General features: G+C 45.4%; 1 protein-coding gene and 2 pseudogenes across 1 annotated transcript; 1 reads left to right on the plus strand and 2 right to left on the minus strand.

The window, feature by feature from the left end:
* Positions 1-17652: 17652 nt before the first annotated feature.
* Positions 17653-18447, minus strand: LOC123076638 (putative HVA22-like protein g; annotated as a pseudogene).
* Positions 18448-41774: 23327 nt separating this feature from the next.
* On the plus strand, positions 41775-44757 carry LOC123075801 (receptor-like protein kinase FERONIA). Its single transcript, XM_044498322.1, has one exon. The coding sequence runs from the start codon at positions 41960-41962 to the stop codon at positions 44471-44473; it is 2514 nt and encodes an 837-aa protein (XP_044354257.1). The 5' UTR covers positions 41775-41959; the 3' UTR covers positions 44474-44757.
* Positions 44758-57246: 12489 nt separating this feature from the next.
* On the minus strand, positions 57247-57974 carry LOC123076640 (uncharacterized; annotated as a pseudogene).
* Positions 57975-72089: the final 14115 nt, after the last annotated feature.

The raw sequence follows: 72089 nt of genomic DNA on the forward strand, positions 1-72089 counted from the left end.
CATTATGATGATGTCCTACCGAGTGGGCCCAGAGATACCTCTCCGTTTACACGGAGTGACAAATCCCAGTCTCGATTCGTGCCAACCCAACAGACACTTTCGGAGATACCTGTAGTGCACCTTTATAGCCACCCAGTTACGTTGTGACGTTTGGTACACCCAAAGCATTCCTACGGTATCCGGGAGTTGCACAATCTCATGGTCTAAGGAAATGATCCTTGACATTAGAAAAGCTCTTAGCAAACGAACTACACGATCTTGTGCTAGGCTTAGGATTGGGCCTTGTCCATCACATCATTCTCCTAATGATGTGATCCCGTTATCAACGACATCCAATGTCCATGGTCAGGAAACCGTAACCATCTATTGATCGACGAGCTAGTCAACTAGAGGCTTACTAGGGACATGGTGTTGTCTATGTATCCACACATGTATCTGAGTTTCCTATCAATACAATTCTAGCATGGATAATAAACGATTATCATGAACAAGGAAATATAATAATAACCAATTTATTATTGCCTCTAGGGCATATGTCCAAGGTCACATCACCATGTGACCAACATCCAAAGAGTTTACTAGAGTCAACAATCTAGTTCACATCACTATGTGATTAACACTCAATGAGTTCTGCTCTGATCATGTTATGCTTGTGAGAGAGGTTATTAGTCAACGGGTCTGAACCTTTATGATCCGTGTGTGCTTTACGAATACTATGTCATCTTGTGGATGCTACCACGCGCTACTTGGTGCCATTTCAAATAACTGCTCTACTGTACGAATCCGGTCTACTACTCAGAGTCATCCGGATTAGTGTCAAAGTTCGCATCGACGTAACCCTTTACGACGAACTCATTTTCACCTTCATAATCGAGAAAATTCCTTAGTCCACTAGATACTAAGGATAAGTTCGACCGTTGTCATGTGATCCATTCCCGGATCACTATTGTACCCCTTGACCAACTCATGGCAAGGCACACTTCATGTGCGGTACACAGCATAGCACACTGTAGAGCCTACGTCTAAAGCATAGGGGATGACCTTCGTCCTTTCTCTCTCTTCTGCTGTGGTCAGGTCTTGAGTCTTACTCAATACTCACACCTTGTAACACAGCCAAGAACTCCTTCTTTCCTGATCTATTTTGAACTCTTTCAAAATCATGTCAAGGTGTGTGTTCTTTGAAAGTATCATCAGACGTCTTGATCTATCTCTATAGATCTTGATGCCCAATATGTAAGCAACTTTATTCAGGTCTTCCTTTGAAAAACTCCTTTCAAACAACCCTTTATGCTTTCCAGAAATTTTACATCATTTCGGATCAACAATATGTCATTGACATATACTTATCAGAAATATCGTAGCGCTCCCACTCACTTTATTGTAAATACAAGTTTCTAACAAACTTTGTATAAACCCAAAAACTTTGATCACTCCATCAAAGCGTATATTATGACTCCGAGATGCTTGCTCTAGTCCATGGAAGGATCGCTGGAGCTAGCATACCTTTTAGCATCCTTAGGATCGACAAAACCTTTCTGATTGTATCACATACAACCTTTGCTTACGAAAACTGGTAAGGAAACTTGTTTTGACATCCATCTGCCAGATTTCATAAATGCAGCTAATGCTAACATGATTCCGACGGACTTAAGCATCGCTACGGATGAGAAAATCTCATCGTAGTCAACTCCTTGAACTTGTGAAAATAATCTTTGCCACAAGTCGAGCTTCATAGACGGTAACATTACCGTCCATGTCCGTCTTGTTCTTAAAGATCCATTTATCTCAATGGCTTGCCGATCATCGGGCAAGTTCACCAAAGTCCATGCTTTGTTCTGATACATGGATCCTATCTCGGATTTCATGGCCTCGAGCCATTCGTCGGAATCCGGGCCCACCATCGCTTCTCCATAGCTCGTAGGTTCATTGTTGTCTAGCAACATGACTTCCAAGACAGGATTACGTACCACTCTGAAGTAGCACGCATCCTCGTCGTCCTACGAGGTTTGGTAGTGACTTGATCCGAAGTTTCATGATCACTATCATAAGCTTCCACTTCAATTGGTGTAGGTGCCACAGGAATAACTTCCTGTGCTCTGCTACACACTAGTTGAAGTGACGGTTCAATAACCTTATCAAGTCTCCACCATCCTCCCACTCAATTCTTTCGAGAGAAACTTTTCCTCGAGAAAGGACTCGTTTCTAGAAGCAATTACTTTTGCTTCCAGATCTGAAATAGGAGGTATACCCAACTGTTTTGGGTATTCTATGAAGATGCATTTATCCGCTTCGGGTTCGAGCTTATCAGCCTGAAACTTTTTCACATAAGCATCGCAGCCCCAAACTTTTTAAGAAACGACAACTTAGGTTTCTCTAAACGGTGTCGTCTCAACAGAATTGCGTGGTGCCCTTTTTAAAGTGAATGCGGTTGTCTCTAATGCCTAACCCATAAACGATAGTGGTAATTCGATAAGAGACATCATGGTATGCACCATATCTAATAGGGTGCAGTTATGATGTTCGGACACACCATTACACTGTGGTGTTCCAGGCGGTATTAATTGTGAAACACTTTCCACAATGTCTTAATTGTGTGCCAAACTCGTAACTCAGATATCTCTATGATCATATCATAGACATTTTATCCTCTTGTCACGACGATCTTCAACTTCACTCTGAAATTACTTGAACCTTTCAATAATTCAGACTTGTGTTTCATCAAGTAAATACACTCAACATCTACTCAAATCATCTGTGAAGTAAGAACATAACGATATCCACTGAATGCATCAGCACTCATTGGACTGCATACATCAAATGTATTACTTCCAACAAGTTGCTCTCTTGTTCCATCTTACTGAAAACGAGGCCTTTCAGTCATCTTGCCCATGTGGTATGATTTGCATGTCTCAAGTGATTCAAAATCAAGTGAGTCCAAACGATCCATCTGCATGGAGTTTCTTCATGCATATATACCAATAGACATGGTTCGCATGTCTCAATCTTTTCAAAAAAACGAGTGAGTCCAAAGATCCATCTACATGGAGCTTCTTCATGCGTTCTATACCAATATGACTCAAATGGCAGTGCCACAAGTATGTGGTACTATCATTACTATTTTATATCTTTTGGCACGAACATGTGTATCACTGCGATCGAGATTCATTTTTGGTGCAAGACCATTGAAGGTATTATTCAAATAAACAGAGTAACCATTATTCTCCTTAAATGAATAACCGTATTGCGATAAACATAATCCAATCATGTTTATGCTCAACCAAATAACAATTATTTAGGTTTAACACCAATCTCGATGGTAGAGGGAGCATGCGATGCTTGATCACATCAACCTTGGAAACACTTCCAACACATATCGTCATCTCACCTTTAGCTAGTCTTCGTTTATTCCGCAGCTTTTATTTCGAGTTACTAACACTTAGCAACCTAACCAATATCTAATACCCTGGTGCTGCTAGGAGTACTAGTAAAGTACACATTCATATAATGTATATCCAATATACTTCTGTCGACCTTGCCTGCCTTCTCATCTACCAAGTATCTAGGGTAGTTCTGCTTCAGTGACCGTTCCCCTCATTACAGAAGCACTTAGTCTCGGGTTTGGGTTCAACCTTGGGATTCTTCACTAGAGCAGCAAATGATTTTCTGTTTCATGAAGTATCCCTTTTGCCCTTGCCCTTCTAGAAACTAGTGGTTTTACTAACCATCAACTATTGATGCTCCTTCTTGATTTCTACTTTTGCGGTGTCAAACATCGCGAGTTTCTCAAGGATCATCATATCTATCCCTGATATGTTATAGTTCATCACGAAGCTCTAATAGCTTGGTAGCAGTGACTATGGAGAACCATCACTATCTCATCTGGAAGATTAACTCCCACTCAATTCAAGTGATTGTAGTACTCAGACAATCTGAGCACATGCTCAACGATTGAGCTTTTCTCCCTTAGTTTGCAGGCTTAAGAAACTTGTCAGAGGTCTCATACCTCTTGACGTGGGCACTAGTCCGAAATCCCAATTTCAGTCTTCGGAACATCTCATATGTTCTGCGACGTTTCAAAACCGTCTTGTCGCCACAATTTTAAACCGTTAGCATTACGCACTGAACTATCACGTAGTCATCAAAACGTGTATGTCAGATGTTTCGCAACATCTACAGACGACGCTGAGGTTCGGCACACCGAGCGGTGCATTAAGGACATAAGCCTTCTGTGCAGCAATGAGGACAATCCTCAGTTTACGGACCGAGTCCGCATAATTGCTACTACCAACTTTCAACTAAATTTTCTCTAGGAACATATCTTAAACAGTAGAACTAAAGCGTAAGCTACGACATAATTTGCAAAGACCTTTTGACTATGTTCATGATAATTAAGTTCATCTGATTATTTAATGAACTCCCACTTAGATAGACATCCCTCTAGTCATCTAAGTGATACATGATCCGAGTCAAACTAGGCCGTGTCCGATCATCACGTGAGACGGACTAGTCATCATCGGTGAACATCTCCATGTTGATCGTATCTAATATACGACTCATGTTCGACCTTTCGGTCTCTTGTGTTCCGAGGCCATGTCTGTACATGCTAGGCTCGTCAAGTCAACCTAAGTGTTTCGCATGTGTTCCGAGGCCATGTCTGTACATGCTAGGCTCGTCAACACCCGTTGTATTCGAACGTTAGAATCTATCACACCCGATCATCACGTGGTGCTTTGAAACAATGAACCTTCGCAACGGTGCATAGTTAGAGGGAACACGTCTCTTGAAATTTTAGTGAGGGATCATCTTGTTTATGCTACCGTCGTTCTAAGCAAATAATATGTAAACATGATAAACATCACATGCAAATCATAAAGTGACGTGATATGGCCAATATCATCCTGCGCCTTTGATCTCCATCTTCGAGGCACGGCATGATCACCTTCGTCACCGGCATGACACCATGATCTCCATCATTGTGTCTTCATGAAGTTGTCTCGCCAACTATTACTTCTACTACTATGGCTAACGGTTAGCAATAAAGTAAAGTAATTACATGGCGTTTTCAATGACACACAGGTCATACAATAAATTAAGACAACTCCTATGGCTCCTGCCGGTTGTCATACTCATCGACATGCAAGTCGTGATTCCTATTACAAGAACATGATCAATCTCATACATCACATATATCATTCATCACATCCTTTTGGCCATATCACATCACATAGCATACCCTGCAAAAACAAGTTAGACGTCCTCTAATTGTTGTTGCATGTTTTACGTGGCTACTATGGGATTCTAGCAAGCACGTTTCTTACCTACGCAAAAGCCACAACGTGATATGCCAATTTCTATTTACCCTTCATAAGGACCCTTTTCATCGAAATCCGACTAAAGTGGGAGAGACAGACACCCGCTAGCCACCTTATGCAACTAGTGCATGTCAGTCGGTGGAACCTGTCTCACGTAAGAGTACGTGTAAGGTCGGTCCGGGCCGCTTCATCCCACGATGCCGCCGAATCAAGATAAGACTAGTAACGGCAAGTAAATTGACAACATCGACGCCCACAACTACTTTGTGTTCTACTCGTGCATAGAAACTACGCATAGACCTAGCTCATGATGCCACTGTTGGGGAACGTAGCAGAAATTTAAAAGTTTCTACGCATCACCAAGATCAATCTATGGAGTTTACTAGCAACGAGAGGAAGGAGTGCATCTACATACCCTTGTAGATCGCGAGCGGAAGCCTTGAAGAGAACGGGGTTGATGGAGTCGTACTCGTCGTGATCCAAATCACCGATGATCCTAGCGCTGAACGGACGGCACCTCCGCGTTCAACACACGTACGGAGCAGCGACGTCTCCTCCTTCTTGATCCAGCAAGGGGGGAGGAGAGGTTGATGGAGATCCAGCAGCACGACGGCGTGGTGGTGGAAGTAGCGGGATTCCAACAGGGCTTCGCCAAGCGCTGCGGGAGGAGGGAGATGTGTCACGGGAGGGAGAGGGAGGCGCCAGGGCTTAGATATTTCTGCCCTCCCTCCCCCCCACTATATATAGGGCCAAGGGAGAGGGGGGGCGCAGCTTTGGCCCTTCCTCCAAGGAAGGGTGCGGCCAGGGAGGAGTCCATCCTCCCCAAGGCACCTCGGAGGTGCCTTCCCCCTTTAGGACTCTCCCTTTCCCTTATCTCTTGGCGCATGGGCCTCTTGGGGCTGGTGCCCTTGGCCCATATAGGCCAAGGCGCACACCCCTACAGCCCATGTGGCCCCCCGGGGCTGGTGGACCCCCTTGGTGGACCCCCGGACCCCTTTCGGCACTCCCGGTACAATACCGATAATGCGCGAAACTTTTCCGGCGACCAAAATAAGACTTCCCATATATAAATCTTTACCTCCGGACCATTCCGGAACTCCTCGTGACGTCCGGGATCTCATCTGGGACTCCGAACAACTTTCGGGTTACCGCATACTAATATCTCTACAACCCTAGCGTCACCGAACCTTAAGTGTGTAGACCCTACGGGTTCGGGAGACACACAGACATGACCGAGACGACTCTCCGGTCAATAACCAACAGCGGGATCTGGATACCCATGTTGGCTCCCACATGCTCCTCGATGATCTCATTGGATGAACCACGATGTCGAGGATTCAATCAATCCCGTATTCAATTCCCTTTGTCAATCGGTATGTCACTTGCCCGAGATTCGATCGTCGGTATCCCGATACCTTGTTCAATCTCATTACCGGCAAGTCTCTTTACTCGTTCCGTAACACATCATCCCGTGATCAACTCCTTGGTCACATTGTGCACATTATGATGATGTCCTACCGAGTGGGCCCAGAGATACCTCTCCGTTTACACGGAGTGACAAATCCCAGTCTCGATTCGTGCCAACCCAACGGACACTTTCGGAGATACCTGTAGTGCACCTTTATAGCCACCCAGTTACGTTGCGACGTTTGGTACACCCAAAGCATTCCTACGGTATCCGGGAGTTGCACAATCTCATGGTCTAAGGAAATGATACTTGACATTAGAAAAGCTCTTAGCAAACGAACTACACGATCTTGTGCTAGGCTTAGGATTGGGTCTTGTCCATCACATCATTCTCCTAATGATGTGATCCCGTTATCAACAACATCCAATGTCCATGGTCAGGAAACCGTAACCATCTATTGATCAACGAGCTAGTCAACTAGAGGCTTACTAGGGACATGGTGTTGTCTATGTATCCACACATGTATCTGAGTTTCCTATCAATACAATTCTAGCATGGATAATAAACGATTATCATGAACAAGGAAATATAATAATAACCAATTTATTATTGCCTCTAGGGCATATTTCCAACATTGAGTAGATTCTAAGTATATTTACTTGATGAAACACATGTCTGAAATATTGAAAGGTTCAAGTAATTTCAGAGTGAAGTTGAAGATCATCGTGACAAGAGGATAAAATGTCTATGATATGATCATAGAGATAAATATCTGAGTTACGAGTTTGGTACACAATTAAGACATTGTGGAAATTGTTTCACGACTAATACCGCCTGGAACACCATAGTGTGATGGAGTGTCCGAACATCATAGCTGCACCCTATTGGATATGGTGCATACCATGATGTCTCTTATCGAATTACCACTATCGTTTATGCGTTAGCCATTAGAGACAACCGCATTCACTTTAAATAGGGCACCACGTAATTCCGTTGAGATGACACCGTATGAACTATGGTTTAGAGAAACCTAATTTGTCGTTTCTTAAAAGTTTGGAGCTGCGACGCTTATCTGAAAAGTTTTTGCCTGATAAGCTCGAACCCAAAGCGGATAAATGCATCTTCATAGGACACCCAAAACAGTTGGGTATACCTCCTATTTCAGACTCGGAAGCAAAAGTGATTGTTTCTAGAAACGGGTCCTTTCTCGAGGAAAAGTTTCTCTCAAAATAATTGAGTGGGAGGACGATGGAGACTTGATGAGGTTATTGAACCGTCACTTCAACTAGTGTGCAGCAGGGCACAGGAAGTTGTTCCTGTGGCGCCTACACCAATTGAAGTGGAAGCTGATGATAGTGATCATGAAACTTCAAATCAAGTCACTACCAAACCTCGTAGGTCGAAGAGGATGCGAACTACTTCATAGTGGTACGGTAATCCTGTCTTGGAAGTCATGTTGCTAGACAACAATGAACCTACGAGCTATGGAGAAGCAATGGTGGGCCCGGATTCCGACGAATGGCTCGAGGCCATAAAATTCGAGAGGATCCATGTATGAAAACAAAGTATAGACTTTGGAAGAACTACTTGATGGTCATAAGGCTGTTGGGTACAGATGGATTTTAAAAGGGAAGACAGACAATGATGGTAAGTATCACCATTAAAAAAGCTCGACTTGTCGTTAAGATGTTTTCTGACAAGTTCAAGGAGTTGACTACGATGAGACTTTCTCACTCGTAGCGATGCTAAGAGTCTGTTGAAATTAAATTAGCAATTACTGCATTGTTTATGAAATCTTGCAGATAGGATGTCAAAACATTGTTTCCTCGACGATTTTCTTGAGGAAAGGTTGTATGTGATACAACCAGAAGGTTTTGTCAGAAGGTTTTGGTATATATGCTTTCCAGAAGGTTTTGTCAGATAGGATGTCAAACACAGAAGGTTTTGTCAATCCTGAAAGATGCTACCAAGTATGCGAAGCTCCAGCAATCCTTCTAATGACTGGAGTAAGCATCTCGGAGTTGGAATATATGCTTTGATGAGATGATCAAAGATTTTGGGTTTATACAAAGTTTATGAGAAACTTGTATTTCCAAAGAAGTGAGCGGGAGCACTATAGAATTTCTGATGAGTATATGTTGTTAACATATTGTTGATCAGAAATGATGTAGAATTTCTGGAAAGCATATAGGGTTATTTGAAAAGTATTTTTCAATGGAAAGCCTGGATTAAGCTACTTGAACATTGAGCATCAAGATCTATAAGGATAGATAAAAAACGCTTAATAGTACTTTCAAATGAACACATACCGTGACAAGATTTTGAAGGAGCTCAAAATAGATCGGCAAAGAAGGAATTCTTGGCTGTGTTATAAGGTGTGAGTATTGAGTAAGACTCAAGACCTGACCACGGCAGAAGAGAGAGAAAGGACGAAGGTCGTCCCCTATGCTTTAGATGTAGGCTCTACAGTATGCTATGATGTGTACCGCACCTGAAGTGTGCCTTGCCATGAGTCAGTCAAGGGCTACAAGAGTGATCCAGGAATGGATCACAACACAGTGGTCAAATTTATCCTTAGTAACTAGTGGACTGAGGAATTTTCTCGATTATGGAGGTGGTAAAAGAGTTCGTCGTAAAGGGTTACGTTGATGCAAACTTTGACACTAATCTGGATGACTCTGAGTAGTAAACCGGATTCATATAGTAGAGCAGTTATTTGGAATAGCTTCAAATAGCGCGTGGTAGTTGCATTTGCAAGATGGCATAGAGATTTGTAAAGCACACACGGATCTGAAAGGTTCAGACCCGTTGAATAATAACCTCTCTCACAAGCGAGATATGATCAAACACCATGGGTGTTGGATTCATTGCAATCACATAGTGATGTGAACTAGATTATTGACTCTAGTGCAAGTGGGAGACTGTTGGAAATATGCCCTAGAGGCAATAATAAAATGGTTATTATTGTATTTCCTTGTTCATGATAATTATCTATTGTTCATGCTATAATTATGTTATCCGGAAATCGTAATACATGTGTGAATACATAGACCATAACATGTCCCTAGTGAGCCTCTAGTTGACTAGCTCGTTGATCAATAGATGGATACGGTTTCCTGACCATGGACATTGGATGTCATTGATAACGGGATCACCTCATTAGGAGAATGATGTGATGGACAAGACCCAATCCTAAGCATAGCACAAGATCGTGTAGTTCGTCTGCTAGAGCTTTTCTAATGTCAAGTATCATTTCCTTAGACCATGAGATTGTGTAACTCCCGGATACCGTAGGAATGCTTTGGGTGTACCAAACGTCACATCGTAACTGGGTGGCTATAAAGGTGCACTACGGGTATCTCCGAAAGTGTCTGTTGGGTTGGCACGAATCGAGACTGGGATTTGTCACTCCGTATGATGGAGAGGTATCTCTGGGCCCACTCGGTAATGCATCATCATAATGAGCTCAATGTGACTAAGTAGTTGGTCACGGTATCATGCATTGCGTAATGAGTAAAGTGACTTGCCGGTAACAAGATTGAACGAGGTATTGGGATACCGACGATCGAATCTTGGGCAAGTAACGTACGGATTGACAAAGGGAATTGTACACGGGATTGATTGAATCCCCGACATCGTGGTTCATCCGATGAGATCATCATGGAACATGTGGGAGCCAACATGGGTATCCAGATCCCGCTGTTGGTTATTGGCCGGAGACATGTCTCGGTCATGTCTGCGTGATTCCCGAACCCGTAGGTTCTACACACTTAAGGTTCGATGATGCTAGGGTTATAGGGAATAGATGTACGTGGTTAACGAATGTTGTTCGGAGTCCCGGATGAGATCCCAAACGTCACAAGGAGTTCCGGAATGGTCCGGAGGATAATATTTATATATGGGAAGTCCCATTTTGGACACCGGAAGTGTTCTGGGCGTTATCGGTAACGTACCGGGACCACCTGAAGGGTTCGGGAGTCCACCGGGAGGGGCCACCAACCCCGGAGGCCTGCGTGGGCCAAGTGTGGGAAGGGACCAGCCCCTAGGTGGGCTGGTGCGCCTCCCATAAGAGGCCCAAGGCGCAGGAAAGGGGGGAAGGGGGAAAACCCTAGGCTCAGATGGGCCTAAGGCCCACCTAGGGTGCACCCCCCCTCTCTCCCCCTCTGGCCGCACCCTCAGATGCATCTAGGGATGGCCGCGAACCCTAGGGGGGAACCCTAGATGGGGGCGCAGCCCCTCCCCTTCCCCTATATATAGTGGGGGTTTGGGGGTTGCCAGAGACACGAGTCTCCCTCTCTCTTGGCGCAGCCCTACCCCTCTCCCTCCTCGTCTCTCGCAGTGCTTGGCGAAGCCCTGCTGGAGTGCCACGCTCCTCCATCACCACCACGCCATTGTGCTGCTGCTGGACGGAGTCTTCCCCAACCTCTCCCTCTCTCCTTTCTGGATCAAGGCACGGGAGACGTCACCGGGCTGCACGTGTGTTGAACGCGGAGGCACCGTTGTTCGGTGCTTAGATCGGATTTGGCCGCGGTATGAATCAATTCGTGTATGACTCCACCGACCGCGTTCTTGCAACGCTTCCGCGTCGCGATCTTCAAGGGTATGAAGATGCACTCCCCTCTCTCTCGTTGCTAGTTACTCCATAGATTGATCTTGGTGATGCGTAGAAAATTTTAATTTCTGCAACGATTCCCAACAGCGAGCACGCGCGAAACAGGAGCATCGGCGACGTCCAGAGCGTGTCGACTAGCAGGTTGGCATGGTGCATACGCGTGGTCACGGCGTGAACTCTGGCATAGAGCCATTTCGTGCATTGAATTCATGTCTGGAGTGTAGTCCTTGATGGTTTGGGTTGCTCCAAGTGTTTGATTTGGCCACAGGTGAGCTGTGCGTGAGTGTATCAACCTGACAAGTTTCTGGACAGAAACTTGTGAAGTTAACTGAGAGAGATTTACCAGGGTTTTAGAGCTGATCTTTGGAGGTTAAGGTTTTCTTAGGAGGGTAATGAAGACCTAAAATTTTCAGCTTCATTGGATCAAGGAAAAATACACTTCCTTCGTAAAGTGCATTTTCTGGCCACAACAGAAAAGATTTTCTGTAGAAAAAATACTCCAAAGAACTATGAAATATTTTTGCATAGGGAGGTGTGGCAATGTCCAAAGAATATTCAGGAAATTTCTAAGAATTTTATGGCCAAGAAAACTGAGGGTTGCTTTGGAGAATATGTTGCTGATGTGATGATCAGAGAGAGAAATTAATATTTTTCATCTATGAAAAATATTCCTATGGCCATTTTGAGAAAAAACAAGAGAGGAAATGATGTGTGTGGGAGAGAGGTGGGTCACTTGGGTGAAAATCAAGGACATGCCCAAGTGTCTAAGTCCAACTGAGTTGATTCAAAACCTCAAATTCAAATCAAATGGCAAAGAATTCCAGAAAAAGAAGGAGGGCAAAACCAGGGTGTCACAGAAACTATTCCCCATTGTTTTAAATGAAGGCCAAACTCGTAACTCAAATATTTGCCTCCGCGATCAGATCATAGAAACTATATTTTCTTGTTACAATGATTCTCCACTTCACTCTGAAATTGTTTGAACTTTTCAAATGTTTCAGACTTGTATTTCATTAAGTAGATATACCCATATCAGCTCAAATCATCTGCGAAAGTCAGAAAATAACGATACCCACCGCGTGCCTCAACACTCATCGGACCGCATACATCGGTATGTATTATTTCCAATAAGTCATTGGCTCGCTCCATTGTTCCGGAGAACGAAGTTTTAGTCATCTTGCCCATGAGGCATGGTTCGCAAATATCAAGTGATTCCAAAAGCCATCTACATGGAGTTTCTTCATGCCCTTTACACCAATATGACCTAAACGGAAGTGCCACAAGTATGCTGCACTATCATTATCAAGTTTGCATCTTTTGGCATCAATATTATGAATATGTGCATCACTATGATTGAGATTCAATAAACCATTCACATTGGGTGTATGACCATAGAGGGCTTTATTCATATAAACAAAACAATAATTATTCTTTGACTTAAATGAATAACCGTATTGCAATAAACCTTCATGCTCAACACAAACACCAAATAATATTTATTTAGGTTCAACATTAATCCCTAAGGTAGAGGGAGTGTGCGATGGTGATCGTATCAACCTTGAAATTACTTCCAACACACATCATCACCTCGCTTTTAACTAGTCTCTATTTATTCTGCAACTCCTGTTTTGAGTTACTAATCTTTAGCAACTGAACCGGTATCAAATACCCAGGGGTTACTATGAACACTAGTAAAGTACACATCAAAAACATGTATATCAAGTATACCTTTGTTCACTTTGACATCCTTCTTATCCGCCAAGTATTTGGGGTAGTTCTGTTTCTAGTGACCATTCCCTTTGCAGTAGAAGCACTCAGTTTCAGCTTGGCTCCAGCTTTTGGTTTCTTCCCGGGAGTGGCAACTTGCTTCCCATTCTTCTTGAAGTTCCATTTCTTTCCCTTGGCCTTTTCTTGAAACTAGTGGTCTTGTTAACCATCAACATTTGATGCTCTTTCTTTATTTCTACCTTCACCGATTTCAGCATCGCAAAGAGCTCGGGAATCGTTTTCGTCATCCCTTGCATATTATAGTTCATCACGAAGTTTTAGTAGCTTGGTGATAGTGACTAGAGAACTCTGTCAATCACTATCTCATCTGGAAGAATAACTCCCATTTGATTCAAGTGATCGTAGTAGGCAGACATTCTGAGCACATGCTCACTGGCTGAGCTATTCTCCTCCATCTTGTAGGCAAAGTACTTGTCAGAGGTCTCATACCTCTCGACACGGGCATGAGTCTGAAATACCAATTTCAGCTCTTGGAACATAGCATATGCTTCGTGGCATTCAAAACGTTTTTGAAGTCCCGATTCTAAGCCATAAAGCATGGCGCACTAAACTATTAAATAGTCATCATATCGAGATTGCCGAATATTCATAACTTCTACATCTGCTCCTGCAATAGGTCTGTCACCTAGCGGTGCTTTAAGCACATAATTCTTCTGTGCAGCAACGAGGATAATCTTTAGATCACGGACCCAGTGTGCATCATTGCTACTATCATCTTTCAACTTAGTTTACTCTAGGAACATATCAGAAATACTACCATAATTTCCAAATACTATCAGGACTAAGTTCATGATAAATTTAAGTTCAATTAATCAAATTACTAATGAACTCCCACTTAAATCAACATTCCTCAAGTTATCTAAGTGATACATGATCCAAACCAACTAAACCATGTCTGATCATCACGTGAGATGGGGTAGTCATCAATGGTGAAAATCTCTATGTTGATCTTGATATGATGACTATATGATTCACGTTCGACCTTTTGGTCTCCAGTGTTCCCAGGCCATGTCTGTACATGCTAGGCTCATCCAGTTTATTAACCCGAGTATTCCGCATGTGCAAAACTGGCTTGCACCAATTGTATGTGAACGTAAAGTCTATCACACCCGATCATCACGTGGTGTCTCAACACGACGAACTATTGCAATGGTGCATACTCAGGGAGAACACTTATACTTTGAAATTCAATGAAGGGATCATCTTATAATGCTACCGCCGTACTAAGCAAAGTAAGATGCATAAAAGATAAACATTACATGCAATCAAAATATGTGACATGATATGGCCATCATCTTGTGCTTTTGATCTTCATCTCCAAAGCAACGTCATGATCTCCATCGTCACCGGTTCGACACCTTGATCTCCATCGTAGCGTCGCGGTCGTCTCGCCAACTATTGCTTCTACAACTATTGCTAACTCATAGCAATAAAGTACAGCAATTACATGGCGTATGCATTTCATACAATAAAGAGACAACCATACGGCTCCTGGCGGTTGCCAGATATCTTACAAAGCATGATCATCTCATACAATAATGTATTTCTCATCATGTCTTGACAATATCACATCACAACATACCCTGCAAAAACAAGTTAGACGTCCTCTACTTTGTTGTTGCAAGGTTTACGTGGTTACTACGGGCTTCTAGCAACAACTGTTCTTACCTACGCATAAAACCACAACGGTGTTTCATCGAGTTTGCTGTTTTAACCTTCTTCAAGGACCGTACATAGTCAAATTCGATTCAACTAAATTAGGAGAAACAGACACCCGCCAACCACCTTTATGCAAAACTAATTGCATGTATGTCGGTGGAACCGGCCTCATGTACGTGGACATGTAAGGTTGGTCCGGGCCCCTTCATCCCACAATACTGCCGAATCAAAATAAGACGTTGGTGGTAAGCAGTATGACTATTGATGTCTACTATGCAACTTTATTCTTATAGACTTGTGTTGGGCCTCCAAGCGCAGAGTTTTGTAGGACAGTAGAAATTTTCCCTCAAGTGGATGACCTAAGGTGTATCAATCCGTGGGAGGCGTAGGAGGAATATAGTCTCTCTCAAGCAACCCTGCAATCAAATACAAGAAATCTCTTGTGTCCCCAACACACTCAATACAATAGCAAATTGTATAGGTGCACTAGTTCGACGAAGAGATGTTGATAAAAGTGTAGTATGGATAGTAGATATGAGTTTTTGTAGTGCGAATAATAAAAAACAGCAAGGTAGTAAATAGTAAAACGGAGCACAAACGGTATTGCAATAATGGAAAATAAGGCTGAGGGTGCATAATTTCACTAGTGCAATCTCTCAACAATGCTAACATAGTTGGATCATATGATTATCCCTCAAAGTGCAATAAAGAATCACTCCCGAATTCCTATTAGCGGAGAACAAAAGATAGAAATTTTTTGTAGGGTATGAAACCACCTCAAAGCTATTCTTTCCGATCAATCTATCATAGAGTTCATACTAAAATAACAACAAGCTATTCTTTTTGATCGATCTAATCAAAAGTTCCTACTAAAATAACACCATATGATAGATATCAACCAACTCTAATGTTACCTAGATACCCCAATGTCACCGCGAGTACCTGTGAGTTAATTATACGATATGTATCAAAAAAAATTAGATTCGTAATACTCAATCTACACAAAGAACTTCAAGGAGACCCCAAAGTTTCTATGGGGGAAAAGATAATTAAAACGTGCATCAACCCCTATGCATAGATTACCCCAAAGTCACCTTGGGAATTTGCAAGTTGAGTGCCATAACATATATCAAGTGAATCAAAACAATCCCCCATTGTCACCACAGGTATTCATATGCAAGACATATATCATGTGTTCTCAAATCTAAACATTCAATCCGACGTGACAAAACTTCAAAGGGTAAAGATTCAATTAATCACAAAAGAGTAGAGAGGGTAGAAACATCATATGATCCATCTATGTTAACAAAGCCCATGATATATCAAGATCGTGACATCTCAAGATCACGAGAGAGAGAGAGAGAGAGAGAGAGAGAGATGAAACACATAGCTACTGGTACAAACCCTCAGCCCCGAGGGTGGACTACTCCCTCCTCATCATGGTGGCCGCCGGGATGATGAAGATGCCCACCGGTGATGATCTCCCCCTCCGGTAGGGTGCCAAAACGGGCTCCCGATTGGTTTTTGGTGGCTACAGAGGCTTGCGGCGGCGAAACTTCCGATCTAGGGTTATTTTTGATGGTTTCTCTATTTATAGGAATTTTTAGTGTTGGTCTCACGTCCAGATGGGCCTCGAGGTGAGCACGATACACCGGGGCACAGGCAAGGGACCAGGCGCACCCCGGTGGGTTGTGCCCTCTTCGTGGCCCATCTGGCCCTCCCATGAAGCTTCGGGGGTCACTTTTGTTCCAAAAAATATCATCAAAAAGTTTCAGCTCATTTGGAAAACTTTCATTTCTGCAAAAAAAAAAAACACCACGGTAGTTCTACTGAAAACAGCGTCAGTCCGGATTAGTTCCATGCAAATCATACCAAATCCATATAAAATTATTGTAAACATGGCATGAATACTTCATAAATTATAGATACGCTGGAGACGTATCAGCATCCCCAAGCTTAATTCCTACTCGTCCTCGAGTAGGTACATGATAAAACAAATAGTTTATGAAGTGTGTATGCTAGGAAAGTGCATAAGTTTGATCAATAGTAATTTCAATCACTTTTCTAGCATCATAACAACAACCTTTTCTCATAAAAACTCATGTTAAAATAGCAACCAATTCACGTGTTAAGATTCAAACAATGAATTCTCTTGAAACTCAACAACCTATGTTCTCAGTCACCAAGCAATTGCAATTCAACTTATTCAACAGAGTTTAAGTAAGAGCTCCACATACTCAACCATCATAGTCTTCTATGATTGCTAAACTCACTGCATACACATGAGCAAAACGTTTCAACCAGACACATAGAAAGATAGGGGCTTATTGTTTTGCCTCCCAACGTATTCACCTCAACACTACTAGGGAAAAGGCTACTAGCAGCGCGGGTACCCGCGCTACTAGTATCGCGCTACAGCTAATAGTTACTAGTAGCGTGGGTTAAACCCGCGCTACTACTAACAGATTAGTAGTAGCGTGTGCCACCCACGCTACTGCTATTTCATACCGCGCTACTACTAACGAAATAGTAGTAGCGTGTCTATAATACCAACGCTACTAGTGTTCTAAATACTAGTAGCGAGCAGTTTTTTCCCACGCTACTACTAACTTATTAGAAATTAAAAAAAATAAAATCAATAAATTTCATTCTATCACACAATTGCCGTATCTACTATCACAATTCCTCACTTTAGAGGCAACTCGTGTATAATTCATATCTTTTACATAAGAAAGAGTGTAAACACAGTGTTGTGCGTGTCAGCTACCTACGTTAGTGGTTCTTGCCATGCAAATTCAAAACTTTACCACTACTTCTAGACGTCAGAGACTGAGACACGTTGTTATAGTCTGATCCAAAAATTGGCTCACTCGTCAATGCGTGGCGCCTTCCCGGCCTGATCTCGCGGCCTGCAGCTGCGACGAAACACACTTGACCGATGGCAGCCGCCGTCTTGAGTTGTGACACCGTCACGTACCTCGCCCTAGCCCTCAGCTCAAGCAGGCCCCGGTAGATGTTGGCCTCGTGCCACGCCACCAGCAGATGGAGGAAGCCATCGTACACGTGCCCCGCACCCTGAAATCCGAACACCATTAAGATTTAGATTCAGAATTGGCCACATGCCGAATCAAGTCTATCTGAAATGTTGATCATCTCCCGGGCTCGGGGTGTCTGGTCGACTGCTTACCCGTGTGCTGGGGTGCCAGAGGTAGATGACGAGCAGCAGCTTCACCTCTCCGTACATCGGCAGCCACGACACTGTCCAGTCCACGAACCTCTCGACGACCGTCGGCATCGCCAACAGAACCCTGCAGCATTACCAACAGAGGTTCAGAAACTTCAGATTCTTCAGAAGAATGACACGGAAAAACAATGCAGTACATCTCGGTGCCAACGTGCTACAATTTTTTTCTGAGATTCTTATTTAAGCCGTAATGCATAACTGAACTACACACTGAAGCAGCACATAGCTACTTCCATGAAAAAGATAACGCAAAAGATTAGAAGCAATTCTGTTGTGTTGGAAGACCTAAAAAGAAACAGCAGGTACGAACCACATAAGGAGTTAGAGGCATAATTCTTTCGGTAATTTTCTATCTGTCCATTTTTCTAAGTAGTCACTTCAATACCTTGATATCTTTCACATTTTCGAAGATGACAAAGTCCATAGTGACTATACGAAAACTATCTATCCATTTTCCTATCTATCCATGGCGAAGTATCAAGTGCAAACGTCTATTCAGTAAAAACTGAAAACTATCACCGTACCGGATGGAGAACGCACGGTACAGATCCAAGGTGGGAATATAACTAGCCACTTAACCATAGTTTTGCAGATAACCCCCTCGCCTTTACGTCCGAGCTTAGTAAAGGACTAGAAAAAAAAGGAGAAAACGAATCGCGCGAGGGCGACTTGGAGGCGGCGGCGCGATTTGACGGCGACTGACTGCGGTGCCGCTCCTCTAGCGACGGTGATTCGGAGGCCGTGCTGGAGCCCTACACGACCACGAACCAGCACTGCCTACACGCGCTCGTGGCGGCAGCGGTAGCACCACGCATCGGCGACCCGACGACGCCCTCCGTGATGCCCCAGCGCCACGGCGACCTCCGTGGCCCAGCGACCTAGCGCTGCCCCCAGGCGACCTGGTGTTGGTCCACGCGAGGGAGGCCCGGCGGCCACGGTGCTGCCTCCCTGCGACGGCGATCCGGCGACTTGGTTGTCCATCGAAGCTGCAGTTCCGCTGTACAGAGTAGAAACGTAGGTGTTTTGCTGTAACTGAATGATGAATTGGATGTACAGATAAGTACTTGATGTTTTGCTGCAGCTGAATGAAAGTGGATGTACAGAAAATACTTGAATGGATGTGCTTATACAGGAAATCTTTGCTCTTTTGCTATTGCTGTACATACTGAAATTGCAGATTTACAGAATAAATGTGAACCGGTTCCAGAAATATGAGGATTTGTCTATGAAAAGAGAAATAATATTAATCTGAAGAACTTTTCTATGGAAACAGAGTATTAATCTTAAGAACTGATGCTTGCAATGTACACAGCCATCCAACAAAAAGGCATAGCGCTTGTCACTATCTATGGTGATCTGAACTTTCTGCGGTATTGTGTGTAACAAATTCAGGACAGAGGGAGCTCTCACTCAGATGGGTGTATTTGATTAATTAGATGGTCCATGCCATCAACAATTGCACTATTGACTGGCTGTCTATTGTCTGCCTCACGAGACAACAACATCTGTTAAAAGTGAGGCATGTACTAGTTATAAAAGCAATAACACTCAGCATTACCCCTGTTTATAGTCAACTGATAAAACCAACAACACTCAGCATTGCCTTTGTACCACAAGTACTATTTATCACAAGGCATATCTGATAAAACCAACAACACTCAACATTGCCCTTGCTGTAGGAGATGACATCCACACCATTTTCTACTATTGGAAGAGCATAGTGATTATACAAACTTGCAAATTGGGCTGGCTAAAAACTAAACAGAGAGTGCATCTTCTCTAACCGGCCATGATGATAAGTAATTCGGGTGAACATGCTGCTAAATGCCAAGCGCTAACCGTGGCTATAGAGGCCACGGCCGCTAAGGTCAAGGACGGTGACAAGGCAGGCGCCGGATACGCCACCATCACAACCCACTCCCTCCCATAGGCAGCAATTGGTACCTGGTTGCCATGATGACAGGATGGTGGTGGAGTAGTCGAAGATGAAGGACTGCTTTAGCTGCAAAAGTGCTGCAGCCTGGTCCGGATGGCAGAAAGTCGCAGCTGTTGTGTTACCATGGCCATGGCCATCGGAACTGGATGCAGCTACCAAGTGGAGTTGTATCAGTATGAAGAGAGGAAGTAAGTGACTAGTACAAGCCATTGGTTCTTTTGGACTTGTGATTTGCAGCCACATACTCGGAGTGAGTCAATTGCAAGAAACAACCACGGTTTGCAGGAAACTACCAACTCGTTAACCTGTTGCAAAAAACACCGTAAAATCTCTTAACCCGTTGCAAAAAGCACTGAACAGCCGTTTAGCCTCGTTTGATCTCTTTTCCGACAGGTGGGCCCCGAAAACGCTGATGTGGCATGACGGACAGGCAAACGGCGCCGTTAGGAACAAAACGGTCAAGATGCCGCGCCGGTCGGTCCTGTCGGTGCTCGCCAGACAGATCCCCGCGCCCTTTCTCTCTCTCGCCCCTCTCCTCTGTCTCCTCCTCTCTCTGGCTCTAGTCGCCGTCGGTGAGAAGCCAGCTCGCCGCCGTCCGCCATGGTTTCGTGGAGCGACGACAGCGAGAAATCAGGCTACGAGTACTCTTCAGGCGGCTCCCCTATCAAAGTCAGTGATGTGTACTCGTAGCTAGGGTTCTTTGAGCTAGGGTTTCAATTTGGGGATTTTGTTTTTCCTGCTCGATTTGAACTCGTGAGATGGATTTTGTGCGTTTCTTTTGTTGATGTAGATTCCGGCTACAATCGAGGACCCGAACTACTCTGGTGTTGACGATGAGGTGATGGTGATGTGTGAGCATGGCCAGCCGGCGAAGAGGCATGTTTGCTTCGAAGGGATTAGCACTGGGAGGAGGTTCATTGCCTGTGGACTTGATGTGAGTGCTAGCAAAAATCTGTAGTTTGCTTATTTTGTGAAGAAACTATAAATTGTTCATATGCACTGTTCATTGTTCATGTTCACTTATCGTTGTTCATGTTCACTGTTCACCTAGTAGTTTAGTTAAAGGTACTGTCATGTACCATACCATAGTGACCGAACGAAGAAACGACCGTTAGCATGGTGCTTACATGATTTGTAGCCCTGGCACCCCCCATTTACTTCGATTTTAGTATCCCTCTGATGAATTTCACAGATGCAGGCACCAAAGCGAACAATCTACGTGGATTACGGCGGGAGGAAGCTGGAGGTTGCAACAGAGATTGACACGTGATTGTCATTCCGTCGAGAAGGCCTGATGAACAGCAACCCTAATTATAATGTCTAGATAATTTTAGTTTGGTCATGCAGGTTCTAACTTGTAGTATAATTTTCAGGAAGTTACAGTCGGACCACATAAACATTCATGGGTTCTGGGGTCTCGCATCTCTCAGGCCTCGCTGCAGCCATCAAATCAGATCAGTGGCAGAGGACTGTACAGAGCACTGATCTGTGAAGTAAACTCACGTCTTCAGTCAGGGGGTGCATTAAGATTATTCTGGACGCCATTAATTGGGAAGATCTTGTAGCTCTGGAAGTGGAACCTGAAGCACACACTGGTGCTGCGTTACATGAACCAAAATGCGCAGATTACAGGTAGCGGCCAGGGCAGCAATCTGTACATGAACAAGATGGCTCATTCTTCATTTGCTCAAGTTCATCAGGGTCATGCCCAGCTTGACTCCAACAAAAGTGAGAGAGGAGAAGATCGCGGTCAATACGGGTCTAGTACGGCACACACCAATCTCAGCTTTCTGAATTCAGAATTTACAATGCTTTTTTTTCGAGAATCAGATTTACAATTTTGTTTCACAAACACGACAGTTCAGTGTTGCCAGCTGCCCACGAAACTTCAACTAGCTCTTTCACTAGCAACGAGCCAGGCGTGTTTGTAATGTTGTTCTCAGAAGAAGGGCTTGTATGTTTTCATGGTGGAAGAACCCTCCCGATGACTGACGCTGTTGATTTGAAGCCACGCCACTACAACCAAGTCTTCTGTCTGGAGCTTCAGAGGCCAAGTCAGAATTTCTGATAGGTTAATTGAGCGTAAGGTCCGTAAATGTTTAATATTAGCCTTCAGTCCAATGTTAAGTGACAGATAATTATAATAAAGCGCCTGAGAAGAATTCAGGGGATAACTCTTGGATTATTTTCTTGGCCTCAACATCAATTTGTTATTAGTTTGTACAACATCTCGTTTTTTCTTCACATCATCCAACACATGCATGCTTCCACTGTTTTTTTCTGCCAAGACTCACTAGCTTTCAGACCTATGGCATATTCAACTGGGAGGGAGCCACATGATTTCCATATCTGAAGCTGCAATAAAAAAAGGAAAACGTGACACTGCCATTCAGAATCAGCGTAAACTGAGTGTTAGTTCAGAATCACAAACTGAACAGCGTAATTGAAATTGTCTATCATAATTTTAGACTGCTCATGCAGTTTATACTCTATTGTACCATAATTTTCGGGTTGTTTTAGTTAGATCTCCTGAAATCGCATGGGTTGTGGTCTACTCTTAGTGATACTGACACTGAATTAGCAATAAGAATGCTACTGCTTGCCGCCTACTCTTAGTGATATTGATACTACCTCCGATGGGAATTAATTAACACAACCTCTATACAAAGTTGTATACAGGCTGCGTCAATTAATTTAGATCGGACAGAGTAGTATTTGTGTGTGTGTGTGTGTGTGTGTGAGTATAAGTGTTATGACTTATGAGTATTGCCACTCAACATGTACTACCAGAAAGAGTAACTAGAACTTGTCAGGTTTTATCCAGAGCTATCACTTAACATTCTTGTCTGCATGGATGGCGCTAGAACTACTGATCATATGTTATCTTAGTTAGTACATCACTAGTAGAAAACAGGGTTTTCGTTCGGGCATGGCAAGCCCATTAGTCCCGGTTCAGTCACGAACCGGGACCCATGGGGGCATTGGTCCCGGTTCGTGAGCCCAGGGGGCCGGCCGGGGCCTCGTGGGCATTGGTCCCGGTTCGTATGGAACCATTTGTCCCGGTTCGAGGCACGAACCGGGACTAATGGGCCTCGCTCCTGGCCCACAACCATTGGTCCCGGTTCTTGGCATGAACCGGGACAGAAGGCCCGGATTTAGTACCGGTTCATGCCACGAACCGGGACCAATGAGGTGCCTATATATACCCCTCGCCCGCGAGCAGAGCACTCCAGTGCTCTGTTTTTCTCTGGCCGGCGAGGGGAGGGCTTTGTGGTGCTCTAGCTCACCTCCTATGCACATGAGGTGTTTGATGAAATGCCCGAGCCACACTAGTTAAGCTTTGTCCTCTCGAAGCTCGACCTCAAAGCTCCATTTTCCTCGAGATTTGTCTAGGTTTAGCGGCCCGTCACGTCCCATTCCCGTCTTCACCGCCGTCGACCGCCCGCGCCGATCTCGTCGCCGGCACCACCGTGGTGAGCCTCTTGTTCTTATCTTCTTTTTGAAAGAAAAAAATTCTTACTTTAGATAGATACTTGTCTAATTTTCTTACTATTTTATTCCTTCTTATTACATAGTGCGATGGTTTTGGTATCCGCCCCCGTCGGCCCTCGTCCTGTCTATGATTCGGATGTGGTATATATTATCTTTTTATAACTATTTGATTCATTTATTGTTTATGACAAATATACCGACCAGCGTGGCATAGATTTTTATTTATCTAGGAGGTGGTTGAACCGGAAATTCTAACCGACCCTATTGTCGAGAGGTTAAATTTAGTTGAAGAAGAAAACAATTACTTGAAGGAAAAAATAAAAAAAATTGAGGAGGAGAAGATGATATTGGAGTTGCATGTTGCGGATGTCGTCGATGATCACAAGATCAAGATGGATGCAATGCGCTTGAAGATTAGAAAGATTAGAAAATATGCCATTCATACCGAGGCTTGGTATCATTATGCCGTTGGATCAATTGTTACCTTGGTTGCGATTATGATCGCATTTGTTTTCGCATTGAAATGTTTTACATAGTTTCAATGTATGGTTTAATTAATTAGATGCTCTGGAGAGCTATATATATGTTGTTAGATGAGAACTATGTATGTACTTTGGTTCTAATGTGATGATGCACTTCTATTAATTTGGTCACTTAATTATCTATTCATGATGTTCTGTAATGGTTTTTGACACACTTAATTATATATAATGCACGCAGATGAACCGGCAATGGATGTACAGTGACAATCACACCTTCGAGTACATTAAGGGCGTGCATGATTTTCTCGAAGTGGCTGAGGCAAACAAGCAGAATGATTTTATGTGGTGTCCATACCCTATATGTGGAATACGAAGTCTTACTCTGACCGGAAAATCCTTCACGCCCACCTGCTTTACAAGGGTTTCATGCCACACTATAATGTTTGGACGAGGCACGGAGAAATGGGGGTTATGATGGAAGACGGCGAAGAAGAAGAGGACGATGACAACTATGTGCCCCCTGAATACGGTGATGCTGCAACGGGGGAAGCTGCTAAAGATCAAGAGGAACCAGACGATGTGCCCAATGATGCTGCAAGGGGGGAAGCTGCTGAAGATCAAGAGGAACCAGTGCCCGATGATGATGATCTCCGTCGGGTCATAGTCGATGCAAGGACGCAATGCGAAAGTCAAAAGGAGAAGCTGAAGTTCGATCGCATGTTAGAGGATCACAAAAAAGGGTTATACCCCAATTGCGAAGATGGCAACACAAAGCTCGGTACCGTACTGGAATTGCTGCAGTGGAAGGCAGAGAATGCTGTGCCTGACAAAGGATTTGAGAAGCTATTGAAAATATTGAAGAAGAAGCTTCCAAAGGATAACGAATTGCCCGACAGTACATACGCAGCAAAGAAGGTCGTATGCCCTCTAGGATTGGAGGTGCAGAAGATTCATGCATGCCCTAATGACTGCATCCTCTACCGCGGTGCGTACAAGGATCTGAACGCATGCCCGATATGCGGTGCATTGCGGTATAAGATCAGACGAGATGACCCTGGTGATGTTGACGGTGAGCCCCCCAGGAAGAGGGTTCCTGCGAAGGTGATGTGGTATGCTCCTATAATACCACGGTTGAAACGTCTGTTCAGAAACGAAGAGCATGCCAAGTTGATGCGATGGCACAGTGAGGACCGTAAGAAAGACGGGAAGTTGAGAGCACCCGTTGACGGGTCGCAGTGGAGAAAAATCGAGAGAAAGTACTGGGCTGAGTTTGCAGCTGACCCAAGGAACGTATGGTTTTGTTTAAGCGCGGATGGCATTAATCCTTTCGGGGAGCAGAGCAGCAATCACAGCACCTGGCCCGTGACTCTATGTATGTATAACCTTCCTCCTTGGATGTGCATGAAGCGGAAGTTCATTATGATGCCAGTTCTCATCCAAGGCCCTAAGCAACCCGACAACGACATTGATGTGTACCTAAGGCCATTAGTTGAAGAACTTTTACAACTGTGGAATGGAAACGGTGTACGTACGTGGGATGAGCACAAACAGGAGGTATTTAACCTGCACGCGTTGCTGTTTGTAACCATCAACGATTGGCCCGCTCTCAGTAACCTTTCAGGACAGACAAACAAGGGATACCACGCATGCACGCACTGTTTAGATGACACTGAAAGTATATACCTGGACAAAAGCAGGAAGAATGTGTACCTGGGCCATCGTCGATTTCTTCCGACCAACCATCAATGTCGAAAGAAAGGCAAGCATTTCAAAGGCGAGGCAGATCACCGGAAGAAGCCCGCCATGCGTACCGGTGATCACGTACTTGCTATGGTTAATGATTTACACGTAATCTTTGAAAAGGGTCCCGGTGGACTAGCTGTTCCGAATGACGCTGAGGGACACGCACCCATGTGGAAGAAGAAATCTATATTTTGGGACCTACCCTACTGGAAAGAGCTAGAGGTCTGCTCTACAATCAACGTGATGCACGTGACGAAGAACCTTTGCGTGAACCTGCTAGGCTTCTTGGGCGTGTATGGGAAGACAAAAGATACACCTGAGGCACGGGAGGACCTGCAACGTTTGCACGAAAAAGACGGCATGCCTCCGAAGCAGTATAAAGGTCCAGCCAGCTACGCTCTTACGAAAGAAGAGAAAGAAATCTTCTTTGAATGCCTGCTCAGTATGAAGGTCCCGACTGGCTTCTCGTCGAATATAAAGGGAATAATAAATATGCCAGAGAAAATGTTCCAGAACCTAAAGTCTCATGACTGCCACGTGATTATGACGCAACTGCTTCCGGTTGCATTGAGGGGGCTTCTACCGAAAAACGTCCGATTAGCCATTGTGAAGCTATGTGCATTCCTCAATGCAATCTCTAAGAAGGTGATCGATCCAGAAATCATACCAAGGCTGAGGAGTGATGTGGCCAATGTCTTGTCAGTTTCGAGCTGGTGTTCCCACCATCCTTCTTCAATATCATGACGCACGTCCTAGTTCATCTAGTCGACGAGATTGTCATTCTGGGGCCCGTATTTCTACACAATATGTTCCCCTTTGAGAGGTTCATGGAGTCCTAAAGAAATATGTCCGTAACCGCGCTAGGCCAGAAGGAGCATCTCCATGGGCCATCAAACAGAGGATGTCATTGGGTTTTGTGTTGACTTCATTCCTGGCCTTAAGAAGATAGGTCTCCCTAAATCGCGGTATGAGGGGAGACTGACTGGTAAAGGCACGCTTGGAGGGGGGACTCAATAATATGCAGGGACGGATATTCTTGGTCTGAAGCACACTACACAGTTCTACAGAACTCTACCTTGGTGACCCCGTATGTCGATGAACACAAGAACAGTCTGCGCTCCAAACACCCGGAGCAGTGTGACGACTGGATTACATGTGAACACATCAGGACTTTCAGCAGTTGGTTGGAAACACGTCTCAGAGGTGACACCACTGTTTGTGATCAGTTGTACTCGTTGTCCAGGGGACCATCTTCGACTTTATTGACTTACAAAGGATACGAGATAAATGGGAATACATTTTACACGATCGCCCAAGATCAAAAGAGCACCAACCAAAACAGCGGTGTCCGCTTTGATGCAGCAACCGAGAGGGGAAAGGACACATATTATGGTTACATAATGGACATATAGGAACTTGACTACGGACATGATTTTAAGGTCCCTTTGTTTAAGTGCAAATGGGTCAATCTGTCAGGAGGCGGGGTACAGGTAGACCCACAGTACGGAATGACAACAGTGGATCTGAACAATCTTGGGTACACTGACGAACCGTTCGTCCTAGCCAATGATGTGGCACAGGTTATCTATGTGAAGGACATGTCTACCAGACCGAGGAAAAGAAAAGATAAGGAAGCGAATACATCATACGATGAGCCAAAGCGGCACATAGTTCTTTCAGGAAAAAGGGACATTGTGGGAGTGGAGGGCAAGACAGACATGTCTGAAGATTATGAAAAGTTTCATGAAATTCCTCCCTTCAAAGTCAAGGTTGACCCAAGCAACCTGATAAACGATGAAGATTATCCATGGTTACGGCGCAATAAGCAAATGACACAAGCGAAGAAAAAGTGAAGACTTTCTCCCGCAACTATTATGATGATACCATGCCAACTTTGTAATAGACGAGTATGATACCATTGTCTGTTTTGTACAAGAAGTGCATCTAGTTTTTTGCCGTAACCCTCTCAACTTTCTTGCACATGCTATGTGGATGAAATGATGATACCATGCCAACTTTCAACCTTTTCAGAGTTCATTTGAAATGCTTTTCAATTTTAGGGTCTTATAGCTCAAAATAATTAGTACATGCATGAAAAATAACAGCCTAAAAATTAAAAATTATGCCACCTACTGGGCCACCACGGCCTGAATACGATTAGAAACCCATCCATGGGCCAGGATTCAGGCCCGCAGAAGGCCCAGTAGGCCCACAGGCATGTACAGAGAGGTTAGGCCCGTAAGCCTGCTTTAGAGAGGGGCTCGACAGCTCAGGCGCACCGCACCTTATAAACAGGTGCGGCTCTCTCTTAGCTAGTGAGGTGGGACTAAACTCACTACCACGCCGCTGTGCAAGGCCATTGGTCCCGGTTGGTGGCACGAACCGGGACCAATTCCACCCTTTGGTCCCTGTTGGTGCCACGAACCGGTACTAATGAGGCTGTGGCCCCATGAGCACCTTTAGTACCTATTCGTGGCACGAATCGGTAGTAGAGTCTGAGAGGGATCTGCTTGATAAAGGGATCGAACCAGAGACAATGAACTGGCCATACCGTTGCCGGACTTGGTTCTTCGGGGCTGGCGGAACCTTGGACCCTGTATCAGGGAGGTGTCATTGGACGGACGAGCAACTTGCAATACCCGTCAAGAAGCTTAAGCACTATATCGATGCAGCGCAGCAAGGGACGTTCGTTCCAGACAGAGAGAACGACGAGCTCACAATGGCCCTCGGGAGTCCTGAGCACCCTGGACGGACACGAGGCACGCCAGGCTCCGTTTCGTGGAAGGCTGGTTTTCCGGACACGGGCGGTTACAAAACCCAGGAGAGGAGGAAAAAAGTGGAGCAGATCCAAATTTAGAAGCTGCACGAAAGGGTTCAAGCACTAGAGGAACGAGACGGCAATCGAGATGCCGAAACTGCCCCCGAAGCTACACCACCATCTCAGTGGAGAAGCATCGTGGCTTCCACCGAGCTGCCTCAGCTGGAGCATGCGGCTCCTGCTAACTACCCCGTGGATGCTATCACAGAGTCTCAACATTGCCACCTTATGGCGGAATGGCAGAACTTGAAAGTCAAGGCGGCTGTTGGCTCTGATTTACCTACTGAACCCGGCACAACCTACCACTGCCGGCCGATTCCAGAAGGATATGCTAGGGTGATGGTGGATGAAATAACGGAGGGATTTGAGGACCTCCAGCTTGACCACCCTACCGGTGAAGGGGAGACTCGGCTGGGTTTAGCTCTGAAGACTCCATGCCTATGGCGGAAGGAGCTCATCAAGCTTCCGAACTGGACAGCTCCGGCGAGTAAGGGCACTCCGCCTCCTCCTCCGCCTCCTCCTCCGGCGAGTGATCAGGGCTGAGCCTCCTTCTCCGGCGCGTGGCGGCACTCCGCCTCCTTCTCCGCCAGCGCCGGCGCGCCAGAGCAGCCAGCCACCTCCTTCTCCACCTTGTCAGCAAGGGCGGAAGAGACCCACCGCCGCTGCGGCTGCTCCGGCGCATCGTAGTCCTTCTCCTCCGCCTCGTAAGCAAGGAAAGAAGACAGCCGCAGCCGCTCCGTCTGCTCTGCCGGCGTCTAGCAGTACAGCTGCCAGAGGCGGGAGGCAATACAGATTCGGTCCTTCTCTGAAGACTCCAGAGAAGTTACCATATGAGAGGACTGAGGAGGAGAACGCGAAGATCGTGCGAGCCGAAGTGAAGAACTTCTTTGAAGGGGTGAAAGCAAAGAAACATCCACCTCCGAAGGAGAAGGTAGATCCGGTGAAAGCAAAGCGCACTCTGGCTGCCCTGACAAAACCACCAAAGTCTCCGCCGAGAGGCAACTATGAGCGCGTTCTTGCAAAGGCATATGCCGAAGCGGAGCGGTCGGGAAGTACTGTCAGTGATAAAAGGATGAAAGAACGACGAGCTGGGAAAAAAATTGCCCAGCTCGGCGAAAAGGCGAACCAATTGTGCCCCCCGCTCAAGGTGTCAAAAGACATCGTCACTAATGATCCGAGGATGGTGGCCGGTTATAGCAATCTTGGAGATTACCTGCCCGACGATGTACATTATGAAATCATGGAGGTGGACAAACACAAATACCATTACGGGAAGCCTCTCGTCAAAGATGTCAGATCTCTAAGCACGATGATGCGAAGACTACATGATTGGTACATGAAAACCTGCAGAGAGTCTGATGGGATGAGTACTTTGACGCTGAGAGTTAAACCGGAGCATGACCTCGTTGGAATTGAACTGCTGAATGTTCCATTTGAGGATTTCTTCCAGTTTTACAATCAAAAGGCCCTCGATAAAACAACGATCACTTGCTATTGCCTGTAAGTAGTACTACTTCTGTCATTAAGTCTCTCTATATAGGTCAGCTCTTTCATTGCATGTATTTATACTTATCCTCACTATATTATGCAGATTGAAGATCGCCGAATTGAAGAAAAGACAAATCGGTGATATTGGGTTCATTAACACAAATCTCATAGATGCATATACGGTTGAAAAACATCCCAAAGAAGCCGAGGCCAACTTGCTACAATCGTTGGTATTAAATCAAAACAAAGATATAATACTCTTTCCTTACAACTTCAAGTGAGTGTTACTGTCTTGTGCATATTCGGTTTCCCTTATTAGTCCGGGTTATGGTAATGTAATTGATGACTTATGCATGCATACGCAGCTTCCACTATATTCTCCTAGAGATTAAGCTTGAGCCGGGAATAGTAACCGTCTTAGACTCGAGACGAAAAGATCCCCAGGACTATGCGAACATGACTCAAATGCTCCAGAAGTAAGTTAAATCGATCATTATCCACCATATCAGCAACTTTGTTCATTTCCTGATATCAAGTAATTTTTTTCTTTGTCTGGCAGGGTTTGGAGAAAATTCACCTCAAAAGCTCCGGGACTGCCGAAGAAGCTGCAATTTAATCACCCGAAAGTAAGTACTATAGTAGCATGTTCCGTGCATCTCCTAGTGATTCAAGCGGTAGTTTCATCAATACCATTTAGCATGCTTGCTTATCAGTTTGATTGACCTCTATTTCTTGTAAAGTGGTTGTGGCAGGAACCCGGGAATAATTACTGTGGATACTACGTTTGCGAGTCCATCCGCTACCATACCTGTGAGCGGGGCTACACTGAAGAACAATATGAAGTGCGTAAGCAATAATATTCACAATTTTATTTTATTACCATCATTTGTGTTGAGTTTCATTTATTCATATATATATATATGTATTGACCCCCTTCTTCAAATTAGATGTTTCGGAAGCGGGATGAACTCCTAGCAGAAGGTCGTATGCGAGGAATTCAAGAGGAATTGGCGGCATTCTTCCTTGACCACGTGATCGCTGAAAACGGAGAATACTATGTGGACCATGTGTTCCTACCATATAATTAGGAGATTGTATTGTAAGAGATAATTATTGTATATATGTAGCCGGTAGTGTCGGATAGATATACGAGAACTTGTTGTTCGACCAATATCTCGGAGAAGGAGAGGTGGTCGATATCACTTCTCTCTGTATGCATATGTTCATGACGATCTTCTGTTTCCTTCATTTGATTACTAGCTAGCGTGTCTACTCCTCTCCATACGTATATAGTACGTAGCGTCGATCAAGCACGGAGATAAGAGAGGACACTTCTCTCTATTAATTAGCTAGCTCACACAATATATGAAACACCTAAATTAACCCCCCCAAAAGCCCTAAACCACCCCCTTTCAAAAAAACAAAAACCTCAGCTCCTGCCAGGTGCTGACGCATGGATGCTTATTGGTCCCGGTTGGTGGCACCAACCGGGACCAAAGGCCCTCCTGCCTGGGCTCCCCGCACCGGCCACGTGGACGTCCTTTAGTCCCGGTTCGTGTAAGAACCGGGACTAAAGGGTTAGGGCATTAGTAACGACCCTTTAGTCCCGGTTCCAGAACCGGGACTAAAGGCCCTTATAAACCGGGGTAAAAGCCCCTTTTCCTACTAGTGCATCCTCCGTCCCAAAACAAGTGTCTTAACTTTATACCAACTTTAGTATAAAGTTATACTAAACTTGAGACACTTATTTTAGGACGGAAGGAGTAGCTAGCAACTAGTCAGCTAAGGAATGTATGGCGCTCAACAAATTTTGTTTTCAGGTACCGAAAGAATTTGTGCAGCTAGTGAAATAGCATGGCAATATGTCTCTGCTGCTACTGAGGGACGTCGGATCATGTGGATGGTGTTAGTTCCCAGATCAAAACGTGAAGTAGCTAGCTTAGGAAAATAAGGACAGAGACAATGGTTTTGGTGCTGCCCAAATTCGCAGCTTTTCAATCTCGTTTCCTTTGCTTTATATATATGGCTCAATGAACCGACCTCACGTCCAACACGGCCTCCTAACTTGCCCAACACGACGTGACCCAGACCACAAGTCAATCTGGTTTAGGACTCTACTTAACTCCTAGAGATTGGATGGAAAACGACTAAGGAATCACCTTATACTTCGGCTATCCTGTACAGACTCGGACGAACTCGATTTAGCCTAATATAGCATGTGCTGTAACTCACATTCACCCCCCTAAGCACAAATGCGACTACTTAACAGCCACGACTCCAATCTTCTCGCGCATCTCCTGAAACTTCAGTCTTCCTAACGACTTCGTTAGTATATCTGCGAGTTGATCTTTAGTGCTGACATAATCCACCTCCACCTTGCCTTCTTCTACACATTCTCTGATGTAATGGTACCTTATATCAATGTGCTTGCTGCGATCATGATGAACGGGGTTTTTGCACAATGATATTGTGGATTTGTTATCAACTCTAAGCTTTACTTGTTCTGGCTGCTGGTTCGTCAAATCAGCAAGGAGTCTACTGAGCCACACTCCTTGACACGCCGATGTCGCCGCTGCAATGTATTCGGCTTCACAAGATGAGAGGGCAACCACCTTTTGCTTCTGCGATAACCAAGTGATCAGATTTTCTCCCAGAAAGTATGCAACGCTTGATGTACTCTTTCGGTCATCTACATCCCCTGCCAAGTCACTATCGCTATAGCCCACTAGAAGTGATTTGTCTTCCTTCTTCCTTGTGTACTTGTAGCCATACTTCAGAGTCCCTTTCACATATCTCAAAATCTGTTTCACAACAGTCAAATGCTCAGTGGTAGGGTTCTCCATGTACCTGCTTACTATGCCAACCGAGTATGCCAAATCTGGCCTAGTGTTCACAAGATATCGTAAACTTCCGACAATACTTCGGTACTCGGTTGAATCAACAGTCGGCGCCTTGCTCCTCTTGCTCAACTTCAGCCTCGCCTCCATAGGCGTTTGCGAAGGATTACAATCCTCCATGCCACAATTCTGCAAGATCTTCAAGGCATATGCCTCCTGGCACAACGTGATCCCGTCTTTACTTTGACGCACCTCGATCCCGAGGTAATAGCTTAACAAGCCCAGATCACTCATTTTAAATAATTGCTTCATTTGCTTCTTGAACCTTCCAATTTCCCTTTCATCAGCTCCTGTGATCAAGAGATCATCTACATACACGCCAATAAGGAGACAATCTGAACCGGTGCCTCTCTTGTACATAGCGTGCTCAAGCGGACACTTCACAAAACCGAGTGAAATCAAGGTACTATCAAGTTTGGTATTCCATGCCCTAGGTGCCTGCTGCAAGCCATACAAAGCTTTGTGCAATTTGAATACTTTATGCTCTTCTCCCTTCTTGATAAAACCAGTGGGCTGCTTCACGTACACTTCTTCCTCTAGTACTCCATTCAGAAACGCAGACTTCACATCCATATGGTGTAAAAACCAAGCTTCTTGGGCTGCTAGAGCAATCAACAACCGTACTGATTCCATTCGTGCAACTGGAGCAAATACTTCTTCAAAATCTACACCCTGCTGCTGGACATATCCTTTGGCTACCAAATGAGCCTTATGCTTCACCACGGCACCCTGTGAGTCCTTTTTAACTTTGAAGACCCACTTGAGACCTATTGCTTTGTGCCCATCAGGAAGATTAACAAGACTCCATGTGTCATTATCCTGGATTGAACCAAGCTCGTCATCCATAGCTTTACGCCATGATTCTTCTTCGTTCGCCTCCTCGAACGTGGCTGGTTCTTCTGTGATGAGTAGACACTCCCTTCTGACCTTTTTCATCCTCACAGGATTGATCTTCCGAAGGGCCTCCTTAGGGTAGAGATCTAGGACTCGCCGGAGTTTCACCGGCGTTGGTGCTCTTCCCAGAGTCCGCTCAGGGGACCCAGCCACCGTGCTTCGTCCCACTGAACTTGGAGAGTCTTCATCTACTGTTGTGGACATTGTTGGCTGCTGCGTGTCGACTGTGGCACTAGGTGCTGCACCACCAGTAGCCGTTCCTGTGTCGCCGTCTTCAGTCCACCATGGATCGTCCACCGATGGTGAGGAGCAGCTCGGCGACCCATAACTTGGCACTTTTTTTTGCGCTGATGGAGTAGCCGGCACACCATCACCTAGGTCGTCGTCGTCGTCGACATCATGGCCATCTCCGTGCCCGTCGTCGTCATGGTCATGGCCTGCATGGTTGATGTGATTATATGTCACAACGAAAATATCATCACCTTGCGTGGGGCGATCTGCTACTGCTGCGTCGTCCCAATTCCATGCCTTTTCTTCATCAAATACTATGTCGCGTGACACTTGTACTTTCTTCGTCACGGGATTGTAGACTCGATATGCTTTGGATCCGGCATCATAACCGAGTAGGATAGTTGGGGAACTCCTGTCCGCCAACTTCCCAACATGCCCTCCCACGGTCTTCACATGTGCTATGCATCCGAACGTGCGGAGGTGATCGACTGTGGGTTTTCTGCCGCACCATGCTTCATATGGCGTTCTTCCGACAACACTCTTCGTCGGAGCTCTATTGAGTAAATACACTGCAGTAGTCACGGCTTCTCCCCAGAATTTTCCTGGCAAATTCTTGCTTTTCAGCATACTTCTTGCCATTGCAACTATGGTCTGATTTCTGCGCTCCACAACGCCGTTCTGCTACGGAGTATAGGGTGCCGTCAAGTACCTCTTAATGCCATGTTTCTCACAGTATGCCTTGAACTCATTAGAGTTAAATTCCCCACCACGATCTGTACGTAACGCTTTCAGCTTCTCTTCTGACTCCACTTCAGCGGCAGTCTTGATTTTCCTGAAAGCTTCCAAAGCCTCATCTTTGGTCTTCAGTAGTACTAGCCACATGTACCGACTGAAATCATCAACAATCAGCAAGAAATACTTCTTCCCTGCAGGAGTTGCTGGTGTGATTGGTCCACACAAGTCACCATGAACAAGCTCCAGTACCTTCGAAGCTCTAAACTTTGCCTCCCTCGGGAACGCGGCTCGCCGCTGCTTGCCAACAAGGCAGCCATTGCACAGCTGATCAACATGATCTATACATGGCAGCCCTCGTACCATATTCTTCTGGCCGAGCTGCCGTAGGGCATGGAAATTAAGATGCCCATAGCGTGAGTGCCACCTCCAAGCTTCTTCATCAAAGTTTGCCAACAGACACACCGGATCACACGCATCATCAGTTTTCTCTCGCGATCATACCCCCATAGGTATCCATCCTCGAGCACAATTTTACACCCACGCTCCTCAAGCTGTCCTAGACTTATAATGTTTGTCTTTAGACGGGGGATGTAATACACATCTGTAAGCACCTTGTGCTCACCACTCTTTGACTCGAAGATGACAGTCCCTTTACCTTTGATTGGGACCGTCGTGCCATCGCCAAACCTGACTGTTCCGTTGACTGCGGCACTCAACTCAGAGAACTGTGCACTGTCCCCTGTCATATGGTTGCTAGCGCCTGTGTCCAAGTACCAAACATTGCCGGCCCTCTTCTCTTCTTCCTCGTGGAGATATACTTTTTTCTCCACAAGTGTGACGGTCTCGACTTCCTCTGGCTGCGTGTCATCCTCCGTGTACTCGCATATCTCACATAACAGGAGGTTCGCCGGATCGTCATCCTTGTCGCCTTTCTTGGCAACATACGCCCGCTCCTTTACGGGTTTCCGGCACTCCGACTTGAAGTGCCCCATCACACCACAATTGTGGCACTTTATCTTGCGCTTGTCAAATTTCTTTTTCTTTGGAGCACCGTCGGCACTGGTGCCCTTCTTGTTCTGATCTCGTGGTGCCCAGTCCTGCTTCGAGCCGCTGCCGGATGCCTCGCTGCCTCCCTTCTTTTCCCTTAAGCTTAGTGCTTGCCACTGTGCCAGGGTGAGCATTACTTGCTCATCATGCTTCGCATCTCCTTGGCTGTAACGCATACGTTCGTCGTGCGCCTTGTAGCGCCCGACTAGGTCGTCGATACTAAGCGTCGCCAAATCGACGCACTGCTCAATTGCAGTCACGATCTGCATATACCGAGGAGGCGCAGCGCGCAAGAACCTCCGGACAACAGATGTTTCAGTCAGATTTTCGCCAAGGGCACGAATTCCATTGACAAGTGTGACCACCCGTGACGCGAACGCATCTACGGTTTCATCATCAGCCATCACCAGTGTCTCGTAATTCCTCAACATAGTTTGCAGGTTGGCCTGCTTCACACGAGCATGCCCCTCGTACAGAACCTTCAGGGCGTCCCATGCTTCTTTGGCTGTTTCCTTTGAGATCAGATGCTGCAAGACATCCATTGGCATCACAGAGTAAATTGCCGATGCTGCCTGTCTATCCTTGCGATGTTCTGCTCCAACTTTCTTGAAAGCATCACCGCCAGGATCGACGGCGTCCCACAGCTCATTGGCTCGGAGGGCGCACTCCATCAGGACCTGCCAGACCCTGAAATTCTCACGATCAAATCGTGGGTACTGCGACCCGGGCACTGCAAGTAATTTAGCGGCGCCGGACGCGTCTGCTGGGCTCTTCGTCTTGTCCGCCATCGCTGATGCAGGCTGCTTCTGGACGAGTTCCTCCTATCCTGGACAAGTACCTTCCGCCCCGGACTGTACGATCCTCCTCGATGAGTTCCTTCCGCCGAGAAGATACGTACACGCTGGCTGCCTCCACGCCGAAGCTCTGATTACCAATTGTTAGTTCCCAGATCAAAACGTGAAGTAGCTAGCTTAGGAAAATAAGGACAGAGACAATGGTTTTGGTGCTGCCCAAATTCGCAGCTTTTCAATCTCGTTTCCTTTGCTTTATATATATGGCTCAATGAACCGACCTCACGTCCAACACGGCCTCCTAACTTGCCCAACACGACGTGATCCAGACCACAAGTCAATCTGGTTTAGGACTCTACTTAACTCCTAGAGATTGGATGGAAAACGACTAAGGAATCACCTTATACTTCGGCTATCCTGTACAGACTCGGACGAACTCGATTTAGCCTAATATAGCATGTGCTGTAACTCACAGATGGGAAGGATTGGATGGAGGCTTACCAGAGGAGGTCGGCTGCAATTGAAGAACGTGTTGATTGTGTCCGACAGTGTCATGCGCTGGACGTCGCCGCAATAAATGGCCGGAGCCGAAGGAGATGGAGGCGGGGCCCTCTCTATTCATCTCGGACCCTCCGGGCCTTCTTCAGTCCTCCTCGTGCGTCGCTCCCGCAAATCATGGTGCATGGGGATGCACTGCATTTGCTCAAGTTAGCAGAGTGCTCATTCTGATAATAACCGAATGTAAAAAGGAAAAGGTTGATGTCCTGTACTGCAGACACCTCTTTCGTGAGCAAGCAGCTAGATTTGTGTATTTCAGAAGACAAGGGAAAAAGGTGTGGTGTAGCGGCAGAAGAATCTTCCTCGCGATGGATATTGCTCTGAAAATTCAAAGGCCAAGACTGCCGTCAAGTAAACAATCCTTATCGCGATGGATCTTCAAAGGTCAAGTCATAATTTCTCTGCTGGATCTAAGAGTGCATACGGTACAATGTTGATGGATAATGACAAGAAAACTCTTGTGGACAAAGCATCTATTTCCAGAATCTTTCCAAGGTCTTTTTACCTCAACATCAAGTTGTTTGGTTTTATACATATTTCAGAAAACAAAGGAGACATCTGAGTAAACAGGTTAATTAGTAAATGTTTATGTATTAGCACCCAGAAAACAGAGGAAAATGTTTTCATAGGAGTAATCACAATAAAGCACCTGCGGCGTGGCAAACATAGCTGTAGAGGCCACGGCCGCCGAGTCAAGAACTGTGACACTGCTACTGTTGCGGTTGCCAGTTACACCATCACAGCCGACGCCCTCCCAGAGACAGCAGTCGGTACCAGGTTGCCACGACGGCAGGGTGGTAGTGGGGTAGTCGAAGATGAAGGACTGTTTTAGTTGGAGAAGTGTTGTAGCCTGGTCCTGGTGGCAGTAAGAAGAAGCCATGGGAAGTAGATGCAGCTACCGGCTATAGAGTTGTGTGAGTGTAAAGAGGGCTAGTAGGTGAGTGATGCCAGCCATTGGTGAACGGCAGCAAAGAGAATTATCTCCTTCTATTCCACAAGCAAGGAGCCGATGTATTTCAGAAAACAAAGGAGCCAAGCCAGCTGTGGTGCAGTGGTGGAAGAATCGTCGCCATGATGCTGATGACTTCGAAAATTCAAAGTCCAAGTCTCCTGTCGTGATCAAGCTGCAGCATGCGTTCAAGATGGCAGAAAGAAGCAGTTGTTGGTTTGCCATGGTGGAACAACCCTCCTGCTGTAAAATTATTAATCATGATGCTGATGACTTTGAAACCAAACCACTGCAAGAAAGTTTTCAGTCTCGCCCTTCAGAGATAAAGTCAGAATTAATCGGACGGGCTAAGAGGGCGTACAGCTCAGCAAATGTTTTCTTATTTGAGCTATCAACAAAAAAACATCAAGTTGTTTTTTTTCATCTCATTTTCCCTTCACATCCTTGCTAGCTCTATGACCTACACTTTCAACTAGCAGCCCATGATTTTGATATCTGAACTTCCAACTAGGAGCCCATGATTAGTGGACTGACTAGTGGTGGAAGGGTGGAAGAATCTTCCCCATGATATCGATGCGATGACTGGAAATTCAAAGTCAAAGCCACTGCCACCAAGTTTCCATCTTTTGCAAAGAATTCAATTTCTACCTCAAGTTGTTTGGGTTTATTCTTCCTCTATTTTTTCTTGATGACGAGGGTTTACTATGATTCGTTCGTACAGCAGACATCTCAACTTGTCAATTCAGTTTCACAATTGTTTTTTCAGTGTCGCCAGCAGCATCCATGCATGGCTTGGGTGTTGATCAGTGCAGTAAGTGTAGAGGCAGTGCGTGTGCGGGGGAAGCCGACGAAGAGATGGTCGATCGGTCACCATATATCTTCAACAGCAGAGCAGGGCAGTGGTAGCATTATTAATGCGCTTGGTAAACAAAAAGGTTGCATTCACGCACTGAGTGCATGCTGATGGAGCTGGTTGGCACCATGACACTACTCTGAATGCGATGGTGCTCCTTTAGGAGAAAAGGAGAGCGCTCAAATGATGCCAATGCTAGCACAAAGCTGAGGAAGTTGCTGCCGGCCAAACTAGTGCAAGCACCACCATCCATCATGGCCTGGACGCGTGATACGGTCTACTGGTGCTCTGCCAAGCACTGATTTATTTTTTAATTCGGGCATGCCACTGACAAGAGTATGGGTCTTCATTTTATAATCCTATTACATTTCCCATTTTACCGATTACTCCCTACAAATTTGATGTGCTGAGATCAGTATTATAAACCTAAAAGCATAAATAATTCATATGTGGAGTAAATGAAATAGTTATTCGTCCAATTTTGTGAAAAGTACAGGTCCTTCTTTGTCAAACCCCACTCCATAAACATCATCGCCTGGTCCCTTGGTCACTTCACTAACCCAACGCGTAGCTACCACCAGTGTTACATCGTCTGTCCTGCAGATGTTCGACCTTGTTTTCACTAGCAACTTGCAGTTTCGGCCATCTTATCAGGTAAACGTAACCTTATGATTTCTCCAATCCCTCTTCCATTACTCGTCTTTGTTTGTGCATTCCTTGAGATTTATTAGCTAAATAATGGATGCTAAAAGTGTTATGAGGAGTCAGGAGAGGACTCTGAGAAAGGAGACTGGGATTTGTTAGCTAAATAATACTCTCTCCGTCTCATAATATAAGATCTTATTACATCCAATCTGTGAGTATGTTGGATGTAATAAGATCTTCTATTACGGGACGGAGGAATTAGATTATATCTATTATGGGGAAGTGTTATGGAGCATGGTATGACAACTAACCTGAACCGCAAGAGGGGCGACAGCACTTTGATGGCCGCCACGCTTCAGCGGAAGGAGTCAGGAGAGGACTCTGAGAAAGGAGACTGGAATTAGATCTGTTTTTTAATTGGAATGAGTAAAAGAGGACGTCCTTATATATAGAGCTAATACTTAAAGATAGCAACTACTCAAAGGCTACCAACTAAGAATATTTATCCAGCCATATACAACACATACATAACAGGAGGACTCTGAGTAAAAAAAAATGTACTGTAGGGAGGACGTGAACCTATGAGCTCTGGCACAAAATTGAACTATCCTAGTCCTATCCCAAGATTTAGTGCGTAGAAAAAATCATAGGTGCATGACTGGTAAGATAAATTGGAGAATTATAGGCAGCCTTAATCGTATCCATCAAGGTATTTCATATAATCGTTAATCAGATTAGAGTTAGAAACTCTAGTGGCGTAACAAAATGATTAATGCTTAGTTTTCAGGGCCTCCACAACAGGGCCTGGGTGGGAGATATCCAGGGCGCCTTGGGGCCGGCTGCGATGGTTCAATATGTCGAGCTTTGGCGCGCGCCGCAGCCCGTCACCCTATCTGTCGACCCCGATGTGCTGCGCTGGAAGTGGACTGATTCGGGCATCTACACTACGAGTTCCTGCTACCGAGCCATGTTTGCTGGCTCTACCATCGCGCCCAACTGGAAACTCATCTGGCGCACGTGGGCCCCTCTGTGAATCCGTGTCTTTGCGTGGCTCGCAAGCTAGGATCGCTGCTGGTCCGCCGCCCGCCTCGCGCGTCATGGCTTGCCGCACGATGACCGCTGCATCTTCTGTGACCAGGTGTTGGAAACCCTCGATCACCTTCTTCTACATTGCCCATTCTCCCGGATCATCTGGCACGAGATCTTCGCCTGGTGCCGGCTGCCAATTCCCCCTCCGGACACCGATGATTGCTTCCTCGAGTGGTGGGCTGAGTCTACTAGGCGGGCTCCTGCGGCCATGCGGAAAGGACTCGCCTCCCTCACACTACTCACGGCGTGGTCCATCTGGCGCCATCGCAATGCATGCATCTTCGACCACATGCAACCCTCTGCTACGCACCTTCTTCAGGTCATCAAGGACGACGCTCGGGCATGGGCATCTGCCGGGGCCAAGGACATCGCAAACTTTAGGCCTCCCTGATTTGTAGGTAGTTAGTTTGGGGCCGAGCACCCCCATCTATTCTGTTCATGTACCACTTCTCCACGCTAGCTCTGTGTACGTGGTTAGGTGATACCCGTGTAACCCTGTCACTCTTGTTTCTACCTATCAATGGAATGATACGCATCTTGCGTATTCGCGAAAAGTTTTCAGGAAGTTCTCTCATCTAGAAGAGTTGAGCAGACCAGGAAATAAAAGAGTTGGAGCAATGAATGATTATTGTTTGGCTGCAGCAGAGACCGGTATTTGCATAAACGACTTGATTGAACCATATGAACAGATCCTTTGAATTTAATGGTTCCTCACAATGGGAGTCACTAGCATCCTGCTTGTAATTATTGTTCTTCAATTTCAATTCAAAAAGTAAATGTTAAGGACATTTTCACCTGACAAAGTTCACAATTTCCCGTTGGCAACTTTCTTGTTAACATTTGGATTCGAATCCCTTGTCTTAAACATGTTCCCGTGCATATAAAACTTGATAACCTTTATTTGTTTTAAAATTATTAGGTTTCTATCGCTCTTGTAGGGATTGTTAATTTCTAGTTACTGGCCACATGATTTTCTTTCTAACCGTCCTAATCTCTTCAAACGTTGATGGATGATTTCTTATTGACGAATACCCCGTATTGCTGCTAATTAGGTCATCACCCACTTTGAAACTAATTTTTTTTTTCTTTTTATTCAGGTTCAGGTGGGGTCCCGTTGTGCAATCGCCACACCAATAAGACAAAGCAGTGCACAAAATCAACTTTCCTTGCTAATTCTTGAAATCTCTGCAACAATGTCTTAGTCCGATACTCTTGCATGGTACAATTGTTCTTGGAACAGTATATCAAAGAAAATAAACTCTCAGACATTTGATCTTAACAGTCAGCAATGGCTTACCAAATCCAGCTACTATTTGCCCACCTATACCTGGCACTGATAGCTATCCTGTTGCTTCCCATGGTGTCTGGCGACTGGAGTGGCTCTGACCAGCTCCGCCTAAGATGTGGCGCCACCAGCAGTGCCACTGATTCTGATGATCGAACATGGGATGGCGACGCTAACTTCAGGAAGGTACCTCTTCCTGGCTTTTCAGCTAATGCGTCATACCTAGACCCCTCGCTTCCTTCCGCAGTACCTTACATGAATGCTCGCATCCTCAGTTCGAATTTCACATATTTTCTTAGGGCTGGCCCTGGCGGCATGTTCCTTCGGCTCTATTTCTATCCAACTTCTTATGGTAAACATTCAGCTGTGGATGCTTCGTTTAGTGTCACTGCAGGACTCCATCGTCTTCTGAGTCACTTTAATCCTTCCCAGACTGCTCAGGCCATGGGTCGCACTTACCTCATCCGTGAATACTCCTTGAATATTACTTCACGTGGACTTAACCTCACATTTTCCCCATCACCAAACCACACTGGGTCTTATGCATTTGTGAATGGCATTGAGATTGTGCCCACCCCGGACATTTTCACGATACCAGTGCCAAGATTTGTGAATGGTGGGTTCCCAGATCTAATCCCGATTTCCTCTAGCATAGGCCTTGAAACAATGTACCGCCTTAATGTTGGGGGTTCGACACACTCTGCATATTATGACCCTGCCTCCTACCGTTCATGGGAAGATGACTCCCCCTATATTTATGGATCTTCACGTGGCATGGCTTTTTCCAAAGATAGCAGTGTCACAATCAGTTACCCGCTTAGTATGTCGGGGTGCATAGCACCGCTCAACGTCTATTGGACAGCAAGATCTATGGGGATAAATGCACATATCAACATGACGTACAATCTTACATGGATTTTGCCAGTCGATGCAGGGTTTTACTACCTTTTGAGGTTCCATTTCTGTGAGATAGGGTATGAAGTAACCAAGGTAAACCAGAGGAATTTCTTCATATACATTAACAACCAGACAGCAGTGCAGATGGATGTCATTCTCTCGAGCGGAGGAACTGGTATACCAGTTTACACCAACTACATCATTGTCACAGTTGGTCATGGTCAGACAGATCTGTGGGTAGCACTCCACCCTGATCTCAGTACCCTTCCAGAATATTATGATGCAATTCTGAATGGACTGGAGGTCTTCAAGCTGCAGGATAACAGCAACAACAATCTTGCTGGCGTCAACCTTACGCTCAAGAAAAATCATGATGGGACAGAATCTCATGGTCAAAATAAAACATATAAATCCTCCAAATGGACACAGAGAATCCCAGCAATCGCTGGAGGTGGAGCTGCTGTTGGTTTCTTGGCCCTGTTGGTTGCATGTTTCTGTGTTATGCACAGACGAAAGAGAACTAACTGCAATCCTCCAAATGGACACAGAGAATTGCCATTAACCACCTCACACACAACGGATTTGAAGCTTTGCCACCACTTCTCGTTTATACAAATCCAGGAAGCCACCAACAACTTCGATGAGGCCTTTCTCCTAGGCAAAGGTGGGTTTGGGAGTGTATACCACGGTCAGATAGCTGGTGGGAAGAAGGTGGCAATCAAGCGTGGTAACCCGCTGTCCAGGCAGGGCATCCAAGAATTTTGGAATGAAATCAATATGTTAACCGATCTCCGGCATCGCCACCTTGTGTCACTAATTGGCTATTGCGATGAGGAGTCCGAGATGATTTTGTTGTACGATTACATGGCCAATGGGACACTTCAGGAGCACCTGTACAACACCAACAAACCACCATTGCCATGGGAGCACCGCCTTGTCATATGCATTGGAGCCGGACTGGGGCTGCACTACCTGCACATGGGTGCAAAACAGGCCATCATCCACCGTGATGTGAAGAGTACTAACATTTTGTTGGATGACAAGTGGGTGGCAAAGGTTTCGGACTTTGGGTTGTCTAAGGCTAGTAAAGACGTGGACAATACCCATGTGAGCACTGCTGTGAAAGGCACCTTTGGATATCTAGATCCTGAGTACTTCCGCAGGCAGCGACTCACCAACAAATCAGATGTATACTCCTTTGGGGTTGTTTTGTTTGAGGTTCTGTGCGCACGTCCAGCAATTGACCCTGAGCTTCCCGAGGAGCAAGTGGGCTTGCGTGATTGGGCGCTGTCTTGCCAGAGGAAAGGTGTGCTTGGTGAGATCATCGACCCCTATCTGAAGGGCAAAATCACGCCCCAGTGCTTCAGAAAATTTGCAGAGACTGCGGAGAAATGTGTTGCTGAACGTAGCATAGATAGGCCATCTATGAGTGATGTTCTGTGGAGCCTCCACATCGCACTGCAGCTGCATGAGGATGACTGCAATCTCTCCAAGGGGACACCATTGTTGAACATGTCATCACTCATGGCGACCAGAGTGCGACCATCTTCAGGTTCAGCAATGAGCATCTCAGGACAGAAAGTTGTATTCTCAGAGATCATGCATCCAGATGGCCGATAAGACGAGACTCCTGTACGTTCGGGACTTCATGTTATGATCTTCTGATTTTGTGAAGCTGGTAGATTAAGATTTACAGGTGGATTTGCCCCTTATGTACTAGCGGGTGTGCTGTTTAACAGTTCCATAAATCTCTCTGCGGACTGTACAATCTGATTATGTTCCTAATGTATAATACTGTAAGTTATTGAATTGATATATGTACTACCGATATGTACTATGATGCAGCCCAATCTTCCCATATTTTGTGCCAAGACATACATCAATGTATCAGGCCATATCAAAGATTTCCCTTTCTTCTTAATAGATAAATACAGAAAATTATCTCCAGAAGAGCTCAACAAAAAAGGAAGTTCAGTGAACATGTTCTTAAAATCAAAAGCTAAGACACCAGGGAACTCATTTAAAGGATCAGATGCCTTTTTGTATCCAAGGACGAAGTCTGATACCCTAGGAGCAGCACACGGGAAAAAATTTCTCGGCAGTCTTTAATCAAACCGTAAAAAGACAACTGGATTGCACATTTTGAAAGATATATCATATTCTTTGCACATTTTTATGCTACCATAGATTTATATGCACAATGAGGTCCAGTGAGCTCGATGTTTTTTATAGCCTAATGAAAACAATATGTCAATATACAATTAAGCTAACATGAATGCAAAATCGTGAAAGACTATACCCACTAAGCACGATACAGAATACAAGATGCAATCATGCAGTCCTTCATAGATGCACGATTAACAGTTAACCTTTCTGGTTTCGCTGCCAACTATGTAATGCATGATTAAACTCAATCAGTTTAATATAGATAAATATTGAGACAAGGGAAGGAGTATTTGCCTGTTGGGAACCATCGTAAAGAAACAAATGATAGAAGGTGGAGAAATTAGAACATTGTCCTAAGTGCATTTCTTCCCGCTCCCTGGACAACAGAGCATGTATGCACATCTGTTAGAAATGAAATGAGCATAAATGGAAGAAAAATACGCATGGAGCAGAATTCTCACTTGGTATATACCATTAGATATGAGCACTGCATACGAAGAGGAGGTCCAAAAAAATTCACCAATTTGCATCTGCAGGCTACCGCTTTTTTTATAAACCCATCTGGCGCTGATCGAAATGATCACCAGCAGAGGATGTTACCAAGCAAGAACCATTGCAATGCCACCCCTATCCACTCACAGATTCCAAACAGCCACTAAGTGAGGAAAGGTTCGGTCAAAGGGGGGATCGCTGGCCGAGTCGGGCCACATCCATTCATTTCAGCCCATTAGCTTCTCAACACCGCCTACCGGGCCATCGTCGTCTCTCAACACATTCACCAAGCAGTTACTGACAGGCCCAGCTAACTGAATTGATTCGTACAGCCGAGATCAATCACCTTAACTGGTGGATATAGGCTGAATATATCGTGAGTGACATATACAACATATATACTCTGGGTGGTAATGTGGTTCTTCTTTACTTCTTTTTTTCCATTTGAAGTGAGGTGGTAATATTGTTCTGGTAGTGTAGAGACCTATGGACAAACCATCGGAGTCATGTTGTCGTGCTAGGTTAGGATCTTAGGGATCAAGATTTCACATGCCATGCTAATGTCGATTGTTAGGTCAGAAGATAAATAGGTACATGAAGAATATTTTGTGGAGGTAATTCCAATGTTCGGGGAGACATCGTTCGGTGACATGTCAGTCTTGAATCCTCCTTAGATAAGTGCAGGAATTGGAATCATAGCCTGACAAGCCACAACCAGCACCAAAGGTGTCAAACCAGGGTAACCAAACCCTCTTCACAAAGACAGCAAGCACACCACAACAGGAGGGTCACAAGGCACTCAACTTTCAAGCATACAACGCCACCAAGCTCAAAAGCTCCGCTGACTCACACCAAAAGAATCCATTCTTCATCTGAATGAATGAATGAATAATTGCGGTGAGAGACAAGGGCAAGAAGCCCTCTTAGTCATGGTCAATGCAGGAAACTCAGGATCGGTTGTAGTCGATCAAAACAACAGTGAAAATAAGCAAATCAAGCCAGAGATATGCATGCACGTCTAGATTTAGTTTCCCAGGGAACAAACAATCTTTGTGCACAAATACAAAAGTGTTCCATTCTTCGAATAGTTGCCACACAAGCATTCTAATCTTCTAGGGTACCTTCCAACTAGTTTAGTTTTTCAGGAAGCTCCCCTAACCAGCAGGGAGTGTACAGGAAAGACTCTTCCACCTGTATATGCCAGTAAGTGTGCCCATCCACATAGAATTCTGGAAAAAGCTTGCCTAAATCTTGAAGCTTTGAGCTCGACAAATGATAGGCTAGCACTCTGTCCCACAGAGTCACGAACACAACCTCTTTGAAAGGATGGAATCCAAGGAAACATGTATCAGTTCCCCTGCAGCTACTTCCAGGTTCAAGTACATTATCATTGTCTGAGTCCCACTCAAATTTCCCTTGTTCCACTATTGCTTCAAAAATTTCCTTTTCCACTGCTTCCCTGTTGTCCTCCACAACAGAATCATCTTCATCAGAATGTTCATCATAGTCAAATTGTTGTAGGATCCAAGGTCCATCACATGGGTTGCCATAGTCGATATTTGGCAGGACGGGGAAAATATCTTTGTCATGCTTCAAAACCCACCCGTTCAGGTGCACTAGTAGAAAAAGAGGCTTCCATACGCCCCCATTAGTCCCTAAAATAATCGAACCGCGACAAAAGGTGTCTTTAGTCGCGGTTCGGGAGGAGACCCGCGACCAACTATCTGGGCCCAGCGCGCTCGGTCGACAGCTGGCGGACGGGAGGGGCTTTAGTCCCGGTTGGCCTGGCCAACCGGGACTAAAGGTCCTCAGGCTGGCCCGAAGGCCTTTAGTCGCGGTTGGCCAGGCCAACCGGGACTAAAGGCCCATCCCTATATATAGGACTCAGCTCACTTCACTTAGCCACAATTCAGAAGGGGGGTGGTGGGTTTGCTTTTGGTTCCTCCTATGCACACAAGGTGTTCGATGAAATGCCCGAGAGCATGAAACAAACATGATATGAAGTGTCCGAGCCACACTTGAGCTTTCTCATTTATTTTTCCTCCGCGATCGCGGTTAGCAACTTGAACCTTTCATGTGTCATTGATAAAATATGCATGTGTGTAGTTCATTGTTTAATTTGTATTATTTCTAGCTAGTTAGTTTAACAAATGCATGATGGTTAATTATATACTTTATATAATAATAATGCAGATGAATCGGCAATGGATGTACGGTCCCCGACTCTCCGGCGAGTTCACTACGGGTTTGAAAGATTTCCTCGTAGTGGCAAATGCGAACAAGCAGCGAGGTTTTATTATCTGTCCATGTGCTGTCTGTAAGAATCAGAAGGGTTACTCCTCCTCAAGAGACGTTCACATGCACCTGCTTCGGCACGGTTTCATGCGAAGCTATAATTGTTGGACCAAGCATGGAGAAAGAGGGGTTAGAATGGAAGAAGATGAAGAAGGGGATGATATCGATGACAACTATCATGATCATTTCGGTGATACTTTCATGGAGGATGATGCTGAAGGTGGGGAAGGGTTAGGTGAAGGTGAAGAAGAGGCACATGATGAGCCCGCTGATGATCTTGGTCGGACCATTGCTGATGCACGGAGACGCTGCGAAACTGACAAGGAGAGGGAGAATTTGGATCGCATGTTAGAGGATCACAAAAAGTCGTTGTATCCAGGATGCGATAATAGTCTGAAAAAGCTGGGCTGCACACTGGATTTGCTAAAATGGAAGGCACAGGAAGGTGTAGCTGACTCATCATTTGAAAATTTGCTGAAAATGTTGAAGAATATGTTTCCGAAGAATAACGAGTTGCCCGCCAGTACGTACGAAGCAAAGAAGGTTGTCTGCCCTCTAGGTTTAGAGGTTCTGAAGATACATGCATGCATTAACGACTGCATCCTCTACCGCGGTGAATACGAGAATTTGAATGAATGCCCTGTATGCACTGCATTGCGTTATAAGATCAGAGGCGATGACCCTGGTGACGATGTTGAGGGCGAGAAACCCAGGAAGAGGGTTCCCGCCAAGGTGATGTGGTATGCTCCTATAATACCACGGTTGAAACGTCTGTTCAGGAACAAAAAGCATGCCAAGTCGTTGCGATGGCACAAAGAGGACCGTAAGTCCGACGGGGAGTTGAGACACACCGCTGATGGAACGCAATGGAGAAAGATCGACAGAGTGTTCAAAGATTTTGCAGCTGACGCAAGGAACATAAGATTTGGTCTAAGTACTGATGGCATGAATCCTTTTGGCGAGCAGAGCTCCAGCCATAGCACCTGGCCCGTGACTCTATGCATCTACAACCTTCCTCCTTGGTTGTGCATGAAGCGGAAGTTCATTATGATGCCAGTGCTCATCCAAGGTCCAAAGCAACCCGGGAACGACATCGATGTGTACCTAAGGCCATTAGTTGATGAACTTTTACAGTTGTGGGGCAGACCTGGTGTACGTGTCTGGGATGAGCACAAAGAAGAGGAATTTGACCTACGAGCGTTGCTTTTTGTAACCATCAACGATTGGCCTGCTCTCAGTAACCTTTCGGGACAGACAAATAAGGGATACAATGCATGCACGCACTGCTTACATGAGACTGAAGTGTACGTTTGGGTAATTGTAAGAAGAACGTGTACCTGGGTCATCGTCGATTTCTTCCCCGAAATCATAACGTAAGAAAGAAAGGCAAGCATTTCAACGGCAAGGCAGATCACCGGCCGAAGCCTGCGGAACGTACTGGTGCTGAGATATTTGATATGGTCAAGGATTTGAAAGTCATCTTTGGAAAGGGTCCTGGCGGACAATCAGTTCCGCGGGGAGTTGACGGGCACGCACCCATGTGGAAGAAGAAATCTATATTTTGGGAGCTAGAATATTGGAAAGTCCTAGATGTCCGCTCTGCAATCGACGTGATGCATGTTACGAAGAATATTTGCGTGAACCTGCTAAGCTTCTTGGGCGTGTATGGGAAGACAAATGATACAAAGGAAGCACGGCAGGACCAGCAACTTTTGAAAGACCCAGATGACCGGCATCCGGAATGGTTTCAAGGTCGTGCCAGCTACGCTCTTACCAAAGAAGAGAAGGTCATTTTTTTGAATGCCTGAGCAGTATGAAGGTCCCGTCTGGCTTCTCGTCGAATATAAAGGGAATAATAAACATGGCGGACAAAAAGTTCCTAAACCTGAAGTCTCACGACTGCCACGTGATTATGACGCAATTGCTTCCGATTGCTTTGAGGGGGCTCCTACCGGAAAATGTTCGAGTAGCCATTGTGAAGCTATGTGCATTCCTCAATGCAATCTCTCAGAAGGTAATCAATCCAGAAGATCTACCACGGTTACAGAACGATGTGGTCCAATGCCTTGTCAGTTTCGAGTTGGTGTTCCCACCATCCTTCTTCGATATTATGACGCACCTCCTGCTCCACCTAGTCAAAGAGATTTCCATTCTCGGTCCTGTATTTCTACACAATATGTTCCCCTTTGAGAGGTTCATGGGAGTATTAAAGAAATATGTTCGTAACCGTGCTAGGCCAGAAGGAAGCATCGTCAAGGGCTATGGAAATGAGGAGGTAATTGAGTTCTGTATTGACTATGTTCCTGACCTTAAGCCGATTGGTATTCCTCAATCGCGGCACGAGGGGAGACTAAGTGGAAAAGGCACGATCGGAAGGAAATCAACGATATGTATGGACGGTCATTCTATGACTGAAGCACACCACACAGTTCTGCAAAATTCCAGCTTGGTGGCTCCGTACTTCGAGCAACACAAGAATATTTTACGCTCGGACAACCCGGGGAAGCCTGAATCCTGGATTAGAAAGGCCCACATGGAGACTTTCGGCAGTTGGTTGCGAAAACATTTAATGGATGACAATGATGTTGGAGATCAGCTGTACATGTTGGCCAAGACACCATCTTCGACTATAACGACTTTCCAAGGGTACGAGATAAATGGGAATACATTTTACACCATCGCCCAAGATAAAAAGAGCACCAACCAAAACAGTGGTGTCCGCTTTGATGCAGCAACCGAGAATGGGCAAAAGGTCACATATTATGGTTACATAGAGGAGATATGGGAACTTGACTATGGACCCTCCTTTAAGGTCCCTTTGTTCCGGTGCAAATGGTTCAAGCTAACAGGAGGTGGGGTAAAGGTGGACGAGCAATACGGAATGACAATGGTGGATTTCAACAATCTTGGTTACCTTGACGAACCATTCATCCTTGCCAAAGATGTCGCTCCGGTTTTTTATTTGAAGGACATGAGTAGCAAACCGAGGAAACGGAAAGATAAGAAAACGATCAGTACATCATGCGATGATCCAAAGCGCCACATTGTTCTTTCAGGAAAAAGAAACATCGTGGGAGTGGAGGACAAGACAGACATGTCTGTCAGAAGATTATAATATATTTGGTGAAATTCCGCCCTTCAAAGTGAACACTGACCCAAGCATTAAGTTAAATGATGAGGATGCTCCATGGATACGGCACAATCGTAAGCAAGCAGGGACACAAAGGAAGAATTGATGTGTAATAATTTATTGTACCAAACTTTGTTGAATGGATCATGTGAATTAAAACGTACGATGGCGAATCCGGATGATTTGTATTTGGTCGATGAACTGAATGATGTATCAAACCTTTTGCCAAACCTTCAAGGGATCGAGGATGTAGAACAAAACAATCGGTCTGAATTTTTAAAATGAATTAGTTTTATTTTTCTGGATTTTTTATATATTATTTGTCTTTTTAAGATTTTAAAATGAATTAGTTTTATTTTTTTTCAATTTTTTGATATATTATTTCTATTTTTAAGATTTTAAAATGAATTAGTTTTATTTTTCTGAATTTTTTGATATATTATTTGTATTTTTAAGATTTTCAAATGAATTAGTTTTATTTTTTTGAATTTTTTGATATATTATGTCTATTTTTAAGATTTTAAAATGAATTAGTTTTATTTTTCTGAATTTTTTGATATATTATTTGTATTTTTAAGATTTTCAAATGAATTAGTTTTATTTTTTTGAATTTTTTGATATATTATGTCTATTTTTAAGATTTTAAAATGAATTAGTTTTATTTTTCTGAATTTTTTGATATATTATTTGTATTTTTAAGATTTTAAAATGAAAAGTATATGAAAAAGGACCTTTAGTCGCGGTTCGTGACACGAACCGCGACTAAAGGCTCTTTCCGCGCGGGAACGAAAGCGGCGCGAAAGAACCTTTAGTCCCGGTTGGGGACACCAACCGCGACTAAAGGTACCCTTTAGTCGCGGTTGGTGTCCCCAACCGCGACTAAAGGGTACCTTTAGTCGCGGTTGGTGTCCCCAACCGGGACCAACCGCGACTAAAGGTACCCTTTAGTCGCGGTTGGGGACACCAACCGCGACTAAAGGTACCCTTTAGTCGCGGTTGGTGTCCCCAACCGGGAGTAATGCTCTGTCTATATATACAGCACTTAGTAAATTTTCCCCCACCTCCCATTCTCCTCTCGACGCCGACGCCCTGCCCCGCCTGGCTACTGCCCCGACGCCGATCGACGCCGACACCCTGCCCCGACGCCGATCGACGCCGACGCCCCCAGTGAGCTCTGCCCCCACTTCCCCTGCCCTACGCCGCCGCCATTGCCCTGCACTGCCTCCGCCGCCCCTGCCCTGCCCTGCGCGCCGCCGCCACCGCTGCCCCTGCCCCTGCGCGTCGCCGCTGCCCCTGCCCCTGCGCGCCGCCGCCGCTGCCCCTGCCCCTGCGCGCCGCCCCCGCTGCCCCTGCCCCTCCGCCTCCCGCCGCCGCCTGCCGTCCTCCGCAGGAAAGAGAGAGCAGAGAGGAAAAAGAAAAGGAAAAAGAAAAGGAAAAAGAAAAACTTGTATGCAAATTAGTGCTCAATAAAAAACTGAAAAGGAAAAAGAAAAGGAAAGAGAGAGCAGAGAGGAAAAAGAAAAGGAAATTTATTTGGGAATAATTGTATAAATTTGACCAAAAAACATCAATTTTATTTTTTAATAGCTCTTAATCATTCAACCATCGCTGCTCCTCCTCTATGTCCCCTTAATCTTATTTTTTAATTGCAGGAGTGACATATGGCGGACGATAGAGCCGAGCCGCTTAGGGATCCGGAGGCTGAACGTTATTTAATGGGCATCATAAACAACGAGATTCCTTATGCGCCGGGCTCAGAATATGAGCAAGAAGAGGATGTAGTCTCTTCTTTTCTGAACCTTGAAGGTGGAACAAACATTGTCGATGATCAAGAAGGTGAAGGAACGGACATTGTCGACGGAGGTCAACCGTTAACAAACGACGATCTCGAATTGCAAGTAGCAACCACCTCCGGCGAGGTATATATATACATTGAGCCTCTCGTGATACAAACTTACTGAAATGTGAATACATATGTATTAACGCGCGCGACTCTCTTTCTTTTTTTAGCCCTCGGCCGGATCGAGTACGACAAAGCGTGGCAAATCCAAGGCGATGAAAACAGGAGAAACATATGCCATTGATTTTGTCAGTGAAACCGGCAAGCCCCTAAAGCACACCTCAAAGTTTATCAACCAATGCGGAGTCGTTGTTAGAGACAACGTCCCGATCACCGTCCAGGAATGGAAGGAGCCAAAGAAGGCACGTCTTGGTTTCAGTTTTGTCGACAAGAGAACGAAAAAGGATTGCTGGAGAAAGCTTATGGAACATTTTATTCTACCTCCGGAATACAACAAAGTTGATGAATTCGGTAACGAGGTTCCGGGTGGACGTGAGAGGAGGAGGCTAGTTAAAGAGTTCGCTCTTCAGAAGATGGGCGAAGCATTCCGGAACTTCAAGAAAAATTTAACCCGTGACTATGTCAACAAGGGCAAGACTCCGGATTTCAATGGACAACATGAGAAACTGAAAGATGATTGGCCAGAATTTGTGAGGCAAAAGAAATCGGAGCATTTCAAGGAAATATCGAAAAAAATAAGGATAACGCGAGTAAGAAAAAGTTCCATCATATTATGGTGCCAGGAGGATACCGCCTTTCGGAGCCTAAGTGGCAGAAGATGGAGGAGGACCTGAGGGTGCGAGGAATCCCTCTAGGTACAGAGGGATGGGACCCAAGGGCCAAAAGCTGGTGGTACGGGCATGGGGGATCGCTAGACCCGGAGACAGGGGTGTGTGTTCACCGGAAGAAAAAGTTTGCTCCCACCCAAGCCCTTATTGACGCAATGACCCAAGCTCAAGAGGGCTTGATCAAGTTCAACAGAGAGAAAGACGCACTGACAACAGCCCTCGGGAATGATGAACACGGAGGACGTGTACGAGGCAAAGGCAGAATTCCGTGGAAAGTAGGGTTTTCCCAGGACAATGACCCGTACTGTTACAGAAGCCGTAAGAGAAAGACGGACCGGGATGCAGATCTTTTGGCGAAGTTTGCATCGGAACTCCATGAGTTGAAGCAGACCGTGCATGAACTAGTAAAAGAAAAATCGGCTGCAGGGCCGCATGAAGATCATGAAGCGGATCGCGGAAGCCAGCAGCGGAGAAGCAGCGTGGCTTCCACGGATGCCCCGCCTGGTGCTAATGCACCGATGATCGAGATTCGTGCACCGGAGCCTCACTACCCCGTGGATGATGTAAAGGAGATGAAAGAATGTGATCTGCATTATCCCGTGGGGAACGTTTCCACGAAGGTAGCTACCGGCAGTGCTTTACCCTGTACACCTGGAGCACTCCACCACAACAACCCCATTGCATATGGCTATGCTCGTGTCACGGTGGAAGACATAGTCCAAGAGTTTGAGGACCTGGAGATTGACAAAGCTACACCCGAAGGGGAGAGAAGACTTGGAGATGTCAAGCGCCAGATCATTCTATGGAAAAAGAAGTACATAGTGTTTCCAGGCGAGGCGCCAAGGCTAACAAGTCCACCCCCCTCCGATGGTGGTGGTGGTGGTGGTGGCGGTGGTGGTGGTCGTGGTGGTTCACCTACACCTCCTTCACGCCATTCGACGCCGTCCCCCGATCCACAACCTCCGGCGGGTAAGCAGCCGCCGCCCCCCAATCCTCCTCCGGCGGGTACGACGCCCCCCAATCCTCCTCCGGCGGGTACGACGCCCCCCAATCCACCTCCGGCGAAGAAGCAGAAGCAGGCGGACAGCAAGGAAACCCGCTCCTGGACTATTAACCCGGACCCTTATGTACCTAAGACCACAAGGGTACCGGAGCCATCACTGAAGCCTCTCCTCCCAAGGCCTTGGGAACTTAGTGAAGCTGAAACCAAATTGGCCGCGTCTGCTCATTATGAGAAATGGAAGGCGGATACGAAGGCGATAAAAGAGCCTGAGCCCAAGCAAGTATTCACTGAGAAGCAAAAGAAGTGGGCTAAGGATTTTTTGACGACACCGTCCCAAGCCGAGCTGAATATGCCTGACGACTATGGACATGAACTTCGTAGGCAAGCAAAAATATTGAAGGAGGAGAAAGAAGAAAGTAAAAAAAGCGGGAAACAAGTTGACCAGCTCGGGATGCAGAATAAACAATCGATCCCCCCGCTCATAGTGAAAGCCGGTCCGGAAGAGGACCCCGAGATCATAGCAGCTGCGGCAGCACTTGGATTGACTGTAGCGAGTGCCATGAAACAAGCGTCCGAGATGGGTTTGACTCTTCGTGCCTTCTTAGGCCTTGAGGATGCGCCAGTATGTGAGATAGCATTACAATATGTGCGGAATGGGCCTCTCGTCGAGCCTGCGCGGGAAAAGAGTCTACCACCACAAATGCGAAATCTGCTACGTTGGTACAAGCAATTCATAACATGGGCCGACAAAGAATATGTTTATGCGGATGTTACAGAGGAGCATCACACCAAACGGTACTCTGTACAAGTTCATATGAGTGAATTGTTCCAGCTGTTCAATCTGCGCGAGCTCGACAAATCTATGCTGAGTTGCTACGTTCTGTAAATGATTTATTTCTACCTCATCTCGTTCTTCATTGCCTGCACTATATATATATATATATTGTCCTAACTATATTGTTGCGTACGCTATTATGCAGATTGAAGATTTGGGAATGCAAAATAAGAAACATCCATGATGTTGGGTTCATTGACCCACATATCGTTAATGGACATGTGTTACAAAATCACCCCGAAGACGTGGAGAAAGACTTGTACAAGTTTCTTAGAAAGCATCAACTCAAAAGTCATATTCTATTTCCTTACCATTTTGGGTGAGTGTTTCTCTCTTGTGCCCATTCTCTTTTGTTTACTCCATGCATGGTATGTCTAATCGATGAGTTATGCATGACTGTGCATGTAACGTGTCCGCAGGTTCCACTGGATTCTGCTAAATATTGAACTTCACACCTCCAGAGTTCTAATCATGGACTCTATGGATTCGGATCCAAAGCGTTGGGCCGACATGAGAAAAATGCTGCAAAAGTAATTATTTTCAATCATTTGAGCTCTATATCGATCGGTCTCTTTCGTTCATTTCCTAATATCAAGTAACTAATAACTCCCTTGTTCATTTAATTTTCTTTGCCCTGTAGGGTTTGGAGACGGTTCTCAGAAGAAATTGTCGGTGAATTCAAACATGAGCTAGATTTTAGAAGGTTAGTTAATGTGGATAAGCAGCCACCGGGGACCAATCTATGTGGATACTATGTTTGTGAGAACATCCGGAGACACACCTCTGAGCGGAAGGCATCGGATAGCGTGCGGAAGGCGACGGATAACTTGCGGAGGAGGCTTAGTCCAGAAGCTCGCTTCCGACCAATTCAAGATGAATTAGCAGGATTTTTCATGAGGGAAGTCATCAATCCTAAAGGAGAACACTATACCGAGGACGAAGAAATTTATATGCATACCCGAGATTGAAACTTGTTCGAAGTTGTATATGGTCATCCATCCTAATTGTGTATGGAAACTTGTTCGAAGTTGTATATGGTCACCCGAGATTGAATATATATTATATATTCCTCTTGAATTCTTCTTGTTTGAAATTTCATATGCATGTATATAGTAGCGTAGAATATGTGTACTGAAACTTCATCAAAATTAAAATAAAACACAAAATAAAATATAAAAGAAATAAAACACTACAAATTAAAAAGAAACCAGGTTTAGGGGGGCTAAAACCCTAAACCTGCGGAGGAGGCCTTTAGTCCCGGTTAGCCACGAGAACCGGGACTAAAGGTCCTCCGCCCCGACGGACTCCTGCCGCCTACGTGGACGGGCCTTTAGTCGCGGTTCGTAAGAGGCGCGACTAAAGGGGGGGCTTTAGTCGCGCATATTTAGTCCCGGTTGCACAGCCGGGATTAATGGTCTTTGCGAACCGGGACTAAAGGCCTATTTTCTACCAGTGGTGGTTAAGGAACCAAACCTGAAGGTGGGACCTATGTGACGTGATTCTTGATGCACAATATATCCCCTTGGTTGATTTTCCTAGGTAAAACTGTTGATCACCTTGTGAATCGTCTAGGGACAATCTTGTTGGCAGTCTTATTACTCGATAACTGTTGTCTGACAGTGATATTCTGCAAGAACAAAAATTGGAAAATATTTCTCAAAACCAAAACCAGAATAACATACATATGGTGCTCAAGGAGTTGACCGGGTTGGTAATATACACTACCTCAAAATAAAACAGTTGTCGCAACAAATATAGAGTGATCCTCTCCAGTAGACAGACTGACGTTCATTGCAATCCAGTCTGACCCCAACCAAGCCAGGTATCGTCCCTGCAGCTTCCCCTTACCGACAAAATGTCCTCTTCTCCCATGAACCAATCTTTGATGAAAACACAGGAAGGATCAACGTGGACGGTGGCCATTCAAATTGCTCACATTCGACCTTGAAAGCAATTTCGGGCATTATGAACACATCGAAATGGTTGGGTGACAGCATGGGGTCAAACATGAGGTACCAGGATTTCCAAAAATGCTTGATTGGAGGTGCGGGTTTGGGCAGGTCCGGGGCCGGGGGCAGAGGCGACCACTGCTGCGTCGTAGGGTTGACCACGCAGTGATGGAGCAAGAGGAGACCATTGCAATGATCGAGTACGTAGGGAACGGGCTGAAAATAGTAGTCCGGATGACAAGCATCCAAGGTGTAGCCGAGCCGGTCGGAGACGGCTGCGCCCGTCGTGGGGCGGGAAAGTAACTGCGTAGCAGACCGTAGTTGGAAGAAGTTGAGGAAGATGCCGCCCAGCTTGAGAGGGAGGAGGTCCGCGCGCAGCAGGCGGTGGCCGTCGACGACGCGGCGCAACGTCTTGTAGACGCGGCGGGACGCTGCGAGGTCGCGCGGCGCGAGGCGGCGGAGGACGTCCGCCCCGCGTCGTCAGGCAGCGACGGGGCCTGGCCCATCGCCGGCCTCAGATCCGGCGCCTGGGCGAGAAGCGGGTCGGCGGCGGCAGATGGCAGACCAGCGGGACGGAGCCGAAGGGAAGCAGCCAGCTGGGCGGGGGATCGGCGAACGGCGGAGGGGAGCCGCCGTCGCCGTGGAAGGTGAAGATGGGGAGAGAATGGGATCGGGAGGCAAGAACTATGGTTCGAAAGAGAAGGCCTATGCACGCTTCGGGAGGCCCAGAAATGGAAGGCCTATGCACGCTATTGGGCTGCCCCAACATCGAATCAAAGAGCAAATTTGGCCCCTTCAAGCTAACACGCGCGCGGCCCCTTTTCCAATTGATTCTAAAAAAAAAGGAAAACCTTTTTGAATTTCACTTACTTCCTTCGTTTCAGTTTACAAGTCCTGCGCGTATATCTAGGTTGCCAATTTTATCACCCTAATATAAACTATATAACATAAAAATTATACCCTTTGAAAATATAACATCTGAAATTTATATTGATATATTTTTTGTAATATATGATTTATATTAGGTTGGTCAAATTGACGACCTAGGGGTACGTGCACGCTCTGTAAACTGAGAGAGAGGGAGTACAAACAAAGGCCTTTTTCAATGGAGAACGTTCTAAATCAACCGACCTATTTCTGGCGAACTCAAGCCTTCTCACAAACCATACGATCGCGACAGAACTGATGTCTCTGATCGTCGCGCGCTACGCGAGCAGACTAACTTGCTCCTATCGGGCAGGTATATCGGCCGGTCTCGCGGGCCTCACCGGATCCGCCTCGATCTAACGCTACTTTGTTGCGCCACATCAACTCGCCGCTGTGGCACCGTGCCGTTTACCTCCACCAATCTGATCTTCTTTTTCTCCCAGCCTCTTCTTCCTTCGCGCGACGTGACATTTTCTTTCACCTCCATTCCTTTTTTCTTCTCCGGCGAGGCACGCTGCGAGGCCTCGCCATGGGCGTTGCTACTCTCGTTGCTTGGTTTGCTTCGCCGGTTGGCTAAGGAGGGGAGGTGCTGCTACAGGGGGAAGACAGAGGGGGTGGCAGTGCTGCCTGCCAGGGGATGATGAGCTTCGACGACAACCATGGGATGTGGTGCTGCAACCAGCAGCGGGTTTTACTGGAAGCGGCCTAGCACGGTGCTGGAATAGGCCTAGCACGATGCTGCAACCAGCAATTATTATTGATGGAACCAGCCGGGCGGCGGTGCTGGAACCAGCCTGGCGATGCTGAAAGCGGCCGCCAAAAAAGTTGGAACTAGCTTTACAGCATGTTATTGTTTGAACGACGAACCAAGTGCCACCTTGGGCTAAAGGGGTGGTATTGTTGACCGACGAACGTGTGGCAACTTGCAACCAGCAACCCATAATGCTACCACCGGCATGCCGAGGTACTACAACGGCGTGATGAGGTGTTGGCCACTAGCCAGCACCCGATCCCCGCACTCTACCCACAAACATGACGTCCCCCACCGGTAGGGCCTCCGCCCTGCATCCAGACAACCCCAAGACCATCCAAACGTTGCGGCTTTGCCCCAACGCGTAAATCCCCACAACGACAGAGCCACCAGTGACTACCTTGCCCCAAACGTCGCCAGATCTGAGACAATGATGCACTGGCCAAACTACCAAATCCCGGAACACCTCTGTTACTGCAACGTACATGTCTAAAAGAATGGGTGTGCCCGGTTGAAAGCCTGAGTTTGCCTAATTCGGTAAACTCCTGCAATGGCAAGTTTTAAAAGAAAGAACGTGTGTATTACTTACTGAACCAAATAGCAGGTTGGTTTCAAGTCAACATATTGGTGGACGTGAACAAGATTTGGATTTGTTCATGGATGTTTAAGCCCACTATAGGAAAAACAAATCACTTGTACGTGCAAATTGTTTGTAAACTCCCATACAAATGTTGAATATCTCCCCCAGCATGCTCAGTTGTCACAATACAGATGCAACAGAATTAATTTTGTGACAATCCCATCTCCAACTGAGACCACTCGACCGATCTCATCCACTTGAAAATTCATGTAAAAGTTGGTCATTCTACTTTCTAATAGAGTCGTGAGTTCCGCAGCTCTAGGTGAGAATTCCTTACTTTAACAAATTAGATGGATGATATTTTGAAGGGAGAAATCCGCTTTGAAGAAAAATATCTTACTTCACACAATTTCGATTTGAATTATCATTTGGTGAACCGGGCATCTCGGACAAAGACAATAACAAGAAGAGATGGGAAGACCCGTGGTCCTGCTCCCTGGTATCTACCTTGCTTACCGCCCCTCGTAGGGGCCAGCGTACCCATACCGAAAACGATTTACTCTTTTTATGGGTGCTTTCGACTAGGCTCTCGTTAAGGAATCGGCCAGATACATAAACAACTCCCTACTGTCAGAAAGGAGGAAAAAAGGATACATATCATCTACTCCCTCGCTTTCTAAATATAAGTCATTATAGAGATTCAATATGGACTCTATACAGATGTATATGGACGGATTTTAGAGTGTAGATTCACGCATTTTACTTTGTATGTAGTTCATACTGGAATCTCTAAAAGGGTTTATATTTAGGAACGGAGGGGGTAAAACTGAATGCTAGGTACTACCACATTCTAAATTGCTAATGTTGCACATGCAGGAGCTGTCACTCACTCCTTGGGCCTTAGGAGTCCATCTTGCCAAATAGAATACCTCCCTGGGATGCTACTTCATGATGGAAAACCAACTGATTGCATAATATTGGTAGCAGAATATGGTTCGGCTCCTCAATGGACTCTGCATCTAATCACCCTGCTGCTGAGTGCTGATCAAGTAACTTCAGACGACCCGTCCATGTACTTCATCAAACTCTTGGTTTTCTTCAAAAATACCGCCTCAGCTCTCACTTACAACATGATTCAGATGGTTGGCATATAAACAGATACCCATGATCTGCATTCTCTTCTGCAATACACTCGAATGTGTCTTATTGACAGTCAAACCTGGATGAAATGTTTATGCTCTGAATCTTGTAAAAGTGAATGCCCTTAAACATGAATATAGCAGTAGAGATACTTTCACAACTACAGTAGGGAATTAGAAGAAGAGCATTTCATCCACAACAGCAATTTGCATCTACGAAGCAAGGTGCACTGCATGTATTAGTGCACAAGATGGGAAGTTAGAGCATTCTTTTAATCTACTAGTACTATGTACCAAGCCTCATACTTGTTGCATCAGCATATTTGTTGCATGGAGCGAACTCAACGGCAGGAAATTAAAAATTCAGGAGCACTGCATTGCACTATGTTTAGATCCAAGTTGTTATGGTAGGTAAGGTAGCTAACCTGTGTAGTATACTTGTTTAATATGGTGTTGGCACCTGCTGAAGCCGAAGCTGAAGATAAACGGAGCCTGAAGCACCTATGAACCGGTAGTTATTTCATCTGCGTTACAGGCTGTACAACAAGATGGATCATTCGCTTCTGCATGTGCTCATTTCCGTCTTGACTCTGACAAAACTGAGAGAAAAAGGTTGCAGCCGTAGGCGGACGCCTAGTATCGCCTACGGCAATCACAATTTGTGAATTCAGTTTTACAATGTTTGTTTGGCAAACACGATGGATCAATGTTGCTGATTCTGCAAGACGGTATCCCGTGAGCCCTATGTGCGTTCATCCTGTCCTGAAGGCAAAGCAGGCATTTGGTTTAGAGATCTAAACTTGCAGCTATCTTTGCGTATCCTCATTGCTCTACGTCACTCTAATGACGCAAGGAACAGAACTTCCTGAATCTGCACATTTGCGATCGAGCAGATTAGTTGGTGGGTATTCCCTCCGGCCGAAAAAACTTGTCCCTCAAATAGATGCATCTAGCATCAAGTTAGTGCTAGATACATCCATTTAAGGAACAAGCTTAGGACAAGCTTTTTCGGACGGAGGGAGTATATATACTCTGCATATATGATAAGTGATGTGTACTTTGGATGGTAATCTGGTTCTGGTAAGATGTATACACAACCATCCGGCTCATGTTACAGTGCTGGGTTAGGGAAATACTCCCTCAATTCCTAAATATTTGTCCTTCTAGAGACTTCAACAAATGGCTACATACGGAGCAAAATGAGTGAATCTACACTCTAAAATATGTCTACATGCATCCGTATATGTAGTTTATTTGAAATCTCTAGAAAGACAAATATTTAGGAACAGAGGGAGTATTAGTGTCAAAATTTTGACAGCATGTGTGTTTTCTGAGTGACCATAACCTCATGCCACCGAGTTGTCTCAGCTTTGCATTTTCCATGTCTAGTGTGTGCAAGAATTGCACTTCGTTTTTGCCTATGAGTAGTTCATTTGGTTAGTTGTATTGTGTCAAGTGCTTTGCATCCCAAAGCCTTAACCTTTTTTTTCTGAAACTATATATCCAAAGTCTGAACCTTGACGAGATCTATGTTTCCTCTATAGATAATTGACTGGTAACATTCAAGACATGGTTGCTGCCTTGCTGGTCTACAGCGCTGATTTCTCTATTCACTTCTTCGAATACTTCTCCATATGTCTTTTAGCTTAGTTTTGTGAGCTCATGATGTTGCTATTGTGTTGTTTCTGGTTGTAAGGTTGTGGATGTTTCTTTTGTGTTGTCTATAAAACCGGTAACCCAATGAACCTCACAGCTTCATATAAAACAGGAAAAGTAGCATTAGATAACAAAGCATAAAATTATCTTCAATCACAGCAATCGCTATCAGTCTATCACCAAGAGATCAGCCAGACAACATCTCTGCATCCCCTAGTTGGGATTCCCGGACGATGGTGGTGTAGCTCGAGAGAAGCTGAATGGATGAGAAAGGTGGAGTGGGGTAGCGCCGTAAATTGTTGAGCAAATGCCCTAATGCCGAATCCAAGAGATAACATCTGCCCAACATATGATCTATGGCTTCAGAGAGCCTTTCTTCTTTCTCCTCCTCGAGGTCATATTTGTAGATGTCAAAATTTAAAAATGTGGATTCCAAGTAGTAGATGCAGTTCGCGGCAATAGATGGGAACTTCTCTGCATTAACAGCAAAGCATCGACGAGGACCAACGAAGATGGCGAGGCCACCAATGCTCTTCATAGGCTCAAGCACTTGTCTCTCAGTGTCGAGCTTGAAGACCACTCTGTTGCACTGTTCATTAAGGACACTAAACACTTCTCCGTTGAATTCCAGAATGAAAGGACAGTGCGTAATCAGCACCACTGAACCCTGCTCGCTGCCGGCATATACAGCAGTACCTTTGAAGGCCAAACGCTTCATATGAAAAGTGTCATGCTGATGGTCCTCGGTATCATCATGCACGGTAAAACATTTACTTTCAGGATCAGCAATGTAGCGCATCCCTGTTCTGTGAGAAAGCAAGATCAGGGTGGGCGAAGAACCAGCGACCTAAGCAGAAACTTCCTCCTCGGAAATCATGGGGGCAATGAAGCGAATCATGTGGCCCGTGAGAGGGTAGAGGACGCACGCAGCGTGAGGGGGCTTCTTCTCCGTGAGCACGAAGAATCCGCCGTGGGTGGAGACGAAATAGAACCAAAGTTTTTTATCGCGGGTTATTTGATTTAGCGGCAGCTTTTTCCAGCAGCTACAGCCGCTATTGCGGGCTATAGCGGCAGCTGGTACATGTGCATATTTAGTAGAATTACATTGCATATTCAGCAGTAAAACAGGGTATTTTCATCAGGAAAACAAAGGATTTTCAGCAGGAAAACAGAGTACATAACTATATATTCAGTTATTTACCAGTTCACAAAGATGGGAAATTAAATCAAACATGCATCAATTCATCGGTCCACAAGACATTGGAATCAAACAAGCATCAGTAATCACAGCAAAGTATCACCAATTCACCAGTCACTTGAATTCAAAGTCTCGGGTTCATAACAAACAATAAAGGTCAAGGTCTGCACCTGGCCAGTAATCCGCGATACTACGTCCACTACATGCATCATGAAACGTTCACCATTCAATAGTTTTTCAAAAGAACATGTAACAGAATGGACAGCATAAAGAAGTTCATGGACAAATTTTTATCAGTCTCGCATGTCAGAACCAGAGCTCATGTCATTGTTGCCGTTGTCGTCGTTGTGTCGTCGTCACTTTCTGAAGTAGAGGAAGCAGAAAGCAAATCTTCATGAGGAGTAACAGGGATCATCATCTTCTTCTTCTTAGAATGGATACCCCTCTTTCTTTTAAGTATTGGATTCGTTGTCGAAGTTGATGGTCCAGCTTGACCACTGCATATGGTAGTTCTTATTCTTGTTCTTCTCCTTCAGATTGTTCGTCATTGGCATTTGGCACCACACCAGTGACCCATTCGTTGTCGTCATCTTCTAAAACATCGACCACGTGCTTCTCAATGGGGTCCTTGATTGTTTTTAGTTTCTTGTCCCTCAGTTTGGTGTTGAGCTTGATGAATACAAGGTCACTCATCTTGTCATGCAAAAGCCTGCTACATCTCTCTCTGTGAACCTACAAAATGAACAAATTGTCAAAATGATCCTCATGCAAGAAAGAGTGCCATATATATAATCAAAAGGACAAGCAGAGAAACAAATGGACAAGTATATCATCAAGCAAATATATAACTAGGACTATTTGTATACTCACTTGATCAAAGTATATGAACCAGGACCGGTACATGTGCCCATTGAAAAATACATGCATTAACTTACTTGATCAAATACACTCCAGTACCTCTCGCAAGCAGAGGAACTACATGTCAAACCAAGTATTCTTGCAGCGACCCTGAGTTTTGAAGCACTTGTCCCATGGTTCATCCACCATTTAGCTTCAAAATAAAACAAGTGTTACATTGTTAGGAAACCTTTGGGCAGAATAACATCATAAGAAACAATTGTTAGGCAACCATTTACGCTAATTTTTTAAATAATACATTTTATTATTAATTTACAGAAATAATACATAGTTTAGATATATTTCACAAATAATACGGCCTCATCTTCGGGCAAGATGACTGGAACTAATCGTCTTACTGGTAGATGATTAGTGTTCAGTCGTCTTCCCTGAAGATGCTTGGGCAGTAAGGGCTTCCAGTCGTCCTCCCTGAAGATGATTAGCTCCAGTCATCCTCCCTGAAGATGATTAGCTCCAGTCATCCTCCCTGAACACTAATCATCTACCAGTAAGACAATTAGTTCCAGTCATCTTGCCCGTAGATGACGCCGTATTATTTATAAAATGTATCTAAACCGTGTATTATTTCTGTAAATTAATAAAAAATGTATTATCTAAAAAAATTAGCACCATTTACCTGGATCAATTTTTTTATTTTTCCGCCCCCGTACAGCAATGTCCCTTCCAAATGATCCTATCTCCTTGTTATAATTATCAATGTCATCGGTGATTTCTTCTTGTTTGATAGGATCTTCAATCATCTTTGAAATACAAATTATTAGTCCTTCCTTCAGTGTGCCATCAAGCTCGATACCCCCTCTTGTTTGGATAGTAGTCGTATGGGTTCAAGTAGTATCCAGCCCTATGCAATGTGGCCTTGAGTTTATTGTCCCATCTCTTGTGAATAATGTCCGATACTTCTAGAAACCGAGACTTTTCATTGTCAAACCTCACTGAAATCTCTTTCTTTGCATCCAACATACATCCATAAAGAAAGCCCATTGTCGGTACATCAATGTCCATCCTTCTCAAAACATTTGCCATTAGCTCAAAGAAATTCACAGCAACATCTACTACTTTCCAAAAAGTTTCAGAGCAAATAGTTTTAGCTGCATTCTTCCCCTTTGCCCTTTTAAGGTGGTCCATATATATCATTGTGTTCATCAGACCTAAACAACTTCTGCAGCTCCTTTTTGTTGTCCTGCAAGCTCTTCAAGTTCAAATATGTTGTAGCAAACCTAGTAATACCAGAGCGAACAAGATCTTTTCCAAGAAATTTCCTCATCAGAGCTAAAACTCTTGTATGTGCATAAAGGAACAGATTCACAACCCTTGCTTTGACAAAGGTTTGCTCAACTGTAGGTAGCTTGCCTATGTCCTCCAGCATCAAATCAGGAGCAGAGGCAGGTCCTTGCGGATGACACGACCGCTGAGGGTGTTCACCAGGAGGCGCGCATCGCTCTCGAAGATCTCGTCGATTACGATCCAACAGTGTGGGCAGAAGCGGAGGTCGGAGGAGTTCTTGGGGTCGTCCGCGGAGGAGCTAGCGCCAGTTGGTGCAGACGGCCTGGAAGTCCATGTAACAGTCGACGTCATTGGTGGCGAGGAGGTAGTCGGCGATGTGGTTGACGAGGTCGTATGGGAGAGAGGACCAGTCTGGCTCCGCCATGTTGATTAGCTGCTCAACGGATGGGAGGTTCTGTATGTGAGGAGGAAGCTGAGTGGACTTCTAGTGTCGTCTTTGTGAACGAACGTGGGTACAAGAAGGTGAACTGTCAGCATCGCCAAGGAGAAGACTGAACCTCTGGTTCAGTCGGAGCGAGCTGTTGCAGATCAAGGCGCTGTAGCTGTTCCGACAACTGAAGATGGCGTGGGAGAATTCGAGCGAGAAGATGGGCCGGCCCGGCGGCCCAAGCGAGCGACCAACCCACCGCGTTGGCAAAGGGATTACATCGTGGCCCGGTAACTATGTTAACGGTCACTAGTTTAAATAGGCGTAGCTTGCTCTCTGTAGTGGTTGGCTAGGATTTGGATGACGGCTTCGGCTGGTTGTAATCGGATAGCTGTGAGGGTGGATGGGCGGATAGCTACCGCATAATTCCCCAATTGTCGAATTCGAATCCCTAATCTCTACAATATCTAGTGTGTTGCTTACAGTTGGTATCAGATTCGGTGGTTCTGGAGCTGCCGCGGCATCACCACGGGACGCGGTGGTGAGATCGGCGGCGTGTACGCGCTTCTGCGGGCGTACTTCAGCGCTTCAAGGAGCACGGCGAGAACCTCCTCCAAGCCATCGACAAGCTAATCCAGGCGAACACAATGGCGCTCGACGCGCTGCTGTCGGCGCGGGTCGATGGCGTGCGTGACGAGTTCGCGCTCGAGATCGAGCAAGTCCGTGATGAGCGGCCAAGGGGACCAACCGGGCGCTTCGAGACCTCGTCGTCCAGGATGGCTGGGAGTGGTCGCGATGCTGCTTCCCTTGGCATCGATCAGGAACACTGGGGGAAGGCACATAACACTTATGTCCCTCCTCCGGTTAGAGGTGCGCGTGATTCCAATTTTCGTGCTCGTTCTCCTCCTGTTGGTGATTCGGGTTTCCCAGATACTACTGATGCATTCTCGTTTGGTGTTCGTGCTGATCTGCCTCGATTCGATGGTGCAAAACCGAGATTGTGGCAGACATGTTGTGAACATCAATTCAAACTATGGGTACTCCTCAGCACAGATGGATCTCATTGGCGACGTCTCAGTTTGGAGGAGCAGCAGCTCGTTGGTTGGAATCAGTGCAATGCAGATCTCCACATGCCTCCTGGTCTGAATTTTGTTGCAGCTAACAGAGTCGCTTCGGCAGAAATCAACACCAGACACTTCTTCGTCAGCTTTTCCGTATATCGCAAACTAGCACAGTTGTTGATTATGTGGATAGATTCGCTGACTTGTATGACCAGTTGTCTGCATATGAAGAAGCTCCTAATACGTTGCACTACACCACTCGTTTCCTGGATGGACTAAAACCTGGTGTTCGTGTTGCAGTGGCTCTTCAGAAACCCAAGGATCTCGATTCGGTCTATGATTTAGCCTTACTGCACGAGGAGCTTGGGGAAGGTGTGACACATATCAATTCTTCCACAGGATTGAGGTCTGGTCCATTTCCACTTCCTCTTCCTGCCAAACCCCGTGTCACTGAAGAAAGGCGTCAGTCTGAACCTCTGAAAACATCCCCATCTGACAATAAATGGTCTGCACTACGCGCCTACCGCAAGTCTAAGGGACTTTGTTTCGTATGTGCAGAGCGGTGGTCTCGTGATCATGTGTGCAAGTCTACAGTCCAGTTGCACTTTGTGCAAGAGCTGATAGATCATGTCCAATCAATGGAATCTCTCCAGTCAGATAGTTCTGAGTCTGATACAGTTTCTGTTCACAGTTTGCGTCTCTCTGCTGCTGCTGTGGGAAAGGACCCCAATGCTCCATCTCTACAGTTGGAAATTCAGTTACAAGGGCACACCATGGTTTTGCTTGTTGACTCGGGCAGCACTCATTCCTTCATAGACAATCCCTTTGCTCCTATGTTGGTGGATGTTCAGGATACTATAGTAGTTTCTGTAACCGTGGCTGGTGGAGCATTGTTGCAATGCTCTTAGATGTTATGACAGTGCAAATGGAGTTGTTGTGATGCTGTTTTTTCTTTTGATTTCAGGCTCCTGCCGTTGTCCACTTATGATGGCATTTTGGTCCTTGATTGGTTAGCTCAACATAGTCCTATGCAAGTTGATTGGATTCAGAAGTGGATGTCGTTCCAATAGTTTGGAAGAACAGTTACTTTGCAAAGTCTATTACCATCTGAGTTTGCTATTACAGTGATCTCATTATCTCTTATTCAGTGTTCTGCAGATTCTTCAGTATGTCCTGAAATGCAAGCGGTATTGGACAAATTCCCTACAGTTTTCAGAGTCCTACTAGGTTACCTCCTCGCAGAGCACAAGATCATCACATTCCATTAATACCAGGTGCCAGACCAGTGTCAGTTAGGCCTTACAGAATTGCTCCACAACTCAAAGATGAGCTGGAAAAACAAATTCAGGAACTTCTCTCATAGGGAATGATCAGATACAGTAAGAGCCCCTTCTCCTCACCTGTCCTGATGGTCAAAAAGAAAGAAGAGCGAGATTGGAGATTGGTAGTTGATTTTAGGCACTTGAATGCAATCACTCTGAAAAGCAAATACCCCTTGCCTGTCATTGATGAACTGCTGGATGAGCTTGCTGGTGCTTGTTGCTTTACTAAATTGGACTTGAAGGCTGGGTTCCATCAGATAAGATTAGCTCCTCTGGTGAAGAGTACAAGAATGCATTCTAAACTCACCATGGCCATTTTCAATTTACAGTACTTGCTTTTGGACTTACTGGAGGTCCTAGCACATTCCATGGGACAATGAATTTTGATCGATCTACACTGCTGAGAAAGTGTGTATTGTGCTTCTTTGGTGATATCTTGGTGTTCAGTAAAACCTTGAGAGAGCACCTACTCCATGTCACTCAAGTGTTGATAATTCTTAAGGAAAAAGAATGGAAAGTGAAAATGTCTAAGTGTGCATTTGCTCAACAGGAAATTGCATATTTGGGACATGTTATCTTTGCTAAGGGTGTCTCTACTGATCCTGCTAAAGTTGTAGCTGTGCAATAGTGGCCTACTCCTACTAATGCAAAGGAAGTCAGAGGATTTCTTGGGCTGAGTGGTTACTATAGAAAGTTCATCAAGAATTATGGCATAATTGCCAAACCTCTCACTAAGTTACTTACGAAGGGAGTGCCCTTTATTTGGACAAGTATCACTGAAGAGTCCTTTTCTGTACCTAAGCAAGCACTCATTTCTGCTCCTGTGTTGGCTCTCCCTGATTTCTTTAAGCCATTCACTACTGAGACTGATGCTTGTGAGTATGGCATTGGGGATGTTTTAATGCAACAAGGACATCCAATAGCCTTTGTTAGCAAAGCACTGGGTCCTAAGAACAGAGGCCTGCCAGTATATGAAACGGAGTACCTGGCTATTCTGTTGGCAGTGGACCAATGGAGACCTTACTTACAAGTGCAACAGTTCATTATCAAGACTGACCAGAAAAGTTTGGCCCACCTCCAAGATCAGAGACTGCATACTCCATGGCAACAGAAATGCTTAACTAAGTTACTGGGTTTAAACTACACAATTCAGTACAAACATGGAAACACCAATACGGCTGCTGATGCACTTTCCCAAAGACCTCCTGATGGTGCAGTTCTGTGTCAGATTTCTTGTGCACAGCCTACATGGCTATTGGAAATTTTCAAAAGCTATAGTGGAGACACAAAAATACAAGATATCTTACAACAGTTGGCTGTTGACCTTGCATCTAAGCCATAGTTCTCTCTGCAACAGGGGCTTTTCGCTACGAAAATTGCATATGGGTGGGGCAGGATACTGCTCTGCACCTCAAGATCTTTGTAGCTTTTCATGCAAGTCCAGTGGGGGGACTCTGGTTTTCCATTTACATACAAGAGGATTATTTCTCTCTTCAGGTGGCAAGGAATGAAGAAGTTCATCAAATCTCAAGTACAATCTTGCTTGGTGTGTCGGCAAGCTAAACCAGAGAGGGTCCAGTACCCTGGGTTATTATCTCCTCTGCCAGTGCCTGCTAAAGCTTGGGATACAGTGTCCATGGATTTTATATCTGGTCTTCCTACATCATTCCAATATGATTGTATACTTGTGGTGATTGACAAGTTCTCTGAGTATGGCCATTTCATACCTCTCTCACATCCCTTCAAGGCTCAGAAAGTGGCTGATGTTTTCCTTGATAATGTTTACAAATTACATGGTATGCCCAGGTTGATCATCTGTGATAGGGACCCTATATTCACTAGCTCATTCTGGCAGCTGCTTATATCAAGAACTGGGGCTGAACTAAATATGAGCGCAACATATCACCCGGAGACTGATGGGCAGACTAAACGAGTAAATCAACAAGTAGAATGTTTCCTGAGGTGTTTCATCAATGCTCATCTTACTAAGTGGAGCAAGTGGCTGTCACTATGTAAATTCTGGTACAATAACAACTGGTACTCTGCACTGAATAAACCCCCCTTTGAGATCATATATGGACATACTCCTCGTTTCTTTGGAATATCTTCTTCAGATACAATTGCTCCAGTGGATATTCAATCTTGGTTGTACTCAAGGCAGTTGATGATTGATTCAGTCAGACAGGATTTGTTGCGTGTGCAACAGAGAATGAAGCACCAGGCAGATAAGAAAAGAACTGAAAGAGTTTTCGCTGTTGATGATGTCGTGTTCCTTACACTACAGCCCTATGTGCAATCGTCAGTCGTCAGAAGGGCTAACCATAATCCTTCAAGTTTTTTGGACCTTACAAGATCATAGAGAAGATTGGAGAGGTTGCTTACCGACTGGAGTTGCCTCCTGACAGCCGTATACACCCAGTGTTCCATGTCCCAGCTTAAGAAGTTCATTCCGCCAACAACTCAGGTACAAGCCCAGTTACCTTCTCCTGCAGCATTTCTACAAGTGCCTGTGCAGGTTCTGGATCACCACGTTCGTCAGTCTGGACGAAAGACAATTATGCAAGGTTTGATCCTCTGGAGCGGTGGTACTCCAGCTACACCAATCTGGGAGGACTTGGACTCGTTGAAGCAACAGTTTCCGCGTGCTCCGGCTTGGGGACAAGCCGGTTCACAAGAAAGGGGGGATGTCAGCATCGCCAAGGAGAAGACTGAACCTCTGGTTCAGTCGGAGCGAGCTGTTGCAGATCAAGGCGATGTAGCTGTTCCGACAACTGAAGCTGGCGCGCGAGAATTCGAGCGTGAAGATGGGCCGGCCCGGCGGCCCAAGCAAGCGACCAACCCACCGCGTTGGCAAAGGGACTACATTGTGGCCCGTTAACTGTGTTAACGGTCACTAGTTTAAATAGGCGTAGCTGGCTCTCTGTAGTGGTTGGCTAGGATTTGGATGACGGCTTCGGCCGGTTGTAATCAGATAGATGTGAGGGTGGATGGGCGGACAGCTACTGAATAATTCCCCAATTTTCGAATTCGAATCCCTAATCTCTACCAGATCTTGTGTTGCTTACATGAACGAACATGGGTAGAAGAAGGTCTTAAGAGCATCTCTAGCAGATCGCATATAAATGGTCAAACCCGCAAAATAACCTTTTTTACAATTTCAGTCGGAAAAACGAGCCCAAACAGACCCCGCAAAATTGTTCGACCCTTAAAAATTTTTAAGGGGCCCTGCAAACGCGAACGCGAAACCCTCATATATACAGTTTTGAGGGCAACTTTACCAGGGCCCTGCATACCGGTCAACGTTGGCAGTTGAGGAATCTTTGCTCCCGCCAACGCCATGAAGCTCGCCCGGCCACCGCGCCCGTCCGCCCCGGCCACCGCGCTCGCCCGCAGGTCGTCCAATAGCCGGCCAGCCCTCCATCCCGGCCGCCGCGCTCATGGCTCCGCGGCCCTCGAACGGAGCTAGCTAGCTAGCTCAATCCATTCGAACGGAGCTAGCTAGCTAGCAGCTCAATCCATTCGAACGGAGCTAGCT

Source organism: Triticum aestivum, chromosome 3D, assembly GCF_018294505.1.
Source record: "Triticum aestivum cultivar Chinese Spring chromosome 3D, IWGSC CS RefSeq v2.1, whole genome shotgun sequence".
Lineage (NCBI taxonomy): Eukaryota > Viridiplantae > Streptophyta > Magnoliopsida > Poales > Poaceae > Triticum > Triticum aestivum.

What these genes read in the sequence shown, in the direction of transcription:
- LOC123075801 (XM_044498322.1), top strand. Translation starts at nt 41,960, where the DNA reads ATGGCTTACCAAATCCAGCTACTATTTGCCCACCTATACCTGGCACTG.